This window comes from Papaver somniferum, chromosome 1, assembly GCF_003573695.1.
Source record: "Papaver somniferum cultivar HN1 chromosome 1, ASM357369v1, whole genome shotgun sequence".
NCBI lineage: Eukaryota > Viridiplantae > Streptophyta > Magnoliopsida > Ranunculales > Papaveraceae > Papaver > Papaver somniferum.
This window is the reverse complement of record NC_039358.1, coordinates 216,058,205-216,130,293: the sequence shown is the minus strand read 5'-3', so window position 1 is coordinate 216,130,293 and position 72,089 is coordinate 216,058,205. Positions and strand designations below refer to the sequence as shown.

The 72,089-nt window shown below is 36.6% G+C and overlaps 2 protein-coding genes across 2 annotated transcripts; both read left to right on the top strand.

Moving 5' to 3' along the window:
• Positions 1 to 36,192: 36,192 nt before the first annotated feature.
• LOC113336725 (amino acid transporter AVT1H-like) lies at positions 36,193 to 38,197 on the top strand. Its single transcript, XM_026582397.1, has 3 exons — positions 36,193 to 36,517; positions 36,849 to 37,456; positions 37,555 to 38,197. The coding sequence occupies exons 1-3, from the start codon at positions 36,349 to 36,351 to the stop codon at positions 38,080 to 38,082; spliced, it is 1,305 nt and encodes a 434-aa protein (XP_026438182.1). The 5' UTR covers positions 36,193 to 36,348; the 3' UTR covers positions 38,083 to 38,197.
• Positions 38,198 to 39,174: 977 nt separating this feature from the next.
• Positions 39,175 to 41,013, top strand: LOC113336719 (amino acid transporter AVT1H-like). The gene is made up of 3 exons (XM_026582386.1): positions 39,175 to 39,445; positions 39,593 to 40,200; positions 40,375 to 41,013. Exons 1-3 carry the CDS (start codon positions 39,268 to 39,270, stop codon positions 40,921 to 40,923), a joined length of 1,335 nt encoding a protein of 444 aa, XP_026438171.1. The 5' UTR covers positions 39,175 to 39,267; the 3' UTR covers positions 40,924 to 41,013.
• The last annotated feature ends 31,076 nt before the right edge of the window (positions 41,014 to 72,089 follow it).

Genomic DNA, 72,089 nt, shown 5'->3' with positions numbered 1-72,089 from the left:
GACTATTTTGCCTCCATTTCGGGGCAGCAAAACATCAGGGCCGGCCCTGGCGATATCCCATTGTCTTTAGTCACAACAATACTGACAACGATCTCTTTGTTGTCGAGTATGTTTTCAAGTGTTTGAGCATACTGTGGGTTGAAGTAATTAGAGAGGGGATTTGCACACCTGGGGGGTGGGTTGATAAAAAGTGCATAATGGGCTTGAGCCAAGCTTTCAGAGAAGTGTGCGTTTGAGGAGGTTGTTGGGATGGTTCATTTCCTTTTGTAGAAGCAGCTTGTCTGCCCGCATCCGAGACTATGTGTGCTCTAATCGGCCGGAACCTCAAAATAAAATGGACCCTCCCCATGGATATAAGAGTTTGGTAGTGGACCCGCTCTAAATCTGCCATTTTCACGTTGAGTCTTGTCATGAGAGGATGTCTGACCGATTGCAGGTGCATCATTCTTTCGTCCTGTAGTATATGAAATTGCACAAGTCCCCTCAACCGTATGTTGCTGACTGGTGAAAGGCTGTGGTGCTGCTGTTCTTTTTGCTGGAGGATGGGTTTGCAATAGTGGGGTCCAGCTTAAACCTTGTTGACTCAGTTTTTCTGATAAACGAGTTGTAATCAGCCTAGCCACTGTACTCTTCAGGTTGGATTGGTGATGATGGTGTTGCTGCAGCTTGAGTGTGATTTATACCAGAGGGTGAACGGAGGTGTTGGTTCTGTTTATTTGTTGAGATGGATTTTTGTGTGGATGATGAAGTTAGTAATGGGTGGTTTAAGGAGGATGAGGTGAAGTTGATATGCTTAGGTTTGGGATGGTATGCTTTCATCCTTGAGATGAGTCTGTGGTACGGGAACAGAGGCCTCCGTTCATCTTGCAGCGCATGATCGGTGCAGATGAAGTTTGGACAATCATCCGGGATATGTCAAAGGAACCCACATCTGTGGAAAAGGGTTAGAAGATATTCATAAGAAAATTGAACCCAGATATGTCCCGCAATATCTAGTAAGATTCCTGGCATGAATGGCTCAGAGAATTGCATATCAACCTTCGTGCGGACCGTTTTGTACAGATCCACATCTAGGGCTTTTCCGGTGTCACTGAGAAGTTCCTCTATTGAGTGGGGGTCTTCCAAATAAACAGGTAGGTTGAATAGCTGGATCCAGAACACCACTGTCTTGAAGCAGTCATTAGGGATTTCCTGATATTTCTCCCAATCTTCGATCATAATCACCTGACCTGACATAATTCAAGGTTGATGAGCTAGGATGGTGTCTTTATCACAATGATGTTCCATGATAGCTTGGTATATAATATTGTTGGTGTTTGGCCCAAGTATGGAATTTTTCGAGTCTGATAGGGTTCCAGTGTTTTATTATACGCTGTTTGAGACCTGAGAACGAGAAGTTTCCGGCCAACACTTTGACTGCAAGGCCGTGGATTTTATGTGTATGCATGAGTTCTTTCATTCTTTCCGTTAGTTGAAATACCACCGTATCTTTTGAATAATTTTTTTGATGTTGATTTCCTGAGTGTTGGAGGTTGAACTTTACAAGGAGAAGGTTCTTTTTGATAAGTGGGTTTTTTATTTGATTCCTCTTTTAGATGGGGAAAGGTGGTTTCACTTTTCTCTTTTTGAGTTGATTTTGATTGAGCTGAAAAGTACAAAGATGACGAAGAAGAAGAAGCTGAGCAGGTCAAAGTCGCTCTCTTCAGATGTAAGGTGGGTAAAGTAGAACGAGAAGAAGAATTATTTTCTCCCTATTTTACTTCTCGAGGTTTCTGATTGTGTTGGTTGTGGTGTTAATGATTCAAGCGTGGGGTGAAAGGTATAATGAGATGAAGATAACAAAGCAGCTGCAGAGGTGGTGCATGCATTGGCTGTTCTCAGTGGTGGAGGACTCTAGATTGGTGGTTCCATGTTTCTGAATAAACAAAGAGGAATTATGGTAGTGGGCAGTTTAGAGATGGGTGGTTAGAATTAGCAAGGATTGAATAGGTTGATGAGAAAAAACCAAGTTTTAGGGGTTCGAGCCTGAGTATGTTTGTATTGTAAATTTGGTTTTGGCTGACATCGAAATGGATTTCCAATTGTCTATATTGGTTTTTTTGTGTTATTTTCCTTTTATCCAATGATACTATAGTGACATGCAAACTTTGGGATATCTTGACCTTAGTCAAACACACAGTGGCTAAACTTGACCATGATAGAGATAAAAAATTTGGAATGATTACCAAGAACAAAATTTTCCACTTCATTATCTGATCTTCTTAATTTTTAATTCTTCCTTGTCTTATAATTTTTTCTTATTAATTGAACGGGATACATAGTTTTCTACTGTTTTGTATATGTAAGCTTTATAGTGCAAAGTGTGGGTAACCTGACTAATTGGTGTACCTTTTGCATGTTCGTTAATTCATTAATTATTCACGCCGTTTGGAAGAAGTGTTGTTTCAAATACTCACCGGAGCGCACACCTGCATTGCTGGGTGGTTGAAGCAACACTTCCTTCCTAGTTTCTGCTTGGTTTTTCTTTGTATCAATCCACCCATTATATGAGCTTTCGATATAAACTGTGAGAATCGTTCCATCGTCACTTTCGAATTCAACTTTTTTCGTGGTGCCTCGATTTGTATTCTTCTCAAGATTCTTTCTTTCCGGACAATACTTGTTTTCTTGAACTCATGTGAGTTCAAAGCCCCCTTAACGTCTTCCATGGAAATTATAGTCTTCTCATACATTATGGTTCCAAAAAAGTTATCATAAGATGGTGGTGAACAACAAAGCAAACCTAATGCTTGGTTTTCATCTTCGATTTTGATAACAATATTTGTCAAATCCAAGAGAATTTTATTATGATCATCAATCTGATCTGTAATAGACATTTCTTCATGCATTCTAAGAGTATGTAATTCTTCTTAAGATAAAGACAATTAGTCACGAATTTAGTCATAAAACCTTTTATCCAACTTGTTTCATAGCCCGTCCGGAGTCGTTTCGGTTGCAACTTCTCTCAAGACCTCATTGCTTAAATAAAATAAAATTAATCAATGTGCTTTCTCCATGAGCTCTTCCATTTCCTCATCCTTCAATGTTGTTGCTAGAGTCGTTTTACCATTCAAAGTTTTTACTAAACCTTGTTGTACCTCATCTTTAACATCCATAAATTGAAATCATTCCTTCCATCAAACTTCCCAATCTCATACTTTGCCGCCATTGTAGATCGCTTCTGAAAAAGCGGGGGTCTAACAACACCACCCAATATTTCACTTAGCAATCTGTATGGACTAACTTCGAAATACTTTGCTAGAGAATCAACTAGACAGTCAGACTCAATCTAGATAAAAGTATCTCAAGGAGTTAATATCTCTCTCTTGATTTGATTTTTACTCAAGCTAAAATCAATATCGAGTCTTTATCAAATACAAGGAATAACTTGGACGGTACCAAAGACCAATGTTCAAGGATCAATCAACAACCAAAGGTTGGATTTCCAATTGATGATCACGAACGCACAACCTGTATTATTTCAATTATATAAAATATAATGCGGAAAAGAAATAACACAGACACCAGAAGTTTTGTTAACGAAGAAAACCGCAAATGCAGAAAAACCCCGGGACCTAGTTCAGATTGAATACACACTGTATTAAGCCGCTACAGACACTAGCCTACTCCAAGCTAACTTCAGACTGGACTATAGTTCAACCTCAATCACTCTCCCAGCGATCCAAGGTACAGTTGTACTCCTACGCCTCTGATCCCAGCAGGATACTGCGCACTTGATTCGCTTAGTTGATCTCACCCAAAACCAAGAGTTGCTGCAACCCAAAATCGCAGACTTGATAATAAACAAATCTGTCTCACACAGAAAAGTCTATCAAAGGATAAATCTGTCTCCCACAGATAAACCCTAGGTTTTTGTTCCGTCTTAAGATATAAAATCAAGGTGAACATGAACCAATTGATAATACAGTCTTATATTCCCGAAGAACAACCTAGATTAATCAATCACCTCTTTACAATTCTTCCTGACTACACATGCGGTTTGTCGAGGAATCACAAACAGAGAGATGAAGATATTTGTGACTTCTTTATCTTGCCTATCGGAGAACTCTCACGATCTCAATCCAATCAAATATTGTACTCGTATGATAGAAGATGCAAGATCAGATCACACAACTACGATAAAAGTAGTATCGGTCTGGCTTCACAATACCAATGAAGTCTTTAAGTCATTAACCTGGTTTTAGAGTAGAAAACCAAAGGTTAAAGGAGAATCGACTCTAGCGAGCGCACTAGAATCACACAGACGTGTGGGGATTAGTTTTGCACAATGCTAGATGTCTCCTTTATATATCCTTCAAATTAGGGTTTTGCCTTAGTTACAAAGAAATCCATATTCACCGTTAAATGAAAACCTGATTTAGATTCAAGCTAATATTTCTCAACCGTCAGATCGGAAACTTAGCTTGTCACAAACACTTGGGTAGAAGTTTACTGGGTTTGTGAAAACCATGCCCAAACGTGTACGTGTATGTTGGTTCAACATAGTAACCCAAAAGGTTAACCATATGAGCATTCCATATTAATCTTGTTCTTATTCACCATAACTAGTTCAATTGACTCAAATGAACTAGTTAAAGAGTTGTTCAATTGCTATGAGATCTTATGTAACTACACAAGACACAATTGAAACAAAGATGATTCGATTCGATTGAATCGGCTCATGAACTTTATAGCCACCGTTTGCATAACGAATTCCTTAGTAATTTAATTTTCATGTTCATAACACATCTTTAGATCATAACCTCTTAAGCTCACAAATAAGTTCGCGAACTTAAGGCAACCGGTGGAGTTTTCCAAACTCAGAAGAAAATGTCGACAAAGAAACTTTCTCCAGTTCGCGGACTAGGTTCGCGGACTGAGTTCGCGGACTTACACGCAAACGAGTTTTTAGAAAATCCCAGCAGAAATTATCGGTACAAGAACTTCCGTCAGTTCGTGAATTGAGTTCGCGGACTTGGCAAAGCCAATTCCTCCAGTTTCTCTCAATCAACAAAGTTCGAAAACTTCGGATTAAGGAATACATTGTTATGTAATCTAAACTCTCATTTCAATCATTGAGATATTCTCAGAGGACGTTATTCACAGACCGTTTCACGTCAGAGAAATTCCCAAAGTAATTGAAACTTTTCATGACTTTCGTCATTAGGTGAAGATAAACTTGATCAAAGCGAAACGCTTTACCAACACATGATTTTGAGATATAGATAGGCGAGATATACTCGGCTCGAGATATCAAATGTGTATGATCCAGTCTATATAACATACGACTTTTGTCTCATAAGAAGTAGGTGATAGAAGAGATAGACTTTTGATTGATAGATAAGCTCAAGTATCCACATACCTTTTTGTTGATGAAGTTCCACGGTTCGTTGAGTAGAACTTCGTCGTTGTATGATGAATCGCCATGAAGTCCTTGAGCTCAACTACACTTTTCTATCCTAGTTCGAGACTTATCTATGTAGGCTAGAAATCAAGACTCATAGTTTTGATCACTAACATTGACAAACATGCTTGAGATAGCAACGCATGCGAGGTCGACCGAGCTATGCTCTAACAATCTCCCCCTTTGTCAACTTTACTGACAAAACTATTAATACATATGGAATACAAAAAAGATAAACTTTAGTGGCTCCTATTCCATAATCTAATCTTCAACGTTCCCTGAAATCTAGTCCTTCCAAGTACTCCAATGATTCCAAAGGTTGTAAGTTTAGCATCACCGTTGTTGAAGATCCGTAGCTATAACAATGAGAGAAATCGAGATTCTCGATCATTATTATACAGTGTTATAATATTATTATGTAACATCAAAGTCCAATTGTATCACGACTTTAACAATAATACTATGGTGATATGTATCACTCCCTCTTAGTCAATACTCCATCTCGATCATGGAAACCACTCCCCCTTACACAATGATCCAAAAACCATATGTATTTGTAGTGTGAACTACAATATTTCTCCCCCTTTTTGTCAATAAAATTGGCAAAGGTACAAGAACGGGATCATAATGAAATTTCCACAAGAGACATTTTATAGACTAAAAGAAAAATACATACCAACTTAATTTAGATGCAATCATAAAGCCGAAGCTAAATGCATTCATCAAGGAATTTTAAGATGCAAGATAACGCCTATAAAATTCCACAGCCGCACAGCCCGCAAGATATTACCATTAAGCACAAGTTCAAAAGAACTCTCCCCCATTTGATGTCATTCCCGGAAGAACAACAAGAGCGACCTTAATTTCGAAAGAAAAGAAGGATTTTTAAATTGGACACCAAAAACCATAGAAATGATTTTCTATATCCAAAACTCAACCAAATTAATCACAAGAAAACCCATCATTAATTTAATTGAAATACGCAACTAAATCAAACCAAAAAAGTGATCAATTTAATTGAAGGTGCTCAACATAAGTAAACTTACGGAGCTACGACTAAGGTAATCATACGGAGACGACTAACTTAATCGTTCACATACTCAACATAAGGAAAAACCTTACGGAATATACGATTACATCAACCAATAGAACATGATTAGCATATCCGTTCATATAATAAACACAAGAACTTGTGGAATATATGAAAAATCAACTAGACTAATTACAAGAGAACTTATAATTAATCTAATTGGAATACAAACAACCAAACTAATCACAAAAGTAATCAATTTAATTGTCAAAGGATTTGCTCGACAAAAGAAGACTTTCAGAGCAAATAACTAAATAACCAACCAAGATGATTAATTTAGTTCATAATGCTCAACATATAACATCTTATGAAACAACCAACAAAGCCAATAAGAATAATCGACTTAGTTGTATCGTGCTTAACATAAGACACACAATGGAGCCTTCACGGTATAACATAACAAAATGGATCAATGAAGATCAATACCGTGGATAACATACAAGGATTTATTCTATTTTCCATCATAACGACATAATAGACTTTATCCTTGTCAAACAAAATATTTTATCCTATTTTCCATCAAATACATGACTGCATAGGCATAACCTTTGTAATTGTCAAAAGTCCATTCGTCCTTTCATTAATACGAATACCAATTCATGAACGACTTTACTTTTGACAGCATATGAGACCTTCAAGTTCACGGACGCAAACAATACATATCCCATAATCCAATTGCAATATCACTGTAGTTGCAGGAAATCCTACACTACACCCCTCATAAGATTTCATTAACATTCAACTCATTTTTGGATTAACAATCTTAATTTTATTGATGAATCTTTTGAACAATCTTACAAGAAAAGATAAAGGGATTAAGAAAAACAACCACGCTTGATTTTCTCTCTCCTAATTGTTTTTTATTCCTCTCTCTAAAAGATCTCTCTCCTTTTCCTTTACCACTGAATGGCTATTTATAGGGAATTACATAGTGGATGACAGCTAATTTGTCCTTTATTTTCGGATATGGATTGCGATATTATCGTAACCTTACAAATATTAATCTCGCACACTTCCTAATTTTCGCAAGTCCATCATATTTTTCTCATGATTTAGCTGATGTCATTTATTATATCGTTTCTGAAATTGCTTTGCGACATTGTTATGTTATGTTGTTAATAATTTTGCTGAAGTGTTGCATCCGCGAGATTCTGATCCTACATCTTGCCTCTTCTCATATCGTCTCTGCGAAAAAGAGGATGATATGAGAAATGCCACAGTTATCCATCTCTTCGTATTCTGCATTTATTACACGTATATTTTCTTCCATTTGTTTCTTGACACGTCTTGTGTAACCGCTGTTTCTCAACCGTTCACGTCTTTTCGCCTTAATTGTGTTTATCTTCTCGAAAAAATTTCCTCTATATATACTCTTTCTTACTCTCCTTTTCTCTCTTTATACTCTCTTTTTATCTTCTCTGCAACTTCATCATTTTCTCTGTAAATTCCTCTACTGTAATTTTTCTTCTATCTTCTTTCTTCAATCTTCTTAATTCTTCATTCATTTCCATACTTTGTATTCAAATATGTCTCCAAGCGGTCAAAACCATGAGAAAACCTTGAAGGAAGTTGAAAAAAATCTTGTCGAGAGAGGTTTCACACTTTCTACCATTCCTGGTGAAAGTGCCAAATCAATTCTTTCCATTAAAATTTTCTCTGATCATCACTTTGATGATCAGACATTCCTCTATTTTATGAAATTCTTGCTCATTCGAATTTTTCGCGAGCTATCTTCCAATTAAGTGGGGATTGCATCCGTCTGATATTGGAGTTTGCTAATCGCGGTGCTGGTAAAGGATCTCTTTATCCTAAAGAGATCAGGGATCCTAAATTCGCAGACTTGGAGATAGTCGCTGAGAAGTACACAGTAGCGAATTTCTTCGAAAATTATGAACTAATATCTATGAAGAAGGAGAATACTCGCTGGGGTGTTCGCTTGAAAAGGAAGGATGTTATTGCTGAAGATAAAATGCTCATGCATGACATTGATTGGCATTCTGGAATAAATAAAACCCCTCGCCAATCCAAAGATGATAAGTGGTGCGTCTTCCCCTTGATGCTGAAAGGACCCTATATTGCTGGTTCTAATGTCATTCCTGTGAATCTCCCCGCTTATCGACCTTGGGTATTCTCTTGGCCTGATAAAGTGAAAGAGGTATATTTCTTCCAATTTCTCCCACTTTATGTTTCTTTATTTATTTTTACTCTTTTGTTCGCTGATTCTTGCGACATTCTACAGATCCAGAAACTGAAAGATAGCTACTGCAGGACTGGGAAAGCCAATACCTTGCTAGCTCTTCGCTCATACACAGATGAGGTAATAAATATTCTTAACAAATATATTGTTGCCTCTATTTCTAATCTTCATTTGTGTGTGAAGGTTATTGCTGAAGTAGAAGAACCCACCAAAGTTGCGACGGCTGGTGATAAGGGTAAAGATATTCTTCGCAAAGGAAAATCATCTGCATCCTCTTCAAAGAAAAGAAAGAGAGAGAATTCTCCTCATACTTCAGATGTTCATTTCCCTGAGGTTTTTGAAGATGATGCAGACAACAAAGATGATGATGACGACTCTGCTGCGAATAAAGATTTTCCACCTGAATCCTCTACGGCACAGTTATCTGGTATCTTCTTTAATTCTTGGCAAGGTATGGGAGATAATTGCCTCGCCAGTACATGCAAAGCTCTCGCAACTATTTGCGATACTCCTTTGTTGGATGGTGATAGTTCTTTTCGTGGGGTATCCATATCAGTGACTCATATCTTCTTAAATTCTCTCAATAGTTTGGTATGCCTTCGTCTTTTTACTTCTTCATTATTGTGACTCAAAATTTCTTTTTATTTTAATTATTTTTTGTATTTTCTTCGCAGGATGGAAAAGCTTCTTTCGCTGTTGCCTCAGATTTGGAGAGGAGACGCGAAATTCTTGAAAAGAAAATCTTCAATTTCGTACGAAGAATGAAGAACTGGAAACTGAAGCTAAGGGTCTTCGTGAGAAACAATTAGAAGCTGAAGTTAAAGGTCTTCGCGAGAAGAACAAACAACTGGAAACCGACACTTCTTCGCAAAGGAACAAAATTTCTACTCTTCAAAAAGCTAATGATCAGCTCTATGGTATGCAATTTTTCTCCTTTCCTTCATTCATTCATCCTATTGTCTTATCTTATTTGATTAATCCTTTTTGCAGACATTTATGGTCTTTCTGATGAAGCCACTCTTCTTCGTTCATTTCCCGATGCCCTAGATAATGACACTCTTCTTGAACATCTTAATAAATCTTTGAATAGTTTCTCTAATGATAAAATTTCATCTCTGTCTTTGAATGAACTTAAATCCAAATTTCGCCTCTTAGAGATTGATCATAGATCTAGTTTAGGTTTAGCCAACCAATTTAAACGTTTTTATCTCAATTCTAAAGAAATCAATAAATTAAGAACCAAGATTAGCAAACTTATAGATGATAAAGATCGTATCTCTGATCAAGGTGTTAAGGCTTTGGCGAAATTCCAAGAGACCCTTCTTGAGGTTCAACTTGAACGAGATGAAGCCAATCGTCAAAATGTGTTAGCGAGAGAGAAAACCAAGTTCGTTCTCTCTCTCATAAATAATGATGAGTTCGCTTGGGCTGCGAAAATCTTAGATGATGCCAGAAAGGATTTAGGCGTAAATATTAGTCTCCAAGCTGAGCATACATCCTTGATTAAGATATGATTTCTGACAGAGAAGGTCACCAACTGTTCTTTTTTACTAGTCTTTGTCTCTTTTGAGTTCTCACTAAATTATTAATTGATTGTCTTTTGTTCGCAGGTTCTGAGAGTAGATATCGCCACAGAATTGAAGAACTTGAAGCTGAGAAAGGGGAACTCGCAAAGAGTCTTTCTTCTCGCAACGATAAATATTCTAGATTGAAGAATCAATTCAAGATCACTGTTGCGAACTTTAAGAATGACGCTCTGCATTTTCGCAATCAAACTATTCAAATGGTTTGCAATGACCATAGTATTCCTCACTCTGATTATCCTTGTCTCTCAGAGGAGATCCCAAAGAACACCCCTAGTCTGATCATCTCTGATAGTGAAGCTGATGAAGAATCTGATGGTGATGAAGATTCTGATGGAGGTAAAGGTTCTGATGAAGATGATGAAGAATCAACTAAGAAGTAGTCTTTGTTTCTTTCTTTGATCTTCTGTAACACTTGTACATTTATTCCTTCTTTTCGTATACTTGCGAATTCTCTTGGTTCCCCATATTCCTTAATATATAAGTTTCTTTTATTTTGACCTGCATTCATTAAAAAATTCTTCCTTGCAATATAGTTAATCAATATAATCATCAATTTTTAACTTTCTGCGTAAATTTATCATGTGGAGACAAATAACATTTTTTGATTTCATTCATTCCCATACTTGCCTCTGTTATTTGTATTCAAATGAGAGATTTTGCAGATTTCTCTTATTTTGTGCCTCAGCTTCGCAGTTGTTTTTGTATAATTTCGCAATCATATGCGAAGTGAATTTTGATTCTTTTCAAAATTTCATTCTTGTGTGGTCTTATTTTGCCTTCCTAGTTAAAGGTCTTATTATGCCACCTCTTGTCATTGCGACAAAATCGCAGGACGTCCTTGCATTTTCATGCAAAAACCCATTGATCTTGTCTTAACTTTTTCTTTTGTATTATTGCCTCTTCAGGATTGTTGCGACAATATGACAGGCCTAAATATTCTTGCGAAAATAAATCCCCATGACATTGTCGTCTGCGACGAAATCGCAGGACGTCTTCGCACTTTCATGCGAAAACCCATTGATCTCGTCTTATCTTTCTCTTTAGTATTATTGCCTCTTCAGGATTGTCGCACAAATATGACAAGCCTTAATACCCTTGCGAGTAAAAAGCCTCATGACATTTGCGTCTTAAGACACTTATCAGCTCCCTAATGGAGGGTGCCGCCCTTATCTCCCCCCTGGTTGCCCCTTCAAGGAGGCGTACCTCTACCATACAAGGTTGGCTCCTCCCATCCGGTCTTAACAACAACCAGTTGTTTTCGCAGCCTCTTATCCCTTTTACCTATAGGGTTTATGGTTACGAGACTGCACCCTAAGTGGGGTTTTCTTCGGGCCGAGTGCAGTATAAGCCAAGACTTGTCAAGAATGGCAAGGTACGCTCCAGACGCCCCTGGCACTCTTGACTCAACCGTGTACCTCGGCCCTTGGTCAGATTCTGCACTCCTTGGGAGAGTCCTTATTACCTTAGTCGCCCAACCTAAGTCATATGCTTAAGCTGAGAATCCAAGGTGCCTCTCCCGGATGGGCTTTATTGACCCCAAATCTCCATGACTCAGGTTCCGGTGGCGGTGTAGCCTTTCCCTGAGCCATGCAACAGGTACCCCCTTATATGACGTACTTTAGGTCTTACATTTGCCTCTTGCGAAATTTTATTCACGAACTAGGGTGTACGCCATAAAGGTTCGCCCCTTTCTCTTTTGTCATTGTTCTCTGATTGTCTTTTGTAGAATTTATTATCTCTGCGAAGTTCTCGTATATCATCATATTGTATTTGCATTTCGCAATCTCAATTTTTCATTCAATAAAATGTATTTTTGAGAATTTTATTTGTTGCGAGAGTGTCGCAACAAATCAATCATTCATACACTTCTTATTTTTATTACTTTCGCCATTCTTTGCCTCTTTGTTATTCTCTGCTATTGCTTCATTGATAGTAAACTGTTCACAATTTCTTACTATGAACTAGCATCAGCCTCACAACATTTCTTCTTCTTTTTGTTCGATGGCATCCACCATCAACCTCTCACTTCTTTGTGTCTCTCTGATTTTGTGTCGCCAACTTTCCTTCTTGGTTGCTCTTCCTTCGCAGGATTCTACCTCAGTTTCGTAACATTTCTTTCCTTCAACCCAATCTCCCTTTATGATTCCTACACCGCTGGGGTGAGGGAACTTGATGCACTGGTGGAAAGTTGAAGCTACACCTAGAATCCCATGTAGCCAAGGCCGTCCAATCAATCATGTAGGGTGATTCTATGTCAACGACACAGAACAGGATTTCAGAAGATATCCCCTTCAATGGGATTCGCATAGTAATTCCCCTTTAGGCTTGTTGGCAGTACCATTAAAACCATATATCTTATATGTTGATGGTATAAGATCATCATCTCTCCCTCCCATGGTTTTATAAGTATGATAGAATAAGATATTCACAGAGCTTCCAGTATCGATCAGAATTCTATTAATTGCCCATGAATCTTCAGCTTCATCATCTTCATCTTCTTTAGGTTTTGGATTAATTTCTAATTTTACCACTAATGGATTGTCATGTACTTCTCCACCTTCAGGGACTTCTTCTGCGGTAAAAGAAATAGTCTGTTTCTGCCATTCCTCTAGCGGCGAGATTTTCGCAATATTCATAATTTCTCTTCCATCATTGTCTCTTGCGAACACTCTACTCAAAACATTGTCATGAAAATCTTCAATTGTCTTGTATGAATGTACGATAGAGTGACAGAATAAATTCTTTGCTTTTGCACCAACTTCTACGAAGAATGTTTCCTTTTCTTTTACCGTGTTTACTCTGTGATGCTCTAGTGGTGGTGGCGGCAATGGTTGAGATTGTGGATGCCCTACCAGAAAGTGGTTTAGCTTTCCTTGATCTATCATTCTCAGAATAATTCTCTTTATATTTCTGCAATCATTTGTAGTATGTCCATGGAAATGATGATAAGAACAGAACTCATGACTTATGTTGCTTGGAGGTGGTTCAGTTCCCATGTTCCATGGTGTTGGTATATTCTCCATCAAAATTATAGCTTCCCATATTTTCTCCACGCTTGCATTTAGAGGTGGCATCTTGATCTCCTCCCACACTATCTTGTGGCTTCACTGTCCTCTATGATAGTTTTGCCTCTGACCTCCATAAGTTTCTTGCGGCTGATCAAGTCTTTGAATCTTGTTATTTCCACCACGATTGTAGAAATTTATTTCTCTTTCATACTCCTCTTGATCTCGGCTTCCCATAGCCACCAGTTTATGTTGATTGTTGCCTGTCACCTTTTCTTGTTGTCCTTGCGAAGTGCTCGCCACTGTGTTTATTAGTTTGGGTAATAAGATTGCATTTGCTGCTTGTGAATTGGTATTCGCATATGGGTATGATTTCATCTCATTTTTCCTTTCCTCTAGAGAAATATACTCTTCCTGAAGTTCTCGCAGTTCGGTCATTGTGATTGTGTTCTTGACTCTGAAAATTTGGACATACAATAGATTGGTTGCAAACATAGCATTGGTAAATGACAAGATAAAATATCTCTCATCCTCACATCCAGCCATCTCACTACACATAGTCCTCCACCTTTTGGTTAGATGCTTCAAACTTTCGCCAATCTTTTGTTTTAATCCAAACACATCTTCAATACCAGGTCGCGAAGAATTGTTACTTATAAATGCCTTCAAGAATGTGGTCTGCAAATGATTGAAAGATGTTATTGTATTTTTTGGTAGACCTTCGAACCATTTTAACGCCTCTCCTGTTAGACTGGATGCAAAATACTTGCACAATATGGCATCATGATTTTCCCACTGTAACATGCATCTCACATAGGCTTTGATGTGTTGAATTGCACAAGTTGTTCCATCAAAGATGTTGGTTAACGTAGGAAAATTGCATTTCGGGGTATTCCTCCTAGTTGTACTTCTCTTGTAAATGGAGTTTTCGCAGCTTCGTCTAATTTTCTTCTGCCTATTTCCCCTCTATTATTTAGCATTCCTCTGTCTTCCAATTCTTTTAAGATTTGTTCATTTACGTCTAAATTTTGATCCATTGGTCTTTTTAATTTCGCCTCCCTTCTTCTGCGTTCATGTCTTTCTTCTCTCGCGAAATTTTGTATTTCTTCTTCATCATCCTCATCTCGTCTTCTCCTGCGATTCTCTTCCTCATCTCTATCTTGAATTTGCATATGATGAAATCTCTCATTTTCCCCTCCATGATTTTGTTCATTTCTTATAAATTCCATTCATTGTCTTTTAGCCCTCCTTTGTACTCTATCATACTCTTCATTGAGATTACCGTTATTACGGTTTTGTGTATGCCTTCTTTCTCGATTGTCGTGATTATTCCGGCGAATCGCCTCCTGCAGCTCTTGTTCTTCCATTTCCGCTCTCAATCTTTCACGTTCATGAGTTAAACGTGCTTGTTCAGCATAGTGTCTTTCAATTTCTTCTTCAATTGTTTGTTGATTTCTTTGAGCTTCTCTCTCATGTGAAATTCTCCTTCCTTCCCCTCGATTCCCTTCGCCATCCTGATTTTTCGTCCCTGACGTTGTCCATTCTCTTGATTTCTATCATTTTGCCTATCATCAAAAGTTTCATTTTGTGGAACATAACGATCATCAGTCCTTTCTCTATCTTCGCGATGTTCTTCATTAGGATTTGGTATTCCTTCTCGAATATTATTTCCAGCATTAACTGTGGGTGAGTTTCGCCTCATCTCTCTTCTAGTCGATCTTGAATATGATCTTGTAGTACTTCTCGATCTTCTTCTATGTAGTCTCATATTTTCCATCCTCAATTCCTGATTTTGCCTTGTTAGATTTGCACGTTCTTTTTCCTCAGCTCTTCTTTCTTCATGTATTCTTCGTCTCAACGTTTCTAATGCTCCAATTTCCTCATCTCCATGAATTATTCCTTTATCTGCTTCTTGATTTCTCTCTACCTGTCTATGGTTCCTGGTTTGCTGCTCTTCTTCTGCTAAATTTGATCGCCAAGTGTGTACACTCACTCTATCATATTCTATTGTTCCATTTTGTACCGGTGTTTGCTGAACTGGCGGTTGAACTTGATTTTCTCCATTATTTCTCCTTCTAGTAGATTCTCCCATTTCACTTCTCTCTCTTCCAGCAAGTCTTTTACTTCTTCTTCTAGCAGTTGTCGGTTGTTCCGATACATTTCTCCTTCTAGCCATTCTTTCAATACTAACAAATTGTAAGAGATTTTATAAGTTTTTTCACCAATTACTTTCAATTCTAATAAATCACAATATTAATCTTCAACTTTTTCTAGAACAATCTTCAATTTTCAATCCATGTTTCTAGCGCCATTATGTAGTTGCAGGAAATCATACACTACACCCCTCACAAGATTTCATTAACATTCAACTCATTTTTGGATTAACAATCTTAATTTTATTGATGAATCTTTGAACAATCTTACAAGAAAATATAAAGGGATTAAGAACCACAACCACGCTTGATTTTCTCTCTCCTAATTTTTTTTTATTCCTCTCTCTAAAAGATCTCTCTCCTTTTCCTTTACCACTGAATGGCTATTTATATCGAATTACATAGTGGATGACAGGTAATCTGTCCTTTATTTTCGGATATGACTTGCGATATTCTCGCAACCTTACAAATATTAATCTCGCACACTTCCTAATTTTCACAAGTCCATCATATTTTTCTCATGATTTAGCTGATATCGTTTAATATGTCGTTTCTGAAATTGCTTTACGACATTGTTGTGTTATGTTGTTAATAATTTCGCTGAAGTGTTGCAGCTGAGAGATTCTGATCCTATAATCAAAAAATCATAACGATTAATACTGCAATAACATCATCATCCAAATATTTTTAGAATTTAATAACCAATAAACCAAAAATATAACATAAGAAGATGAAAACAAAAATAGCTATGTGTAGTCATAATCATCGCTATTGAAAGCACTAGTTATTTTTCCAACTAATCCAAAAAGAAGATATACTAGGCAACAATTCCTTTGAGAAATTATTTATCATTCCCGAACTCCTTGTTATCGACAACCATCAGGACATAAGGTTCACGGAGATAAGTGTTAATACCCATGAACTGTCTTGGCTGAAGAGGTCGAATTAGGGTCCTCTGAATTTCCAAAGATTTAGACACGAACGTCTTTATTTCATAAATCTCCCTTCTTATTTCCTTTAACTCATCAAGAACATCGGAAAACTTCTGAGAGTTAGAAGGAACAACCCTGGGTTTTCTTCTATTTCTTCTTTTTGTTTTCAGGGACTTAGAGACAGGAGATTTTTCTTTTTTCTTGATTGAAGACTTAACAATCATGTTGACATCCTTTCCATCTGACGACATAGTGCTTTGAGAACAGTTATAAACAACTGGATTTGTGTGATTGAATCACTTAACTCAACAAGCAGTCTTATATAGGATGTCAAGAGGAAAAAGGAATGTAGGGTTCGAAACCTATTGACAGGTTTACGCCCAACTCTAAAACCCTATAAAGAGTAAAATTGTCGATAATAACCCTTTCTTTTATTTGATAGACAAAAAATAACAAAACTAAGAAAAGAAGGAAAAACTCTTCTGAAGCCTGGATCATCAATCAATCTTGTCTCTTTTCGAACAGGCACATGAGACAAGATGTTCCCAACAACACAATCAAGTTGTGTTGCGATGAACAACGATTTGTCCATCTTTTTCCTCATCGGAGGAATCCTCTGATCTTTGTCTATTAAAACTATTTGACCATATTTTCTTTTCAAATCGTCTTATTTTATCCTTGGAAACCAACTTCTTAGACGAAGATAAGATCCTACATACCTCGGTGGTCTTCTGAGCAAGTTTCAACTTCCTTGCTAATCGATCTGCTCTTCGTTGAAGTTTGCTGGCGTGCCTTATTTGGTGCTTGTATTTGTAACACCTTGATAGTTCGTGTTCCTTCATCGAACAAAATGAGCACGTCAAACTTGGATAGTATTCATGCATCTGAGATGTGCAAGCAGACAGACATACAGTTGATCCTGAAACTTCACTGACAGGGTTTCCAGTTATCGGATTCAAGGAATCTTCCAGCTTGATTGGGTTTCCCTCTTCTCCAAACCCATTGAGGTTGATATATGTATTGCTACAAGTATCAAAATCGATGTTTTCACAAAGAAGCCCTACACTTGATTTCCTATCTTCATCGAAATCATAGGTTTCAGACATTTCATCAAGTGTTACAGCTGGACCTTTGTTCCCAGTGTATTTTCTACGGTTTGGGAATTCATTAGAAAAATGGCCAAAACCCTTACACTTAAAGCACTGAGGCATGTCCTCGTCATCAGCCTCGTCAGCATCCCTGTTTTTAGGAGGTACGCGACCGTGAGGTTTGTCTGATGACTTAGGTTTGTCTCTTGAAAAATGTTTATTTCTCTTCAACAGAAGATCCATAAATTATCTTGTGATCAAGGAAACTGATTTGTCAATATCATCCGAAAAATCATCCTCAGACTGATCATCCTCAGAGACATGAACACTTTTACCTTTGACCAGTAATTTAGTGTTCTTATGTGATTTAAAGGCAACATCCTTACCGACTTTGGATGTATGCTCATGGTCAAAGATCTTAATCTTTCCAACCAAGGTGTTTCTGGAAAGATTATCGAGGTTATTCCCCTCAACGATGACATGCTTCTTAGACTCGTATCTAGATGGAAGCGATCTGAGAATTTTCATCACAATGTCCTTTTCAGGAATAGTCTTACCCAATGCAAAAGATGCATTAACAATTTCAGAAACTTTGTGATTGAACTCATCAAATGTTTCTTCATCTTCCATACGAAGGTTCTCCCAATCAGAATTAAGGTTTTGAAGCCTAGCATCCTTTTCACTGGAGTTTTCTTAAAATACGGTTTCTAAGATATCCCAAACCGTCAAAATTTTTCTTTGCAGCAGTTATCTCAACAGCGGTGTATTCACCAATAGGTTTGGGAACGTTTACATCACCGAATGCCACAACGGGAGCATCATAGCCATTAACCACATATACCCATGATTGAAAATCACGAGATTGAAGAAAATATCGCATAGCAATTTTCCACCATAAGTAATTGGAGCAATCGAAGACTGGTGGTACGTTAATAGAGATAGAACCTTTGTACATAGAGTCAGATCGCTATAAACACGGACTTGTTAGGTCTTAAACGTGTTTGCCTGCTCTGATACCAATTGAAAAAGCGGGGGTCTAACAACACCACCCAATATTTCTCTTAGAAATCTGTATGGACTAACTCCGAAATACTTTGCTAGAGAAGCAACTAGACAGTCAGACTCAATCTAGATAAAAGTATCTCAAGGAGTTAATATCTCTCTCTTGATTTGATTTTTACTCAAGCTAAAATCAATAGCGAGTCTTTATCAAATACAAGGAATAACTTGGACGGTACCAAAGACCAATGTCCAAGGATCAATCAATATCAATCAACAACCAAAGGTTGGATTTCCAATTGATGATCACGAACGCACAACATGTATTGTTTCAGTTATACAAAAAAAAATGCGGAAAAGAAATAACACAGACACCAGAAGTTTTGTTAACGAGGAAACCGCAAATGCAGAAAAACCCCGGGACCTAGTCCAGATTGAATACACACTGTATTAAGACGCTACAGACACTATCCTACTCCAAGCTAACTTCAGACTGGACTATAGTTGAACCTCAATAAGTCTCTCACCGATCCAAGGTACAGTTGTACTCCTACGCCTCTGATCCCAGCAGGATACTGCACACTTGATTCCCTTAGCTGATCTCACCCACAACCAAGAGTTGTTGCAACCCAAAATCGCAGATTTGATAATAAACAAATCTGTCTCACACAAAAAAATCCATCAAAATATAAATTTGTCTCCCACAGATAAACCCTAGGTTTTTGTTTCGTCTTAAGATATAAAATCAAGGTGAACAAGAACCAATTGATAATTCGGTCTTATATTCCCGAAGAACAACCTAGATTAATCAATCACCTCTCTACAATCCTTCCTGACTACACAGGAGGTTTGTCGAGGAATCACAAACATTGAGACGAAGATGTTTGTGACTTCTTAATCTTACCTATCGGAGAACTCTCACGATCTCAAGCCAATCAAAGATTGTACTCGTACGATAGAAGATGCAAGATCAGATCATACAACTACGATAAAAGTAGTATCGGTCTGGCTTCACAATCCCAATGAAGTCTTTAAGTCGTTAACCTTGTTTTAGAGAAGAAAACCAAGGGTTAAAGGAGAATCGACTCTAGCAAGCGCACTAGTATCACACAGACGTGTGGGGATTAGTTTTGCACTATGCTAGATGTCTCCTTTATATAGCCTTCAAATCAGGGTTTTGCCTTAGTTACAAAGCAATCCATATTCACTGTTAGATGAAAACCTGATTTAGATTCAAGCTAATATTTCTCAACCGTTATATCGAAAACTTAGCTTGTCACACACACTTGGGTAGAAATTTACTGGGTTTGTGAAAACCATGGCCAAACGTGTACGTGTATGTTGGTTCAACATAGTAACCCAAAAGGTTAACCATATGAGCATTTCATACTAACCTTGTTCTTCTTCACCATAACTAGTTCAATTGACTCAAATGAACTAGTTAAAGAGTTGTTCAATTGCTATGAGATCTTATGTAACTACACAAGACACAATTGAAACAAAGATGATTCGATTCGATAGAATCGGCTCATGAACTTTATAGCCACGGTTTTCATAAAGCATTCCTTAGTAATTTAAGTTTCATGTTCAGAGCACATCTTTAGATCATAACCTCTTAAGCTTACAAACAAGTTCGCGGACTTAAGACAACCGGTGGAGTTTTCCAAACTCAGAAGAAAATCTCGGCAAAGAAACTTTCGCCAGTTCGCGGACTGAGTTCGCAGACTTACACGCAAACAAGTTTTTGGAAAATCCCAGCAGAAATTCTCGGTACAAGAATTTTCGTCAGTTCGCGGACTGGGTTCGCGGACTTGGCAAAGCCAATTTCTCCAGTTTCGCTCAATCAACAAAGTTCGAAAACTTCGGACTAAGGAATACATGGTTATGTAATCTAAACTCTCAGTTCAATCATTGAGATATTCTCAGAGGACGTTATATAGCCGTTATTCACAGACCGTTTCGCGTCAGAACAATTCTCAAAGTAATTGAAACTTTTCATGACTTTCGTCACTAGGTGAAGATAAATTTGATCAAAGGGAAACGCTTTACCAACACATGATTTTGAGATATAGATAAGCGAGATATACTCGGCTCGAAATGTCAAATGTGTATGATCCAGTCTATATAGCATACGACTTTTGTCTCATAAGAAGTAGGTGATAAAAGAGATAGACTTTTGAGTGATAGATAAGTTCATGTCTCCACATACCTTTTTGTTGATTAAGTTCCACGGTTTCTTGAGTAGATCTTCGTCGTTGTATGATGAATCAACACGAAGTCCTTAAGCTCAACTACACTTTTCTATGCTAGTCCGAGACTCAGCTATGTAGGCTAGAAATCAAGACTCATAGTTTTGATCACTAACATTGTCAAACATGCTTGAGATAGCAACGCATGCGAGGTCGACCGAGCTATGCTCTAACAGCTTCTACCCGGAGCTCTGATACCAATTTGTTAGAACTAATGGCTCAAGCTAGCACAATCAATCAAGATATGAAAATGGAAATGAAAATAAATCAAATCAAGCACACACACAACACAAGGATTTATAGTGGTTCAATCAAGATAATTTGCATCCAGTTGCGAAGACGACGAAATGATTTCACTGTGATAATCAAACAAGTTTACAAGGTTTCTCCAGAATCCGCTCTCAAGAACCCTAGCCCCTTTGTGCCTCACACACTCTCAAGAACAACATAAGTTTCTCTATTATAGCATATCCCTAGCCAGTTTTATATTTGACCCAGCTAGGTAACAAAAGAGACTAATAGACTAATGGGCCAAACCATGAAAATAAGCCCAATCGGATATACACAAGTAGGCAAGGCATCCAACCAACAAATACTAGCAACCAATACACATTAACATCGAAAAAAAAGTTTTATGGAAATTGTCCGCATATGTAACAGTTTTTTTTCTTCTTTTTTTTTAAAGAAAGAAACCATTCATACAACCAAACCAACAGGCAAGAGTTATAACATATAGAGCAGCTTATCAACGATACAAACATGGGGATGTTTATCCCAGATACTATTTACATGATATTTCCTAGCTAACCTAGCCAGCATCAGCTGCCCCATTATGTTTCTGAGGTACATATTTATATTGGGAACTATTAAACAAAGAAAAGCCGCTTTTACAGTCTTGAACATACGGAAAAATTGTCCGAAGGGATGCGAAAGTTTGATGGAGAAAAAAAAGAAACATTTTCATCTAAATCCGATCTTTTTCAAGGCTCTGAGCACCAGCTTAAATCTCAGCACATCATATCACTTCAATCAGATAGGAAAACTGAGAGAGTCAATGCTTGCTTAAAAAACTATCTCAGATGTATGATTGGACATAGGCCTAAGAATTGGTTTAAGTGGTTGTCACTGGAAGAATGGTGGTATAACACTAACTTTCACACTAGTCTCTAGATGAGCCCCTTCAAGGCATTATATGGCTATGAACCACCTTATCTTGCTTTCCCTTCCATTGTCATTACATCTATCTTAGGTTTTGAAGAGTACTTCCAGTAAAGAAATGAACCCTTGGATATTTTGAAAGAAACTCTCCACAAATCCCATGAAAGGAGAAAATTGTATGCTGATAAGAAGAGAGTTGACAAAACTTTTGAGGTTGGTGATGAAGTGTACCCGAAGCTTCAACCTTACAGGAAATCTTCAATTGCTCTAAGGAGAAATCTGAAGCTCTCTGCAAAGTACTTTGTCCCTTTTCAGGTCCTCCGGAAGATAGGCTCAGTGGTTTACAAGCTCCACTCCCTCTCAGCTCAAGATACATCATGTCTTTCATGTCTCACAACTGAAGAAGAGAATTGTCCAGTCTCATATTCCTTCTCCCCAACTGCCAATAGTAGATGATGTTGGTCAGATTGTTCTCTATCCCGATGTTATTTTTTTTATACTAGGGGCATCTCCAGACAGGGTAGAGCAGTAGATCAACTTCTTCTCTAGTTGACTAACTCCACAACTGAGGATGCTACCTGGGAGGATGCAACTCATGCCTCTGCACACTTCCTAAATTTCAATCCTTGAGGACAAAGATTTTTCGGAGGGGATGGTATTGTCATGTAACTGGGTGATGTTAGTAGGTGGTGCCCCTAACTGCATAAGTTATGTGGTAGCTGTGAGTAGTTAGAGAGTGGTAGTTAGTAATTTCCTTCCATTCAGTAGGATGTTGACAAGTGTCGTGCAGATAGTGGCTCTTATCCAGGGTTTCACATGCTAAATGTGTAAGAACACTGTTGTATTGCGACTGTGATTAATGAATAAGATAACCAGAGAGTATTTGTTCCAAATTCGGCTAGTTGTCTCAACTAGAAGGCTCAGATTGTGAGGTTTGATATTTATTTTTTCCATTTCATGTGTTGATTGTAGTTAGAACATAACAAGAGCATGTCTCAAAAAAACATGACAATTCAAAAACTTACACAAATATTGCATACCAATCATTTGGTAAGAATAGAGAAATCATTGCGTTGAGTTTCATATATTTGCATAAGTTCATGGAAATTGTTTCCTTTACAATCTCCATGAATGATAACTTGAACATATTGGTGTTTGGAACTCATATAAATATTTCATGGTTTAGCTCATTGACGTCTCAAACTCTGACACTGATATAATCTTTAGTTTCATTGCCTACTGTTTGGATGAGAGATCTTCTACTATGTGCTTCACCTTTTGAATCCATTTCCGTATGCCTCTTTCTTGCGGTAACTAATTATCTTTCACCCACAAGTATGTAGCATCACAACCCATTTTTTCTTGAATTATTCTTTTCCAGAGAGTGTTCGTTTCCTTGCTAAATCTCCGTATCCATTTTGTAAATAAAGATTTATTGGTTAGCCTTAAGTTTCTGATTGCTAGTCTTCCCAAAGTTTTGGGCTTACTGATTTTCTCCCATGATATCCAAGAAATCTTCTTTCAATAAGTCTTGGGCTTATTGAAGTCTCTCATAAGTTTGACAAGTTTCTTTCCCACATAAAGTCTCTCATAAGTTTGATAAGTTTCTTCCCCACAACAACATGAGTACGCAATATGGACATATAGTAAATAGATAAACTTGATAATATACTTTTTATTAAAACCACTCTTCCTTCCTTGTTGAGAATCTTATTTTTCACAGAGAAAGTTTCTTTTGAAATTTCTCTATAATTGAATGCTATATTGAGGGTTTCTGCTAACATCTCCTACTGGTATTCTTAAGTATTTGAGAGGAAGTTTTACAAGTTTTCAGTTGAGAATATACATCATAGCCTGAATTTTTTAGTTTGCACCCACACTTGAAGTTGCTGCACTTTTGCTAAGATTGACAGATAAACTTATTACAACTCTAAACACTTGAAGCATGATGACTAATTAAATTCTCATCTTCTTCTTCTTAATTTAGCATCCAAAAACACCAAAGTGTCATCTGCAAATTAAAGGTGTGAGACCCCAATATTTCCATTCACTTTGAAACTTGAAATCATATTGAACTCCATAGTATTCTTCATTAACTTTGTAAGAATTTCATCAACCAATATGAATATAGTATGAATGGTGACAACGGATCACCTTGTCTTAGCCTTTTTTGTGGCCTGAGTCTCCGAGTTCAACTTTTATTAATGAGTAAAGAATGTTGAGAAGATGAAATATACAACATAATACAACTTTTTCATTTCTTCCCAAAACCAGAACTTCCTAACACTTGATCTATTATATGCTAGCTGATATTATCAAAAACTTTTTGTATATCCAGCTTGCATAATATCCCTGGAATCTCCTTTTTGAACCTTGCATTAATAAGATCTCCTGCAATCAAAATTCCATCGAATATATGCTTATGTTTAACAAAAGCTCCTTGATTTTTAGACATGAGAGTATAGGTAACATTGTGTTAAACCTTTGAGTAAGTACTTTAAATATAACTTTGTATATGTTGCTTACTATACTTGTAGTCTAAAATCCCAAAGAGTGTTCATCTGCTCTTTCTTGGGAGTTAGACTGATAAAGGAACAATTTGTTCTCCAATCTATTCTATCTTTTTATTTATATTCTGAGATGACTGCCATTTTGTCTTAATTACATCCCAAGCCACCTTATTCTTCCTAGGGACTTATTGTTCTTGAACTTCTTTATTATACCACCTCCGCGCGTGCGCGCGCTTATATACACACACACTTCAGATTCTTCTATTGCTTTCCATCTATACACTTTCTTACTCAGAAACTTTACTGAAAAAACATGAACTTAATTGTGGTCTATGTTGATGCTTATCCTGAAATAGGTTGAAGTAATATTTTGTATATTCATTCTTAATATCTTCCTGACTGAAATTATCTTCACCATTGATAACCAACTTATGCATTGTGTTCCTCCTTCTCCCACCATTACCGAGCATGTGGAAGTACTTGGTATTATAATCCCCTTCTAGAAAATGTTGAGCCTTTGACCTTGCAAGCCACTTTCTTGTATTTTTCAGGTTTAGCTGCTCCAGTTGTGCTGTCATCATCTTGAGATAATGGTCCCTGCTCCTCAATGGAATTTAACACATTAATTTTGGTGATAAGCTCTTGCTTTTGTTCACTGATTTTTCCATAAGTAGATTTACTCGATCTTATTGTATATTAATAATTAACATCTTGCAGAGTCTTAGACAGTACGAAACTAGGAAGAGTACAAAATTGCATCCGACCCTAGTTTTAAATTTGGCAAAGAAGAGGGGTTAGTCAACCAATATGCTTCAATTCTAGATGATAATTGTTTTTTTAAATTATATCTCCAGTAATCAGAAGTACATTAGAGTCTAGATAAAAGTATTTGACTTGTATTAGGAAATTTACCTACAAAATATAGAGTCGCTATCATATGGTCCATTCTGCATAGAAGAGGCTTTGCCTACATATTAGACCAAGTGTAGAGGCCTCCATTTAGCGGGAAATCAATGATTTCATGCTCCTTTGTGAACTCATTGAACAACCTTCTTCTCCTTTTAGGCCCTTTTGGCTTATTTCTCTTTCTCTTCCTTCTGGTTATATTAAAATCTAATGTTATTGCCCAGGCATCACTAGCCCAACTAGTGAGGAAATCCAACTCCTCCCAAAAAAAAAAAAAAATCAAATCTACCCAATATGAATTTTGAGAGTAGACATTAGTAATACTCCAGCTGAAGTCTTCACATTTACGTTTTAGTTTCCGTAAAACAATAGAGATGAGGGTTGTGGAGGAAAAACAAGCCTGGAGGGGTGGCCGGCCCAAGCATCTGTAGTTTTAGGTTTTTTTATTTTCTGTTTCCATCATTCATGAAAAAGCGGGGGTCTAACAACACCACCCAATATTTCGCTTAGCAATCTGTATGGACTAACTCCGAAATACTTTGCTAGAGAATCAACTAGACAGTCAGACTCAATCTAGATAAAAGTATCTCAAGGAGTTAATATCTCTCTCTTGATTTGATTTTTACTCAAGCTAAAAACAATAGCGAGTCTTTATCAAATACAAGGAATACTTGGACGGTACCAAAGACCAATGTCCAAGGATCAATTAATATCAATCAACAACCAAAGGTTGTATTTCCAATTGATGATCACGAACGCACAACCTGTATTATTTCAATTATATAAAATATAACGCTGAAAAGAAATAACACAGACACCAGAAATTTTGTTAACGAGGAAACCGCAAATGCAGAAAACCTCGGTACCTAGTCCAGATTGAATACACACTGTATTAAGCCTCTACAGACACTAGCCTACTGCAAACTAACTTCGGACTGGACTATAGTTGAACCCCAATCAGTATCCCACCGATCCAAGGTACAATTGTACTCCTACACCTCTGATCCCAGCAGGATACTACGCACTTGATTTCCTTAGCTGATCTCACCCATAACCAAGAGTTGCTATAACCCAAAATCACAGACTTGATAATAAACAGATCTGTCTCACACAGAAAAGTCTATAAGAGGATAAATCTGTCTCCCACAGATACACCCTAGGTTTTGTTCCGTCTTTAGATATAAAATAAAGGTAACAAGAACCAATTGATAATCCGGTCTTATATTCCCGAAGAACAACCTAGATTAATCAATCACCTCTCTACAATCCTTCCTGACTACACAAGCGGATTGTCGAGGAATCACAAACAGGGAGACGAAGATGTTTGTGACTTCTTTATCTTGCCTATCGGAGAACTCTAACGATCTCAAGCCAATCAATCGATTGTACTCGTACGATAGAAGGTGCAAGATCAGATTACACAACTACGATAAAGTAGTATCGGTCTGGCTTCAAAATCTCAATGAAGTCTTTAAGTCGTTAACCTAATTTTAGAGAAGAAAATCAAAGGTTAATGGAGATCGACTCTAGCGGGCGCACTAGTAGCACATAGACGTGTGGGATTAGTTTTGCACAATGCTAGATGTCTCCTTTATATAGCCTTCAAATCAGGGTTTTTGCCTTAGTTACAAAGCAATCCATGTTCATCGTAGATGAAAACCTGATTTATATTCAAGTTAATATTTCTCAACCGTTAGATAGAAAACTTAGCTTGTCACACACACTTGGGTAGACGTTTACTGGGTTCGTGAAAACCATGCCCAAACGTGTACGTGTATGTTGGTTCAACATAGTAACCCAAAAGGTTAACCATATGAGCATTTCATATTAACCTTGTTCTTCTTCACCATAACTAGTTCAATTGACTCAAATGAATTAGTTTAAGAGTTGTTCAATTCCTATGAGATCCTATGTAACTACACAAGACACAATTGAAACAAAGATGATTCGATTCGGTTGAATCATCTCATGAACATTATAGCTACGGTTTGCATAAAACATTCCTTAGTAAATTAATGTTTCATGTTCAGATTACATCTTTAGATCATAACCTCTTAAGTTCACAAACAAGTTCGCGGACTTAAGTTAATCGGTTGAGTTTTCCAAACTCAGCAGAAATTCTTGGGATGAGAACTTCCGCCAGTTCGCGGACTTAGAACACAAACGAGTTTTGGAAAATCCCAGCAGAAATTCTCGGTCGAGAACTTCCGACAGTTCGCGGACTTGGAAATCCAATTCCACATCCTTCCGATTTCTCTTGATCAACAAAGTTCGAAAACTTCGGTTCAAGGAATACATGGTTATGTAATATAAACTCTCATTTCAGTCATTGAGACATTCTCAGAGGACGCTATGTAGCCGTTATTCACAAACCGATTCACGTCAAAGCAATTCTAAAAGTGATTGAAACTTTTCATGACTTTCGTCACTAGGTGAAGATAAACTTGATCAAAGCGAAACGCTTTACCAACATACGACTTAGAGATACAAGATAAGCAATGAATGCTCAGCTTGAAATGTCAAATGTGTATGATCTAGTCTATATAGCATATGACTTTTGTCTCATAAGAAGTATGAGATAGAAGAGATATACTTTTGAGTGATAGATAAGTTCAAGTCTCCACATACCTTTTTGTTAGTGAAGTTCCACGGTTCCTTGTATAGATCTTCGTCGTTGTATTATGAATCGCCATGAAGTCCTTGAGATCAACTACACTTTTCTATCCTAGTCCGAGACTTAGCTATGTAGGCTAGAAATCAAGACTTATATTTTTGATCACTAACATTGACAAACATGCTTGAGATAACAACGCATGCGAGGTTGATCGAGCTATGCTCTAACAATTCATGTGTTAGTTTTTTAGTTTGGTGGGGATGAAACTACCTTAATAATCAAGAATACATGGTTTAATTTTACTTGTTCTCCATGGAATTTTATTGAAAAACATGATTTAGTTTCTGAAAATTGACAAATTACTTTCAGCTTATGTGTCAAGTATCCTAGGTATGTAATAAGATTAATTCTTTGTTAATTTTCAATCATATATAAATTGATTTTAGTTCGGTCTGTGATTATTGTGCCTTAGAAAGACAAGTACCGACATGTATTGACATATTAGCCGACGTTAAGTCATTCGATTTAGGTGGTTTAGGTTATCACCTCTATAGCTCCTTGATTGAAAAGAGAACTAGTTCTCCAAATCTAGGATTTTTATGCATTTAGGTGGTGGATTAGAAACCTTATTTTATCTTTATATATTTCTTTATCTTCATATTTTGGTTATTCGATTACCCAATCGTTCATGGTTAGTATTAATGTTAGTATAACTTAGAAGTTTAGTTTCGTCAATCCAACTCCCGTATGATCGACACGTATTTACCATTATTTATGCTGTAGACATTGTGCGTCCTCGGTAAAATATTGTAGCCTTTTATAAGTCTTACCAAGTATAGGGGTGAGCAAAAACATCCAAATCCGTGGATCTTACCCAATCCGACCCGCATTTTGGCTGGTGGACGCTCAATCCATTTCTTAGAGGATTGGACGCGGATGAATTTTTAAAACCGATCATTTTCACGGGTTGGATGCTAGTGGAACATCACCCATCTGTATTGGACACCCTACCCTAAGGATAACGTTAGTATTATACATATATGAAGGTTATTATACAAAATTGGTAGATAATATATATAGTTTCCTATTGAGATGCATTGAAGTTCCTCAAAAATATTCCAAAAGTATCAATTTTGGATTGATCGGAGGCCCTCATGTCAATAAAAATTGTAATTTTGGTCGTAAGAAAGACATAATATTAGTCTTGTTATGATAATTACTTATATTTACGTAATTTAAGTTTTAAAACTAAGTTATATCATTCATCTTCGACATTTACTTGTTTACGTTTATATCTTTTTTTAATCCGCAAATTCATCCGCATCCAATCCGCTAATCAGCTCATCCGCGGGTGTCAAATCCGACGGGCAATGGTTGGACGTGGATGAAATCTCAAATCCTTCATTTAAACGGTTTGGACACGGCTGATACCAAATCCGCATCCACCCATCCGTTTCTCACCCCTAACCAAGTACCAGGCTTGAGAGTACAGAGCCCAACAACATTGGACCTAGATGTTAATTCCTACATATACAAAGTGATATTTGACCCGTCCTACATAGCCTCTCGATGGCACGCCAAGGAACTCGTCCTACATAGCCTCTCGATGGCGTTGTAGCACTAGAGTTAGACGTCTGTTAGAAATACGAATCTCTTTCCCAAACTCGTCCTACTCGTCCAATGTGCTCTTTCCCTTGGCTATTCAACTAGGGTTCGTGTTTTTTTTTCTTCTCCATGAGCAGTTTTCTACCAGCAGGTATCGTAGTAAGTATTTTTTTTCACGTTTACTTGTTGAATCATTGTCGCAATGCGCTTTAGTGTGCAAAACTTGGCGAAATATCATCTTCAATGACGAGTCATTCACCCAGATGCACTCACGTCAAGTTTACGATCATGATTCTGTTGATGTTGTTGCTTCTGGTAAGGCAAGTTTTATTCAGTTTTTTGAGTCAGTGAAAGATTTGAAACTTCTAAGACTTATAGAATATGATGATGACAATTATAATGAAAAACCTTTGACGAAATTTAAAAAAAATCAACTTAATCCCTCCTATTAATTCTGGTAATTTTGTTGGTTCATGTAATGGTTTGATTTGTATTTCTGTACTTGGGAAGAGCTAGATGATGATATTTGGGTGAATTACTTCCACAGAATATTGTGGAGACAGATTGCATATATTTATATGGAATACAAGATAAGATAGTGAAAGCAGAATAACAGAATGCAATTAGATCCTAGTTAATAGTTGCAGAGACTGGACTTAATGTTTATCTTGCATAGACTGTGGAGATGGTTGCAACTGTTTTGCAGCTGACTGAGTATTCTGACTAACACCCTCCCTCAAGTTGAACTGGAGTTGACGGATGTTCAATTTGTCACGCAGAAGCTGATATCTTGTGGAATACTGTCCTTTAGTAAATAAGTCCGCTATTTGATCCCTGAAACTGATGAAGTGCACTTGTAGTTGTTTAGCTGCCACTCTTTAAGGAACAAAGTGATAGTCGATCTCTATATGCTTTGTTCAGGCGTGGAAGATTGGGTTTGCTGTCAGATAAGTTGCTCCCAGATTGTCACACCATAAGGAAGGTATAGGTGTATGAATTCCTAATTCTTGTAACAGAGACTGAATCCAGATAAGTTCTGAAGTTGCAATATCAATGCCACGATACTCTGATTATGTGCTGGACTTTGAAACAGTCTTTTGTTTCCTGGCACTGCATGAAATAAGATTACCCCCAAAATAGATACAGTAGCCACTAGTTGACCTGCGATCATCTAAATTCCCTGCCCAATTTGCATCCGAATGGGCATTGAGTGAATAATTTAAGGCTGGTTTGAAGAACAAGCCATAGTCGATTGTCTGCTTCAAGTAACGCAAGATACGTTTTAACAGTTCCCAGTGCTCCAAATATGGTTCATGCATAAATTGACAGGCCTTGTTAACAGCCACTTCTATGTCAGGCCGTTTGATGTGCAGATATTGCAAATCCCCCACAACACTTCTGTAAAGAGTAGGATCAGTAAACTTCTCAGCTCCTTGTCTACGAACTTGGAGGTTAGCAGCCAGTGGAGTGCAAACCGGCTTAACTCCATCTAGTTTAGTGCGATGTAGCAAATATGATATGTATTTCCTTTGGGATAGCACTAGGTTGTTACCTTGGTGTAACACTTCAACACCCAGGAAATAAGATAGGGCTCCCATGTCTTTAACAACAAAGGCAGTGCTTAATTCAGTCACCAGCTGATCAATCATCTTAGATTCAGAGCCTGTCACAATGATATCATCAACATAAATTAACACATATGTAGTTGAACCACCAGAAATTCTGATGAAAAGAGATGAGTCTGCCACTGATGCCTTGAACCCTAGCTGGAGAAGATGACTGCTGAGACGAGAAAACCATGCACGTGGTGCTTGTTTGAGGCCATACAAGGATTTATGCAGCCTGCAGACGTGACTGGGGAAGTTTGGATCGACATAGCCAGCAGGCTGCTTCATGTATACTTCCTTCTCCAAGACACCATGTAAAAACGCGTTCTCAACATCTAGTTGACGCAACTGCCAGCCATTCATCACTGCGAGTGATAGAACTAGTCTGATAGTACATGGTTTGATTACTGGTGAGAATGTTTCACCATAATCTACTCCCTCTTGCTGTATAAATCCTTTAGCAACCAGTCGTGCTTTATGGCGTTGTATAGTACCATCTGGGTTTCTCTTAATCCGATAAACCCACTTAGACCCCACCACATTCATGCCATTTTCATACTTTACGAGTGAGTAAGTGCCATTACGTATCAGTGCATTTATCTGATTGTCCATTGCATCTCTCCATTCAGGTATTTTGCAAGCCTTAGAGTAGCATGTTGGCTCCATAAAATCCTCGTCTTGCAAAGGATACTTAGTTGTAGTAAGACACAATTTCTGGATTGGTTTGGTAATACCTGCTTTAGCTCGTGTTACCATCGTGTGACCTTGTTGGTGGTGCTGTGGTGTAGGTTGAACCTCAGATTCAGCCTGAGCAGTAGACAAGGAATTAGCGGGTGACTCTGCTGATGCAGCTGGAGAATACTGCGGAGAATCTAGAGAATATGCTGGAGACTGTGGTTGCGGCAAAGCTGGTGATAGCGGCTGCTGGAGTTGTAGCTGTACATGAGGTGTTGGTCTGAAAACTGATGAGCTAAGTATATCTGTGATTGTTGCAGTATTTGGATGACAAACTTCAAGAGCTTGCTGCTGTCGAGGAGAGAATGGGAATGTTGTTTCTTCAAATATCACATGGCGTGAAATATACTGCCTATTGGTTGGCAGATGGAGGCATATATAACCTTTATGTGATGCACTGTACCCTAAAAAGACACATGGAAGTGACCTGGGCTCTAATTTGTTTGCATTGTATGGTCGCAGACAGGGATAAGCTAAGCAACCAAACACTCTTAAAAATGCATAATCTGGTTTTTTACTGTACAGCAACTCGAGAGGTGTTTTTGTATCTGATCTAGATTTTGGTACTCTATTGATAAGATAACAAGCAGTTGTGAAGGCTTCTGACCAAAATTCTTTTGGCAAGTGAGCATGAAATAGGAGTGTTAGACCACTTTCTGTTACATGCCTTATACGACGCTCTGCAAAACCATTCTGATCTGAGGTATGAGGGAAGGAAAATCTATGTTGGATGCCTGAACTGTTTAGATAGGAGGTAATTCTTCTGTACTCAAGAGCATTGTCAGATTGGAAAATCTGGATTTTATGACCAGTTAAATTTTCTACTTGTTTGTGAAATTGAACAAAAAGCTCAAATCGATGAACCATTGGAAATACCCAGGTGTAATGAGATAAAACATCCATTAACAACATGTAATAACGAAAACCATTTCTTGAAATTTGTGGAGAAACCCAAATATCAGAAACAACCAAACTCAAAGGTTTATCAAGGTAGTAGTACTGAGAGAAAAGGGAAGTTTTCTACTCTTGCTAACATGACAAGAGTGACAAAAATCGAACTTCTTATTCAAAACAGGAAGATAGAAATTTCTAATTATTTTTGAAACTGTTCCAAGCATTGGGTGACCCAGGCGCTGGTGCCAAACAGGTAGACTGGCTGAGAGATAAGACTGTGGCGTTTTGGATGGATTTATGTCACCTATTCCATCGAAAATATAAAACACATTCTCATTCCTCCCCTTTAGCAGCATTGCTCCCGTGCATTTGTCCTTCACAAGAAAAAAGTTTGTGTGAAACTCAAAAAACACATTGTTGTCTTTACAGAACTGAGAAACAGATAGAAGATTTGTTTTAATCTTTGGTACATGATATATCTGATTTAATAGAAAACAACGTGTATTATGAGTGAATGTTGCGTTACCAATATGCGAAATTTCCAGACCATTACCATTACCCACACGAACTTGATCTGTTCCTTCATACTCATGCGGAATATAGATGTTGTTCACATCAGCAGTTAAATGATGGGTTGCACCAGTATCAGTTACCCATTGTTCATTATCTTTCCCACTTGGTAAGGCAATATAATCTTCAGGCGCTTTGGCATGTTGGTGGGTATCTTTGTCATAGCGAAACCAACATCGATCTGCAGTATGGTTGCGCTTTTTGCAAATCTGGCAATAGACTGGACCATTACCAGTATTTCTTGGAAGCTGTTGAGGGCGACGATTGTTATTGTTTGGCGGATTTGGTCCTCTTGGTGGATTTGGAAGCCCTCTTGGTGCATATCTGTCTGCAGACGACGAGGAAGAACTGACAAAGTTGGCAACTGGTTCTTGCATCTGAGACATCTGATGTTCTAGCCTCATCTCAAATGTCAGAAGATGAGTGACGAAGGTTGATATGTCCATTGTTTCAGCAGTACTCAATGTTGTAACAATTGGGTCATAAGTATGATTTAATCCATTGCAAATGGATTGCTTTTTCTCATGAGCTGGTACAGTGTATCTTGTGGCTGCAAGCTGATCAAACAAACGCTTAGCATCATTTAAATACACCTTCAAAGTCTTATTACCTTTGTGCAGGTTATGAAGCTGTCTCTTTAGATTCACCTGGTGAGCAAATGTTTTCGGAGCAAACTCAGACTCCAAGGTATCCAATATCTCTTGTGCATTATCAAGTTCTGCAACTACACTGAGAACTTCAGGAGTCAAGGTTGAATTCAGCCAACCAACGATCAGAGAGTCTTGGTGCTCATATGCTGTAAACGCAGGATTAACATCCTCACTTTCTGGTAGATTTCTTGGTGGTTTTTGTTTTGATCCATCGATAAACCCTGTTAAGTCATAGCCTTTCAGTATAGGCTTGAACTGAGCCTTCCACGGTACATGATTAGTGCCAGTATGTTTCAAAGTAACTAGGTGATGGATTTGAACCTGGCGTAGAGTAGTTGTAACTTCTGCCATTGTTTTGATTATTTTTTTTTTTGTGTAGGGTTTTTTTTTTATAGGTGCGGAAGCTGGAATCTGGATCGAGAGCCTGAGACCAAGCTAGATGATGATATTTGGGTGAATTACTTCCACAGAATATTGTGGAGACAGATTGCATATATTTATATGGAATACAAGATAAGATAGTGAAAACAGAATAACAGAATGCAATTAGATCCTAGTTAATAGTTGCAGAGACTGGACTTAATGTTTATCTTGCGTAGACTGTGGAGATGGTTGCAACTGTTTTGCAGCTGACTGAGTATTCTGACTAACAGGAAGAAAAATATGAAGGATCCAATCTATATTTGTAATCCCATGACCCAAGAGTACGTGTTTCTACCGAAGTTGAGCGTGAAAAAAGTCCCTTCTGAAGATTATATTGTGAGTGGATTTGGTTACCATCGTTCTATCAATGAGTATCAGGTTGTGCGGATTTTGTGTCGTGCCGCACGACCCTGCAGGAATAAACCCTTTGTTGGACTTGTCCAAGTATATATACTCTAGTCTAGGCAGTGGCAATGGGTGGAGAAATATAGCAGAAACCACCTACAAGTTGCATCCATCAATTTCTAGTGAGATCCTTGCAAATGGAGCCCGTTTTGAACTTAGGTCTTGGGTGGTTGCTTGTGCATTATTGATCGATATACAAGCAATCGCGAATACTCTATATGGTCATTCAAGGACAGGGACAACCTATTAGAAAAAGGTATCAAGAAAAGAAAGAGGACTCCTGATCATAATGAAAACAATGCTAGTAAGCAGGAGGAATATTACAAGTTCTCATGGAGTTGGAAAGACGAGTTAGTTTTTGACTGGAAAACCCGGGGTCATAATAAATCGGCTACTGCAACATACCCATTCGCCATTTTAAAGGACGGTACCAAAGTTTTATACTTCGATAATAGTTACAGAGACTACTGTCAAAATCTTAGGGCTCGTAATTATAATGCAAATAATCATCCTGATGAGCGACCAGTTCGGTACGTGAAAAGTTTTGTTTCGCTGAAAGCCATTGGAGAAGAAGATGCAAAGATTATGGAATTATGTGAAGGGGCACAAGAGCTACCAAGGTCTTGGATATAGACGATGAGTGGATACCGGCTAGTTATCTTCGTCATTCTAGATTGCGATTGCGATTCCGAGATGCATATGGTGTCATATTTAAGTAATTTGAAATTTTCAAATTTCCTATTGTTTTCCTTCTTTTATGGGGTTATGTATGAAGTGCCCTCAAGGTTTCATTTTACAAGTTGACATATATATCCGCTATTATGCTCCCATTTTTTGGAATACATATGAGCTAAAGCGATCCTGCAAACAGGGAAAAGAACAAAATGCTTGTCAGGTCGTAGTTGATTAATTCTTCCTCCCAAGTCCGAAAACCATATATTTAAGACAAAAATTTCGCTTACCGGCAGGTGAAGTCAAATACAATCGTGTGTAAGTGAACTGCAGGAGAAGTCATGTTTCCAACAATGTTGGTGCGAATTGTTCATCGTCAACTGGTTACCCACAAAGGAATATTCCAACTCAATGGTTGTTGTTCTTGAAATACGGAAAAGAACCTGGCACGGAAATGGAACCAAAATGCCCAACAACATGAAATACACAGTCCACGCCAATCCTACCAATCCTGGTTTGCTAATATTCCTGTTCCAATTTTATACAATAAGCATATTGGAACCGAAGGTTAATGACTACAGTACCCCTCCAAATTTCTCATTTCTGGTACCGCATAAATCGGATGTCTTGAAAAAATGACCAAAACGCATTAAATTTTAGGATTTTCAGATCTACAGCAAATTATTTTACAAAATCTGGCTTCTAAATAAATAGGGTTATGATGAGCATTATCATGTAATCAAGTCATACAATTCATTTTTAGATTTTTGATCGGTTGTCGACAGTGGCTAACATCTAGTCTTTAGTTCTTACGATCATTCCACGTTCTGACAAATTATAAGTCATCGGCGGCATCAATGTCAGAAAATGCGCTGAGAATACCATTTTTCAAATCGGAATCTTTTCGTAAAAATTATGACGACGACGATGATGATGATGAGAATTACTTGAAGAGTTCTTTTCTTGAACAACAAGCTGATAGTTCTTTTCTTCATTCTGTTATCAACATGTCAGGCGTGCTTATAGGTACATAATCTTTAGCTTTTTAATTATGATCAGCAAACTTAAATCATATGTAGCTTCAATGTCCTGATGGGTCATATGATCTGTTCACGGCCAAGATTATATTTTATTTCTTAAAAATATACTTAAATAAGCTTTGTGAATCAGTTTACAAGTAGGGGCAAGTGTCCCAATTGCATAGCTCCCTTCTTGGGCATAGGGAAAATGAGGCGATGTTTGATTGCATGCAGGCACCATTGTATCGACCTTTCCCTGTATCAAATGGGCACTAAATTATTTTGATTGGTTTTGAGACCTTTTCATCTACTTATTCATTTTCAACTTTTTTTGGTAGGTCTTGGACAATTAGCAACTCCATATGCTATACAAAATGGTGGATGGGTATCTGCTTTTCTCCTTGTAGGGTTTGGGGTGTTATGCGCATATACATCATATATTCTAGCTGAATGCCTCAAATACGATCTCAAGTCAAAAAATTACTTCGACATTGGATACCATGCTTTTGGAAAGAAAGGGAGAATCATAGCTTCAACCTTTATTTACTTGGATATCTTTATGGGTCTTGTATCTTACACAATTTCACTAAATGATAACTTGAGTACAGTGTTTACTGGAATCAATCTAGATGTCTCGTGGACTTCTCTATCGACAACTCAGTTTTTAACTGTTATTGCTGTTGCAATTGCATTGCCTACTTTATGGTTAAGAGATCTCTCTAAAATATCATTCCTTTCGACATTAGGTATTATCCTATCACTTATGATCTTTATCACTGTTGGATGCACAGCCGTGTTCGGTGGTGTCAAAGCTAACCAAACAATACCTGCTCTTCAATTGGAGAACATTCCAGCAGTATCTGGTTTGTACATATTTGGTTTTGCTTCCCATATGGTGTTCCCTGACATTTACAAGTCCATGAAGGATCCTTCTAAGTTCACCAAGGTTTGTATGCATAAACGATTGCGCAATGTGCGCCTATTCTGAATCTGCATAGAACTATTTATATTTCTCTGACACATTTGCATCTCTCAATTCATCAGGTCTCAGTTGTAAGCTTCAGCTTAGTGACATTCTTGTACACGGCATTGGGCTTCATGGGTGCAAAATTATTCGGCCCTGCAGTGAGCTCGCAAGTCACACTCAGCATGCCTGAACATCTCATCTTTACAAAATTTGCTTTATGGGCAACTGTGCTAACGCCAATGACCAAATATGCTTTTGAACTCTTACCAATAGCATCACAAATCGAGCATAAACTTCATCCCTCATTGAATTCTAAGGCAAGGATGTTTATTCGAGTAGCTGTAGGATCATTACTCTTGATATTTGTCTTAGTGTTAGCCCTGACAGTCCCTTACTTCGAACGCGTCCTTAGCCTCACCGGCTCCCTTGTTAGTACTGGTGTTGCTATTGTTTTTCCTTGTGCATTTTACATCAAGATATTTTGGTCTGAACTCTCAAAACCTATTTTAGTTCTTAATTTCTTCTTCATAGGAGTTGGTGTATTCTTTGGGGTATTGGGTACTATCTCATCTACTAAATCACTCCTTCGAGATTTTACAAATTAATTTAGCAACTCATTGGTTTGAAAGGTTAAAGTAGAAAATTCAATGTCTTTTGTTACACTTTGCTCTTTAAATTCTTGAAACAAGAAATGGCTCCTTAAATTCTTGAAACAAGAAACTCGGCCTGCTTTTATATATGAGAAATGGTTATTTGCTGCAGAGCTTGTACTTTCGCTACTCATGGAGTGCATAACTTAATCACATTTACTTGTCTAGTGGTGTATATGGAAGTTTATATAACAATGAACACCGCGAATTATTCAACCTTGATTACTGTTTAATATTTGCAAATGTGGAAAAAGTACAACTCGATTTCATGGAGATTAATTTTGCATCATTGTCATAATTTGCAGTTTGAATACTGAATTAAAGAAACGAAAGGTTGTGTTTCTTAACAGTTATAGGATAGTTGTGCATAGTTCCATGTATTAAGCCAGTGCATGTCTAGAGGATACCAATAAACATGCCTTTTAAGTGCAACGTCTAGTTATACCACCGCTGTGATGGTTACAGCATTTTATTTCCATGCATTAAGCCAGTGAATATCTACCGGATACCAATAAACATGCCTCTTTTAAGTGCAATGTCTAGTGATACAATCTCTGTAATGATTGCAGCGTTTTAGTGCTCAGGAAATATAACAAAAAACATGACGTTTGGAATCGTACGGGATATTCAATTGATCATAACAGCAAAAAGCAAAAGAAAGGAACCATATGCTTTTATGGTTTAGTCAATTTTGTATGCAGCAAAGCTTGCCACGGCTGTTCGGTTGAGTGTTACCCGTAGAGGAGACTGATAGATTTAATAAACTTCAAACATTGCGAATTGGATAGGATTCTAGAGTTGATTCCTTTTGGGTCAATTAATAAGTGGAATCTGAATGTTCAATCAATACGAACAATTGCACCTAGACCACTTGCTTAAACTTTAACTGAACTTTCTCCTTCTACTTTAATCAAAGAAAGGTTTAAAGCTAAGTTATAAACAAATAAGCGCAAATTTAAGTGGTATCGCTTTACACGTTTGTAGTACAATAATTCACTATATTGGTGAAGTGTTATAATAGTGAAGGACTGTGGATGATCTCATAAACATCCAATGATACAAGATTGTACTATATCTGAACAAGATTATATCCCTTGTCGGAAAAGATTGAGAGCTTCTTCATTTAAGAAAATCTGAGTTATGAATATTTCTGATGTTTGTTCTGAGGAATATAACAACAACAGAGACTTACATGTTCATGATGAGAAGAAGTTAACGGTGCTCATCGACAATGGTGATGGTGCTGCTCGTAAGGAAGATGTCAAAACCAATAGTTCTTTTCTTCACTCTGTCATTAACATGTCTGCTATACTCATAGGTACGTATAAAATATCTCGGTTACATAATAATGTTGGATAGAATTTCACATTTCGTATGACATTTCTTTAGGCATGAATATCATGCTGAAGGACCTCATCAAGCTCTCTGGGTGTTGAGTTCTCAAATTTTGGTTCATATTTTGCAGGACTTGGCCAACTATCAACTCCATATGCTTTACAAAAGGGTGGATGGGTATCTTCATTCCTCCTCATTGGGTTTGGTATATTATGTGCATATACCTCACATCTACTGGGAAGATGTCTTAAGAAGGACCAAAAAATTAGAAACTACTCGGATATCGGAAACCATGCTTTTGGTGCTAAGGGAAAAGTTATAGCTTCAACCTTTATTTACTTGGAGGTCTTTATGGCCCTTGTTTCTTTCACCATCGCATTGAATGATAATTTGGCTACGGTATTCGATGAAAAACACCTGAATATTTCGTGGACTCACTTATCAACATCTCAATTCTTGACAGTCACAGCAGTCATTGTTGCATTGCCTACTGTTTGGTTGAAAGATCTCTCTAAGATATCTTTCCTTTCGGTTGTGGGTATTATTTTGTCGTTCCTCATTTTTTACAGTGTTATACACATTGCAGCATTTGGAGGTGTTAAGGCTAACCGTTTTATACCTGTGCTTCGGTTGCACAACATTCCTGCCATATCTGGTTTATATGTTTTCAGTTTTTCGACCCATGTTGTTTTCCCTGATATTTACAGATCCATGAAGGACCCTTCCAAATTCACCAAGGTACTACTTTCAATATCTCTAATTTTGTTTAACTCTGACATATGCCAAACCGCTAGTCGTGATTATAAGACTTTTTTTCTCTAGGCAATCAGTCAACTTATATATAGTGATGATGATTAGTTTGTAACACGAGCTTAATTAAGCTAAACTTCGCAATGGTTTTCCATTAATCAGGTATCGATCGTGAGCTTCACAATAGTTACGACCTTTTACACAACTATAGCATTCGTTGGTGCAAAGTTATTTGGCCCTGAAGTGAACTCTCAAGTCACCCTCAACATGCCTAAACATCTCCTTGTGACAAAGATGGCATTATGGGCAACTGTGTTAGCACCTCTCACAAAATATGCTTTTGCACTCGTTCCAATAGCATCTCAGTACGATCGCAAATTACCTTCGTCAGTGAGTTCTAACACGAGATGGTTCATCAGGGGTACTATAGGGTCTATGTTGCTCATACTTGTCTTGATCTTAGCTTTAGCAGTTCCTTACTTCGAACAAGTCCTTGGCTTAACTGGCTCTCTTGTTAGCATTAGTGTTTCAATTATTTTTCCTTGTGCTTTTTATACCAAGATATATTGGTCTCAAATATCAAAACCATTTTTAGCTCTTAATGTAAGCTTAATTGTAATTGCTTCAGTATTAGGTGTATTGGGTACCATCTCATCCTCCAAATCACTTGTGAATATAGTTATAAAGAAGTCACTAAGTGTAAGTTATTAAGTTAATGTAATTCTGTTAGAGGGAGAGAACAGCAAGTTACAACTAATATGTTTGGACATTTCACATTTGCAATTTTCCTTTCTTCGAATATATCAAATATAGTTCAGAGCTTTTTGCTTATTAAGTGGGCTTGCCAAGTTTGAAATGGGACCAAACATCTTTTTTCTTTTTGAAGATTGAATTTATCAGGGAATTAGAAAGCAATTACACGTGGATATATGTAGCTATATAGGTCGTTTAGAACAATCTGATTATTAAAAACTGAGACTGTCCGGTCATAGAATGTTATTGATAAATTTCTGCTTTGACTTCCATCTGCTGCTTGGTTTCTCTTCTTGTAGTTGTATTGGATAGTGCAGTGAAGTATTTGGCGCATTCTATGTTTTATTTCATCGACCATTCCTGATATATACCAAAACGGAGCAGCAGGAGAGCTAATGAAATGAAGGAGATTTTCTGAATCTGTCTCAGAAATAACTTTTGGGCATTGCCTTTCTATCGAGGTTCCGGATGCCAGTATCACGTCCCAAGTTTCAGCTGTTAAAGAAGTCATGTATGATTCCTAGTGGTAGCGCCACTGCCATCGCAATTCTCTCCTCTGAGTCCCTGCAGGTGAAACCTGCACCTCCAATACGCGGGTGACCTATGGAAGCTCCATCTGTGTTGGTTTTTATCAATCTGTGTTAATGGTGTACTAGTTGAATGAGATCATCGTCTTTGTTCTAGTGCTACTTGATGGGGTATATTATGATACATTACTAGGTACCACGTGAGGTAGGTTTCCTTTGAGTATTCTCATTGATGCTTTAGAGCCAACATAAAAATATCTTCCGGTGTTGTTTTCTTTTGGAGGTATATTAGCTCTTCTATAGCTATCCATAAAAACCAGAAGAGAAAACAGAATAAAGTAATGGTTAAGGTTGGGGACGTTTCTTGTAGGAGTTGTCGGCTGGTTATATTTAAGATTTATAGCGTTTATAGAGTTATGGGTGGGATTTGACCCGCTTGAGAGTCAAGAGAGGAGGGTATTCCAGGATGTAACCGCTATTGGGAAGTGAAGGAGAAAGTGATCAACTGATACTAGATAGGAATTATATTGGGGAAAAAGGTTGAAGTTTATGAGTTGGATGATGCGTATTAGGATATAGAAGGTTGTCGATAGACCCTCGTTAATTGCTTTCCACAAGAGAAGCTTCACTTTTGCTGGACCTGCACATGATTTTGGTGACTGAGTGAAAATGCGGGGGTCTAACAACCTCACCCAATATTTTGATTAGCAATCTGTATGGACTAAATCTAATATACTTTTAAGAGAATCAACTAGACAGTCAGACTCAATTTTAATAAAAAGTATATCAAGGAGTTAATATCTCTATCTCTTGCTTACTCAAGCAATCTGCGAGTCTCGATTAAATACAAGAGAGATAAACTTGGATGGTACCAAAGACCAATATCCAAGGATCAATCAATTATCCAATCAACAACCAAAGGTTGGATTTCACTATTGATCGATACAACGCACAACCTGTGATATTTCAATTATACAAAAAAATATAACGCGGAATAGAAATAACACAGACACCAGAAATTTTGTTAACGAGGAAACCGCAAATGCAGAAAAACCCCGGGACCTAGTCCAGATTGAACACCACACTGTATTAAGCCACTACAGACACTAGCCTGCTACAAACTAACTTCGGTCTGGACTCTAGTTGAACCCTAATCAATCTCACACTGATTCAAGGTACAGTTGAGCTCCTTACGTCTCTGATCCCAACAGGATATTACGCACTTGATTCCCTTAGCTGATCTCACCCACAACCAAGAGTTGCTATGATCCAAAGTCGAAGACTTTGGTAAACAAATCTGTATCACACAGAAAAGTCTATAAGGATAGATAAATCTGTCTCCCACAGATAAACCTAAAAGTTTTGTTCTGTCTTTTGATAAAAATCAAGGTGAACAAGAACCAATTGATAAACTGAAATTATATTCCCGAAGAACAGCCTAGTATTATCAATCACCTCACAATAATCTAAATCGTATGGTAACGAAACTAGATATTGTGGAATCACAAACGATGAGACGAAGATGTTTGTGGTTTCTTTTTATCTTGCCCTATCGGAGATATAATCTCAAGTCGATTATTCAATTGAACTCGTACGATAGAAAATGTCAAGATCAAATCTCTCAACTACAAGAGAAGTAGTTTCGTCTGGCTTTACAATCCCAATGAAGTCTTTCGGTCGTTAATCTACAGAGTTTCGAGAAGAAACCTACGATTAAAGGAGAACCGACTCTTGCAAACCAACTAGTATCATACATGAAGTGTGGGGATTAGTTTTCCACAGTTTCTAGACGTCTCCTTATATAGTTTTCAAATCAGGGTTTGCAATCTAAGTTACCTTGGTAACAAAGCATTCAATAATCACCGTTAGATGAAAAACCTGATTTATCCAAGCTAATATCTTTCAAACGTTAGATCGAAACTTAGCTTGTCACGCACAAATGAAATGTGTTCATTTAGGTTTAAGTAACCGTACCTAATCGTGTACATTGGTTGATTCACAAATGGTAGACCAATGGTTAGCTGTATGAGTGCTTTCATATTAACCGTATTCATCTTTCTCATAACTAGTTCAAATGACTCATAAGAACTAGTTCAAGAGTTGTTCAATTGCTTAGGTCTTTATACATTGACACAATTGAAACAAAATCGGTTTGATTCATTTGAATCAATTCATGAACAATATACCCATGGTTTGCAAAGATTGCATTCCTTATAATTTATTGTTTTAAGTCCATGAACTACCGATTTGAGAAATAACTAGCTTGGGTACGCGTACGGGTATGCGTACCTTAGCTACCAGATTTTGAGTTGGTTTTAGTTTCCATACTCAGCAGACTTTTTCGGGTGAAAAATTTCCCCCAGTACTGGTACGCGTACCTAAGGTGACTGGTTTTTTGAGTTCGCAAACTTCAAACTCAGCAGAATTTCACGGACATGAATTTCCGCCAGTACGCGTACCCAACCTGTCTCCTTCACCAATACCACATGCACACATATGCACGCACTTGGTTTCCAGCATATGGATTTATACACTAATGTGCGAACACACTATATGATTACATCCATAGGTGGTTACATTTTCTCAACTCTACATTTCAATCGTTGAAACATTCTTTTATAATGTTTAACAGTCGTTAGACATAAAGAATCGACTATCATCATCAAATTTATTTTCAAGATTGAAACGTCATCATGACTTTCGTCACGGGTAAAGATGAAGATGGTTAAAGCAAAAGCTTATCAACACGTATTTCGAGGAAAAGATAGGCGAGTAAACTCGGCTCGAAATAGCAAATGTGTATGTATGAAAACTATCATACTTATAAGACTTTTGTCTCAAGAGTAGGAGATAGAGTAGATAGACTTTTTAGTGACAAGATGAGTTCAATTCTCCACATACCTTTTGGTCGGATGAAGTTCCACCGGTTCCTTGAGTAGTTCTTCGTCTTTGCAAGAAAATTTCCATGGAGTCTGGAGCTGAACTATTCCTAACTATCCTAAACCGAGACTTAGTCATAAGTATACTAGAAATCAAGACATATAGTTTTGATCACTAATATTGACAAACATGCTTGAGATAGCAACGCATGCGAGTTCGACCGAGCAATGCTCTACCAATCTCCCCCTTTGTCAATTTTAATGACAAAACTATCAATACATATGGATTACAAAATAAATAAAACTTTGTAGCTTCTCGTACACATGCTTTATCTCCTTGGTGCTTCAACGTTACTTGAAAACTTCGTCTTTTCCAAGTACTCCCATGATTCCATAGATGTTCAATTCAGCATAATAGTTGTTGAAGTTCCGTAGCCATAACAATGAGAAAACAAAAGCTCTCTATCATTGTTATACAGTGTCATAATATTATTACACAACATCAAAGTTCTCATATCAAAACTTCGACAACAATACTATGGTGATATGTATCACTCCCCCTTAGTCAATACTTTCGTCTCAACATGAAAACCACTCCCCCTTACATAATGACCCGTAAAACACGTAAATCATATGTATTTGTAGTGTGAACTACACATTAGTTCTCCCTATTCTTGTCAATAAAATTGGCAAAGGTACGAAAACGGGATCCTAATGAAATTTCCACGAAGAAGCTTCAAGACCAAAGAAAAGTACATATCAACTTGTTTAGATGCAATCATAAAGCCGAGGCTAAATGCATTCATCAAGGAGTTTATAAAGATACAAGATAACCCCTAAATAATTCCACAGCCGCACTCCCCACAAAGATATGGAAATTATGCGCAAGTTCAAAAGAACTCTCCCCCATTTGATGTCATTCCCAAGATAACAACAAGAGCGACCTTACTTTTACAAGAAAAGAAGAATTTTATTGGACACCAAAAACCATAAAACTGATTTTCTATATCCAAAATTCTCAATTAAACTAACCACAAGAGAACTCATGATTAATTTAATCGGAATACACAACCAAAATAACCACAAACGAATCTACGATTAATCTAGTTGGAAATGCTCGACATAAGAGAGCTTACGGAGCTACGACTAAGTTCACCATAAAAGAATGATTAACTCAATCGTCTTATTCTCAACAAAAGAAAAACTTATGGAGCATTGCAGTATACACATAAAATATGGATCTGGGATGATCAATACTGCGGCATATACAAGGATTCATTCTATTTTCCATCACTATTTGCACAATGACATACAATAGACATAATCCTTGTAAATAAAAGATTTTAACCTATCTTCCATCAATAATTGACATAATAGGCTTAACTTTTGTTTGTCAAAAGTTCATCGATCTTGTATCAATACTTGCATATCGACATATAAAAGAGATAACTTTTGACATCATATGGGACAATAGTAGTTCACGGACGCAAACATACATATCCCATGACATATTGCAGTATATAAAACCATAAAGATTAATACTGCAAAAATCATCTTTCAAACAATTTTTAGAATTTAAATAAATAAACCTAAAAAATAAAGATGAAAACGTTGGACATAGCTATGTGTACTCACAATAATGGCTATTCCAAATTCTAGTTATTCTTCCTAAAACATAAGAAATAAATTCTCATAAGAATACTTTCTAGACATTATAGAGCTTTCTTAGAGCATCTACTGAGAATTCCTTCTCATTATTGAAAAACCCATTGATTATGGGATCGTTCAATTCCTCCAAATCTTTAGAAATATCTGTCAACTCACTAAGTTCTCTTTTTAGTTCACGCACGGTGTTCGTTGTTAGAGATAAAATTCGTTCATAGTGAATTAACTCTTCTAAAGACGAAACAATTTGAGACTTTAAACTGTTTCTTTTGTTGATAAATTCTTTCACCAAGACTCTGAAGTTATCGTCAAGCTGATAAAAAGACATGAACCAATTAGAGGAAGAACCAACTCCATTATTTGTAGCCTTCACTTTCTTCACTTTTGAGGAAGAAGTTCATTTACAAAGATACTCGTTAGCTGCTTCGACTGCATCCCTTCTTGTTGAGCCTTTATTTACAGGAGCCACGAAACTGTATCTTTTTAGAGAAGAAGGAAGTCTACAAACTACTTTATAAAAAGACTAATGAACGTCAAAACCCTAGAGGAACAGGTCTTCTATAGCTTGATGATCCATTATATATATATATAGGAGATAACAAGTACAGTACTTGAGCCAAGAGACCGTTAGAACACTCATCGGATGGGAGGTCCACAAAGACCTAGTCAAAATGGCTATTTGTGAAATAGTCTGTACAATACCCGTGCATCTTACCTCTAGGGACTCAAGCAATTAAGAATAAAAAGGAAAACGATAGAACATGTATATAAAGGAAATACTCATGCAAGAGTGTTTGACTGACAATCCATCAAAGAACGATAAGAAATTAGCTAGAGAATCAGAGACACTTTTCCACAAGTATACCTATTCAATTCTAACACTACTAGGATTTTTGTAGGTGACTTCAGCCTTGTGATTAATTTACACAAGTATGAGCCTTCAGCTCATTAAATGAACGTTGTCTTTTTTTTCCTTCTTTCTTCGATTGACACTCACTTCGGATGAGTAAGACAGAACTCGTTTAACATATCCGTCAGAGGTCCCTTTTTGAGGACTAAATCTAGGACCTCTTTCAACTGGTTCAAGAGGATCATCATAGAGAGGGATCCATTTTCTAGACTTAGATTTACCAGATACAGTCTTATAAACACAGGGAATGCTTTTATCAGTAGCATGAGAGTTTTTACCACTAGAAAGCACGGGATCATATTTATAAGGTTTCTGGTTTTTTGTGGACATGTGATTCACTGCAATAGTCGACCGACTATTTTTTCCATTGACAGCGGAAAGGAGAAAATTATGAAGTTTAGAAATTTGATTCCTCCTAGCAAAACAATAGATAGTATAGTGATTCTTTTTCCCACAGAATGTACAGGTTCGTCGAAGAGAATTGTTGAAAGGCATCTGTTTCAAACCCATGTCCCATTTGGAAGTTTGTCGAATATATTTTGTACGAACTTCCTTTGGTGAGTTTTCTTTCATGTCATGTGACTTATATTGAGACTCATCACGTGACATAGAAGAATTTCTCATTACAGTGTTTTCCTTAGTCAAGGAGGAAGACTGTTTTTGGGCTAGGTGAATAGATGAAGCAATATTCTCTGTTACAACACGAAGTTTGTTCAAATCAGTGAAGTGTGTCTCAATTAAACGTTTTTCTCTAATTGTTCCTTCTTTAACAATATTCTCAAGAGTTACTAATCTTTTCTTGTTGTAGCATATTTTCTTGAGTGAGTCTTTTAATATTGTTTGAGAAGGATTCAATGATCTTATAGAATTCACGTTCTCGACTAAGAGACTTCTCAAATTCATCCAAGAGTTGAGGATGATTGTGAAGATCAATCATCTCAGTTGGATTTTTTTTGTTCTAGTGGTATTCCCTTCTACCTCTGACATCATGTCAATCGTCTTATTTCTTTCTTTGGATTCAAAAGAATCATCTAAGGAATTATCCTTTGAGGAAAAAGCAAGACACTTGACATAGTCAAAAGTATGGGAAGCCATAGTCTATGCGTAGATAAGATATACGACTTTGTCCACAGAATTAGATTGCTACAAACACAAATTTGTAAGGTCTTTTAAACGTGTTTGCCTACTATGATACCAATTGAAAATTCTGGGATCTAACAACCTCACCCAATATTTCGATTAGCAATCTGTATGGACTAACTCTAATATACTTTTAAGAGAATCAACTAGACAGTCAGACTCAATCTTAATAAAAAGTATATCAAGGAGTTAATATCTCTATCTCTTGATTTAAATCTTACTCAAGCAATATGTGAGTCTCAATTAAATATAAGAGAGATAAACTTGGATGGTACCAAAGACCAATATCCAAGGATCAATCAATTATCCAATCAACAACTAAAGGTTGGATTTCACTATTGATTGATACAACGCACAACCTGTGATATTTCAATTATATAACAAAATATAATGCGGAATAAAATAACATGGACACCAGAAATTTTGTTAACGAGGAAACCGCAAATGCAAAAAAACCCCGGGACCTAATCCAGATTGAACACCAAATTGTATTAAGTTGCTACAGATACTAGCCTACTACAAACTAACTTCAGTCTGGACTGTAGTTGAACCCTAATCAATCTCACACTGATTCAAGGTACAGTTGCACTCCTTACGTCTCTGAGCCCAGCAGGATACTACGCACTTGATTCCCTTAGCTGATCTCACCCACAACCAAGAGTTGCTACGACCTAAAGTCGAAGAATTTAGTAAACAAATCTGTATCACACAGAAAAGTCTACAAGGATAGATAAATCTGTCTCCCACAGATAAACCTAAAAGTTTTGTTCTGTCTTTTGATAAAAATCAAGGTGAACAAGAACCAATTGATAAACCAGACTTATATTCCCGAAGAACAGCCTAGTATTATCAATCACCTTGTTAGAGCATAGCTCGGTTGACCTCGCATGCGTTGCTATATCAAGCATGTTTGTCAATGTTAGTGATCAAAAATATGAGTCTTGGTTTCTAGTCTACATAGCTAAGTCTCGGACTATGATAGAAAATTGTAGTTGAGCTCAAGGACTTCGTGGCGATTCATCATACAACGAAGAAGATCTATACAAGGAACTGTGGAACTTTATCAACAAAAAGGTATGTGGAGACTTGAACTTATATATCACTCAAAAGTCTATCTCTTCTATCTCCGACTTCTTATGAGACAAAAGTGGTATGTTATATAGACTGGATCATACACATTTGATATTTCGAGCCGAGTGTATCTCGCATATACACATCTCGAAATCATGTGTTGGTAAAGCGTTTTGCTTTGATCGGGTTTATCTTCACCTAATGACGAAAACCATATTGTTTAAATCACTTTGATAATCGCTTTGACGAGAAATAGTGTAACAACTATATAACGTCCTATAAGAATGTTTCAATGGTTGGAATGAGAGTTTAGGTCAATATAACCAATGATGGATATAAGCATGGTGTGGTAACACATATGTGCATAAGTCCTATTCCTTAATCCGAAGTTTGCGAACTTTTTTGATTGAGAGAAACCGGAGGAATTGGCTTTGCCAAGTCCGCGAATTGACGGAAGTTCTCTTACCGAGAATTTCTGCTGGGATTTTCCAAAAACTCGTTTGCGTGTTTAGTCCGCGAACTGGCGGAAGTCTCATTGCCGAGATTTTCTGCTGAGTTTGGAAAACTCTATCGGTTGTCTTAAGTCCGTGAACTTGTTTGCGTACTTGAGTGGGTTATGATATAAAGATGTGCTCTGAACATGAAACTTAAATTACTAAGGAATGCAGTATGCAAACCGTGACAATAAAGTTCATGAGCCGATTCAGTCGAATCGAATCATCTTTGTTTCAATTGTGTCTTGTGTAGTTACATAATATCTCATAGCAATTGAATAACTCTCTAACTAGTTCATTTGAGTCAATTGAACTAGTTATGGTGAAGAAGAACAACGTTAATATGAAATGCTCATATGATTGACCTTTTGGGTTACTATGTTGAACCAACATACACGTACACGTTTGGGCACGGTTTTCACAAACCTACTAAACCTATATCTCAAGTGTGTGTGACAAGCTAAGTTTTCGATCTAACGGTTGAGAAATATTAGCTTGAATCTAAATCAAGTTTTCATCTAACAGTGAATATTGATTGCTTTGTAACTAAGGAAAAACCCTGATTTGAAGACTATATATAGGAGACATCTAGCATTGGGAAAAACTAATCCCCACACGTCTGTATGATACTACTGCGCTCGCTAGAGTCGATTTTCCTCTAACCTTTGGTTTTCTTCTCTAAAACCAGGTTAATAACTTAAAGACTTCATTGGGATTGTGAAGCCAGACCGATACTACTTTTATCGTAGTTGTGTAATCTGATCTTGCATCTTCTATCGTACGAGCACAATCTTTGATTGGCTTGAGATCGTGAGAGTTCTCCGATAGGCAAGATAAAGAAGTCACAAACATCTTCGTCTTACTGTTTGTGATTCCTCGACGTCCTCTTGTGTATTCAAGTAAGACTGTTTAGAGGTGATTGATTAATCTAGGATGTTCTTCGGGAATATAAGACCGGATTATCAATTGATTCCTGTTCACCATGATTTCATATCTTAAGACGGAACAAAAACCTAGGGTTTTTCTGTGGGGGACTTATTTATCTTTTAATAGACTTTTCTGTGTGAGACAGATTTTTTTATTATCAAGTCTGCGATTTTGGGTTGCAGCAACTCTTGGTTGTGGGTGAGATCACCTAAGGGAATCAAGTGCTCAGTATCATGCTGGGATCAGAGGCGTAGGAGTACAACTGTACCTTGAATTAGTGGGAGACTGATTGGGGTTCAATTATAGTCCAGTCCGAAGTTAGCTTGGAGTAGGCTAGTGTCTGCAGCGGCTTAATACAGTGTGTATTCAATCTGGACTAGGTCCCGAGGTTTTTCAGCATTTGCAGTTTCCTCGTTAACAAAATTTCTAGTGTCTGTGTTATTTCATTTTCCGCATTATATTGTTTATCTTTATAATTGAAATAATACAGGTTGTGCGTTAAAGTTTAATCGATTAGAGATACGACCTTGTGGTTGTTGATTTCATTGATTAACACTTGGACCTTGGTCTTTGGTACCATCCAAGTTATTCCTTGTATTTGATAAAAACTCGCTATTGTTTTTAGCTTGAGTAAATATCAAATCAAGAGAGAGATATTAACACCTTGAGATACTTTTATCTAGATTAAGTCTGACTGTCTATTTGATTCTCTAGCAAAGTATTTCGGAGTTAGTTCATACAGATTGCTAAGCGAAATATTAGGTGGTGTTGTTAGACCCCCACTTTTTCACACCTCACAATAATCTAATTCGTATGGTATCGAAACTAGATATTGTGTGAATCACAAACGATGAGACGAAGATGTTTGTGATTTATTTTTATCTTGCCCTATCGGAGATATAATCTCAAGTCAATTATTCAATTGAACTCGTACGATCGAAAATGGCAAGCTCAGATCGCTAAACTACAAGAGAAGTAGTTTCGTCTGGCTTCACAATCCCAATGAAGTCTTTCGGTCGTTAATCGACAGAGTCTCGAGAAGAAACCTACGACTAAAGGAGAATCGAGTCTTGCAAACCAACTAGTATCACACATGAGGTGTGGGGATTAGTTTTGCACAGTTGCTAGACGTCTCCTTATATAGTTTTCAAATCATGGTTTGCAATCTATGTTACCTTGGTAACAAAGCATTCAATAATCTCCGTTAGATGAAAAACCTGATTTATCCAAGCTAATTGCAAGCAGGTTGAATGTCACACGCAAGTAATTGCTTATGTGTGATGATTGGAATGTATGTGGGATGTTTGTAGCTAAAGAACATATGTGTGATAAATCAGGTTTTTCATCTAACGGAGATTATTGAATGCTTTGTTACCAAGGTTAAAGCTAATTATTTGGCTTTTTGCTTTGTGTTTATCCTTAGTAGTTCTTCCAAGGAGAGAAATTGGAGTAGGTTTTGTGGGTATACCTCTTGTAAGCCCTCACGAGACTATAACTCGTCCACTAGGGACACCTAGGGGTTTAAAGGCCTGTTATTCATGCTAAGAGTAATCGTATCCTCACGACATGGAGTTGTTGTATTTAGGATTAGTTTTATTTAGTTTGATCGAGGACTAGAAAAATCTAAGTGTGGGGGAATTTGATAAGTGCATAATTCATATGATTTTAGTGTCCATTCGATACTTGTTTTAGCTATTATTCTTGCATATTTTCGTATTATTACTCTTGTTTGCCTCTATTAGGTGAATCATTCAAAAAGGATCTACAAAGTGCTGAAAATATCTAAGAAGATAAGTATTCCAAGTATCCAAGTGCCAAAGTCCAAGAGAAGTGGAAGAAAAGCAAAGAAAAGGAGCAAAACACACATAATCAAGAGAAGGGACAAATACCGATCTTAACTCATTCAAATTAAGGATTTCTCATCACCATCTTGAAGATAATTTAAAGATAAAAAGAATTCAAAAAGAATGAGGTCATTCCGAGTTTGGATGAAGAGGTTGTGGCCAAAACAGTTTTACTGAAAACCGAAGATAGTGCAGTCCGCGAACTAGGTTTGCGGACGGGGTTCGCAGACTTATTTCCGAAATTTCTGCTGTATTTTGAAGTTTTCGGACTAGGTTCGCGCAGTTAGCAAAGGGGAAACGTGTATTTACTCCTTGGAAGGCCTAAGGGCACGTTAATTCGTTATTTTGGGTCGGGTTCTTGAACCAAACCAAATACGTGAACGCCAAGCAATGTAAAACCTATAAAAAGATATTAGGTTATGTGAAATAATCATCATATCATTAGGTCACGAAATTTTTAGGGTTTGGAGAGAAGAAACATCACACGAAGCGATTATCAATCGTAACGTTATCTCTTACTTTTCTCATATGTATATCATGGATGTTTCTACATCCATGAGTAGATAAACACCTATTGATTGAGGATGAATTCTAAGTTGTAAATAAGATTTGAGTTATTATATTAATCTACTTTTAAGTTCTTCATATGATTATCGTTTGTTTATACTAATTAATATTTATGATTGATTGATAGATTGTCTAGGTGGCCAACTGGATTGATTTGTTGATTCAATCTATTGCTAGTATTGAGTTAGGAGATAAGTAATCGTCGAATAACTTGTACGCAAGTAGAGAAGTGGAGGGATTGTGTGTATGAACAACACTAAAAAGTGTACCTTGATCTAAGAGTCTAAATAGTAGGATCAACCTATAAATTCACAAAAGATAAAGCATTCGATTGGATTACACTTTGAGTGATCTACTACTTGGTGGTTCGATGAATAGAATCTGGTAGGCGAGAACTTCCGTATCCAGTGATATAAGGGATTTAGGGGATAACACTGATCTAGATGCTATTTTACGGTTGGTGATAATCTATCATTAACGACGGGTAGGAAATTATAATAACTCATTGACGGTTTATATACGAAGAAAGATTCCTCAATCATATCTCTCTCTATTGATTACAATACAATTTATTTGCTTTGATTATTTATTTTGTTCACAATCTAAAACAAACCCCCCCCCCCCCCCTTGTGCCACTTTGACAACTAAAACTCACTGCTCTTCGTGGGAACGATCCTTACGTCCATTATACTACCAGTTAATTGTATGGAAATAAGATTATTAATTTGATTGCACTTACGACACGCATCAAACGCGGAATACATACAAGGATCTATTCTATATTTCCATCACTATATGCATAATGACATAATAAACTTTATCCTTGTCACACAAAAGATTTTATCATATTTTCCATCAAGTAGATGAATGCATAGGCATAACTTTTGTATTTGCCAAAAGTCCATTCGTCCTTTCATCAATACGAAAACCAATTCATGAACGACTTTACTTTTGACAACATATGGGACCTTCAAGTTTAAAGACGCAAACAATACATATCCCATAAGAATATTGCAATATCACAAAATCATAAAGATTAATACTGCAATAACATCACCCTCCAAATATTTTTAGAATTTAAAACCAATAAACCTAAAAAATAAACATAAGAAGATCAAAACAAAATAGCTATGTGTAGTCACAATCTTCGCTATTGAAAATACTAGTTATTCTTCCAACTAATCCAAAGAGAAGACATACTAGGCAACAAACTAGAACTAAGATCAGACGAAAAAATAAATCATGTCTGCAACCATGGATTGAACAAGAATGAGTTCCTCAGTTTCCTTCCTTAGTTCGCCTTTTAGGTAGTCAAGGTTCCTCATTGCAGCACTGAGTTGTTCTCGAACGACCTTAAAGTCTCCAAGAAGATTTCCTACCAGTTGTGAAGAAATATGAACTGGTAGTTTGTCTTCGTTTTCATGATCAAGAGCATGAAAGCACGAGATATCAATAGGACAAAGCTCAACATCATCAACCTTGTTGCTTCCCTCCATTGTGCACCAAAAATACTTTTAGAAAATCTTTTTGCACTTCTGGAACACATTATATATATAAGGAATTCCATCAAACCTTAGGAAACATGCCGTTCATGAGGGTTGGTGCGTGTACTGTAGAAACGGGCCTAAGATAGACCAAATAAGCCCAAAATTTAAAAAGAAATAGATGTTTAGGAGAAAACGGAATAAAGTAACATCGAATGCAGTACAATCCGGACAGCTTTCTCAAGATGAAAATCCGAGAATCATGAGCATCCCTTTTTAACTAAACATAATTAAAAGAGATGCAACATGAACATGTCAGGGTGTAATAAGATGAGCATCTTGCTCAACATTATTTACTTTTCTTTTTCCTTTTCATCGGTATTTATCAAGCTACCTGGTATAGTTGAAGAAGCATTATCAAGAGAAGATTTAGGAGTACCTGTGTTAACAACATTCCATGTTTTCTTGATATTCTGTCTTAGGTTGTTTATATAGATCTTTAGATCAGACACCCTATTATTGACGTGTAGAAAATCTGAGTTGGAAGACTTGAATTCACAGTCCTTTTTGAGAAGATTAGAAGAACTTAACTCGTTTTTCTTTCTCTTGTTCCTTTTTCTCTTTCCAGACTGATTTACAGCACTTGTCACACTTTTGTTGTTTTTCCTTCCACCATTGTAGGCATCCTTCGGTTTGAAAACATAATTAGGAAAAGCCTTATCACAGTATATCCCTTGAGGCCGAGCAGGGTTGATTCCAATCTGTGATATAGGTTTAACAACTTCTTTAGACATCCAGGTAAGAACGTTGTGAAGTTTTTCATTCCTTATCCGAAGACGACACCTTCGCTCAGAGTGTCCTTTGTTTCCGCAGTAATAGCAGTTGAAGGACTTACGTTCAGTAGTTCTCTTTTGAGAAGATTTAGAAGAAGTAGAATCTTTATTTTTGCAAGCTGACACAGGTTCTTCACATGGAGAAATATTAATAGCTTTAACAAACTTAATCTTACCACTGTTAGGAGCGTTTATTCCTTTATATCCCATACCATGTTTATCATGATGTTCTTTACAGGCTCCCAGCACAGAAGACAGTTTTGTAGAGCTAGAACCGAACATATTTAGATTCCCTTCCAGTGATTTTACCTTATTAAGAGCAGCAGTGAGTTTGGTTTCCAAGGATTTCTCTTTGGTAAGAAGACTACTTTCTTTGTCATTGAAACATTTTTGTTTAGATTCACATCTTGCTTCAGTTTCGGCAAGTCTCTCTTTTAACATATAGAGGTTACGAAGAAGACTATCACATTCAGATTTTTTTGAGCGAAACTCTTCTTCATGATCTTTAACGGTAGATTGTAACAGTTTGTATCCACCATCATAATCTTTGAAGAGTTTTCTCAACTTTCTGTTTTCTTGACAGAGAGGACCCATGTACTTTCTCAAGCAAGAAGTTGTCCTTGTTTCTTTCAATTCACGATTAAACAACTTGATGTATTGAGAAACTTCCTCATCAAGACTCTGTCCTTCTTCTAAATCACTATCATCCGAGAGATCATCCAACTGTTCATCAAGAGATTTTCTCCAGTTGAATGCGGATTCGGCTGAAGGAGACATGAAGGAGTTTTCCTCAGTGGTTTCAGATCTTTGAAACTTATCTGAGCAACCCTGTACTGATGTTGCGTTGTCAGAGATAGTACTCTTGTCCATAGAGTCAGATCGCTACAAATACAGACTTGTAAGGTCTTAACCGTGTTTTCCTACTCTGATACCAATTAAAAAAGCGTGGGTCTAATAACACCACCCAATATTTCGCTTAGCAATCTGTATGGACTAACTCCGGAATACTTTGTTATGGAATCAACTAGACAGTCAGACTAAATCTAGATAAAAGTATCTCAAGGAGTTAATATCTCTCTCTTGATTTGATTTTTACTCAAGCTAAAAACAATAGCGAGTCTTTATCAAATACAAGGAATAACTTGGACGGTACCAAAGACCAATGTCCAAGTGTTAATCAATGAAATCGACAATCACAAGGTCGGATCTCCAATCGATTAACCTTTAACGCACAACCTGTATTATTTCAATTATAAAGATAAACAATATAATGCGGAAAATGAAATTACACAGACACCAGAAATTTTGTTAACGAGGAAACCGCAAATGCAGAAAAACCCCGGGACCTAGTCCAGATTGAATACACACTGTATTAAGCCGCTACAGACACTAGCCTACTCCAATCTAACTTCGGACTGGACTATAGTTTAACCCCAATCAGTCTCCCACTAGTTCAAGGTACAGTTGTACTCCTACGCCTGTGATCCCAGCACGATACTGCGCACTTGATTCCCTTAGCTGATATCACCCACAACCAAGAGTTGCTGCAGCCCAAAATCGCAGGCTTGATAATAAACAAATTTGTCTCACACAGAAAAGTCTATCAAAGGATAAATCTGTCTCCCACAGAAAACCCCTAGGTTTTTTTTCCGTCTGAAGATATGAAATCAAGGTGAACATGAACCAATTGATAATCCGGTCTTATATTCCCGAAGAACAGCCTACATTGACCAATCACCTCTCAACAGTCTTACTGGAATACACAAGAGGATGTCGAGGAATCACAAACAGTGAGACGAAGATGTTTGTGACTTCTTTATCTTGCCTATCGGAGAACTCTCACGATCTCAAGCCAATCAAATATTGTACTCGTACGATAGAAGATGCAAGATCAGATCACACAACTATGATAAAAGTAGTCACCGTCTGGCTTCACAATCCCAATGAAGTCTTTAAGTAGTTAACCTGGTTTTAGAGAAGAAAACCAAATGTTAGAGGAGAATCGACTCTAGCGAGCGCACTAGTATCACACAGACGTGTGGGGATTGGTTTTTCCCAATGCTAGATGTCTCTTATATATAGTCTTCAAATCATGGTTTTGCCTTAGTTACCAAGCAATCAATATTCACCGTTAGATGAAACTTGATTTAGATTCAAGCTAATATTTCTCAACCATTAGATCGAAAACTTAGCTTGTCACACACACTTGAGATATACGTTTACTGGGTTTGTGAAAACCGTGCCCAAACGTGTACGTGCATGTTGGTTCAACATAGTAACCCAAAAGGTCAACCATATGAGCATTTCATATTAACCTTGTTCTTCTTCACCATAACTAGTTCAATTGACTCAAATGAACTAGTTAGAGAGTTGTTCAATTTTTATGAGATCTTATGTAACTACACAACACACAATTAAAACAAAGATAATTCGATTCGATTGAATCGGCTCATAAACTTTATAGCCACGGTTTGCATACTGCATTCCTTAGTAATTTAATTTTCATGTTCAGAGCACATCTTTAGATCATAACCCACTCAAGTACGCAAACAAGTTCGCGGACTTAATACAACCGGCAGAGTTTTCCAAACTCAGCAGAAAATCTCGGCAAGGAGACTTCCGCTAGTTCGCGGACTTAACACGCAAACGAGTTTTTGGAAAATCCCAGCAGAAATTCTCGGTAAGAGAACTTCCGTCAGTTCGCGGACTGAATTCTCAAACTGAGTTCGCGGACTTGGCAAAGCCAATTCCTCCGGTTTCTCTCAATCAACAAAGTTCGCAAACTTCGGATTAAGGAATAGGACTTATGCACATATGTGTTTCCATACGATGTTTATATTCATCATTGGTTACATAGACCTAAACTTTCATTTCAACCATTGAAACATTCTTAGAGGACGTTATATAGTTGTTACACTATTTCTCATCAAAGTGATTGAAACATTATGACTTTCGTCATTAGGTGAAGATAAACCCGATCAAAGAGAAACGCTTTACCAACACATGATTTTGAGATATAGATAGGCGAGATATACTCGGCTCGAAATATCAAATGTGTATGATCCAGTCCATATAGCATATGACTTTTGTCTCATAAGAAGGAGGAGATAGAAGAGATAGACTTTTGAGTGATAAATAAGTTCAAGTCTCCACATACCTTTTTGTTGATGAAGTTCCACGGTTCCTTGAGTAGATCTTTGTCGTTGTATGATGAATCGCCATGAAGTCCTTGAGCTCAACTACGCTTTCCTATCCTAGTCCGAGACTTAGCTATGTAGACTAGAAATCAAGACTCATAGTTTTGATCACTAACATTGAAAAACATGCTTGAGATAGCAACGCATGCGAGGTCGACCGAACTATGCTCTAATAATATGTACTGACGGACAAAACACAGCCAAATAGCACTTCATATCAGTATGCAATATATGTACTGAAGATCCATGAACTACAAATCAACTGCATGACAAGAATGGGTAAGAAATCTATGAAAAATAAGAAGATCGAAACAGATATTACAGTATTTCGTATATGTACTGACGGATAAGACTAAAAAAGGTGACAAACTTCAGTATTATACATACATACTCATGGATCGAACCAAAAACAGTGGAAAAATTTCGAATAAAACAAAATCGGAAGAATTTTATATCAGTACGCCATATATGTACTGTCAATTCATACACAAAAAAAACTGTAACAAACCTAAAAACACATAAAAGCGTCATAAAAATCGATTTGATCATCATAATACAATCAAAAAACAAATCAAAAGAAGAAAAACCAAACAAAATAATCAAACAAGATGATTAGAAAACATACCTGGAAACACAAAACAATATTCTCGTCGTAAATCATAACGATGCACCTTCTTCTTCTTCTTCTTCTTATTCTTCTTAAAAGTAGACTAGGTTTCTGTCAGTACGGGATATACGTACTGTTGGTTCATACACAAAAACAAACTGAAACAAATCTAAAACCAACAAAAATGGAACTGGTATAATCAAATCTAATAACGAAATAAACAAACAATGTGATTATTCATCTAAATCTAGTAAAATAATCAACAAATTAGACACGGAGATCAAAAACGTACGTAATCAAATACAACCACGATTATGTCGTGAAAACCCTAATATAAACATTGCAACAGAGAAATCTTCATCTGATTTGGTAGAAACGAGAAAGATTGAAGAAGACCAAATCCGATCGCAGTAGCAGTAAGACGAAATAGAAAAAAAAAACAAATATAAAATGTTCTTCTCGTGCTTACAGATCTCTTAAATAGGAAAGGTTATTTTTGTATTTTTATATTTCACATGCCTAAACCCGCATGTGTACAGAACCTGGAATAAAAAAATTTGGTTCATCTTTCTGTTTTCTTTTAATTATGGACCTCCGATTACTGGGCTTTAGTGGGTGGACCTGCCACTAACTAATACCACTATATTAGTACCTATAGGTAATTCCTACTTTTATAAATTGATTGAACAAGCTCAGTTTGAGCTTGCCAAAGAAATGATACAATGGTGGGAAGCAACCGGGCAGGAACCAGTATTAGTGGCATCCCTCTTCGCAAGGTTTATCTGCTTATCGAGCTCTCTTTTATAGTAAGAAACCTTACTGTATTTGGATTTGGTAAATGAGTATTTGGCTCATATATAGAATTTTATTTATGTACTTTGTGATTCATGTTCTTATTATATAATAAACTCCCCATTTGGGTGTGTTTATCCTAATTCCCAGTTGATCACCCTTCGAGATGTCCTGAGATTATACACTATTTATTATACTGAAATGTTCACGTTTTTTTTCCTTTTGTATTTTTGGAAGTTAGGAAATACATAATTGTAAACAACAAATGATTTCTTCTGAATTAATTTATTTGGTTGACAATTTGGTTCATATAAACTATATAGGCATCTAACATATACTAAAAGGCAAAATGGCAGAAGCAGAGATGGAGTGGTGGCTTCTGAAGCAACAATAATTACGAAACCTAACTGAATTGGGTTAGTGTTTCTACATCTAATACTTACTTCTTTTCGAAGCATCATGATTAGATGTAACAATATTAACCTAGTATAAATAGGAAAAAGAAAGACGACAAGGCCGGTTATTAGTATGTTAGGAACTAAGTAAGTTGACATTCTCCATTACTCTTGTGGTATTTTATGTGGAACAAGATTGAGAGGTTATGGACATGAAATCAATAAACAACCAAGACATAATGTTTCAGAGTCATGGATTTAAAGAGACTGTCTTAGAAGAAGTAGGTGAAGCTACGATAAGAACCATACACAAAAACTTCAAACTACTGTGATTTGAGATGGGATTAACTGGAGTTCCAGTAGGAATTTAATTTACTTCTAATTGTGTTCACTATTTTCCGGGTACTCCTAAATCATCGTACGAGGGTCAATTGTACAACAATTGGCAGAAGGACCTCGCCAACCAATTTAAGAATTAAGGTGTAAAGCAGTGGTAAATATAGTTTAACAATAAGCACTTAATATCCAAGAATCTAAACTCATGCCCGTGCAACGCACGGGAAAAACACCTAGTATATATTAAATCCTTGATTACACAACTGACCAATAAATATGAGATTTATTTTATTCTGAGGCACAAGAAGTACATCTTGTATGTGTATGTTGTTAGAGACTTTAATCTGGTCAATATGACTAGAAGTTATTTATGTACCATTTGCAGTATAAATCTTAGGTGTAACATTATGATACTTTCTCTCAAACAATGTTGAGTTCAAAGTCATGTGATTTGAAGCCCCTGAGTCAAGGAACCATTCAGTCGAGTATGTACCTATTGGAACTGAAAATGCAAATGCTATCGTGGGAATTATTACAAATAGACAAAGCTTGTTTAAGCATCTCCTAGATTTCATCTAAGTTGGGTGTTGTGGATTGTGCAGCTGCATCTTGTGATTTCTCCAAACCATATGAGATACTAGATGGAGCTGCAAATAAATGTGCTGAAACTGTGCCATTTTATCTTCTTCATTCTCAAATATTTCTAGACGATGGTTGTAGCACCCCAAAATTTAGCTACTTATTAATCCAAGCGATTAACTACCTAATGAGACATTAAATATCTCAATCATATATCTTAACTTGCAAATAGAAAATCTTGTACAAAACTTAACCCAAAACTAAACCCATCACTCGAAACAATTATAAATGAAAAATCTCTCAAGTTATATAAATTAAGTAGTGTGTTGGTGATTACAAAAATAATGTACAAAACCTAAAATAATTCGCAACAACACTAAAATCTTTAAGAGACGGAAACAAATATCTTCGCGTGCACCATATTTTCTGGTAACTGAAAAATTGAAGTGGGAACGAGTGAGCACATCATCCCAATATGGGGCTCAATGGATACCTTTATAACAATCAGGTAATCACTAACATACTTCACAGTTCTATTAAAAGAAATGATTGCAAATCTGATACACACAACACAAAGCAGAAGATTGCTCCAACTCTCCTCCCCAGATATTGTGTCCATGAACAATATCTATAAAAGATCCACCACCGTACGGATCTACGGAGATGAAATACAACAACTTAAACATATGGCATCCTAACCTCGTCTCACTTAATGAAGGAGAAGATGCTATAATAACTCCAGTCTCAAATGATAGCATGAATCCAGGTACCATATGATGTTCATGGAATGAGTACTCCTCATAAATTCGGATGCCACCATCTAAGTCTAGAATATATAAGAAGGTTTGATTACTATGACTCTACCCCGCACAACAGGTTCCCAATAGGTCCCATCCTACCAGGAACCTAGAATTTCATCCTGAGTCGAGATCATAGTAACCCAGTCATACTACTAAGACTGAACAATCAAGCATAATATGCAAACGACCAATCTCCCCACATATATTTGATAGCTGGGGGCTTATTATTCTCCGCTACCCAGTGATACCCTGATGTGTCCCGCAGGTACCCTCAAGGCAAAGAGTCATTCCCCCTATAGTAAAATAGGTATAAAATAATAATATCAACCCGCAGCTGCCACTAGACAACTTCTAGGGTCTATGTAATCTATAGGTTGCTTGACCTATAGTAATTTTGGGTACCGATCTTCACCTACATACTAGTGTGTGTCCTTCCCCACCTATAAACGCTTAGCGGGAATCCGTGGAGAACACAGAGAATCCTCGCGAGGAGACTAGACGATGCATATATGCAACATACACAATCAATTACACTCAAACATGTATTGCATAAGAACACATAATTACATTCAAACATGCTCAAAAATAATAAGACACATCATGATCTCCATTCAAAGTAACTTAATGATTACAAGAGAGTTACAAGAGTTTCCACCCGTTCTGAAGACAAGCAACGCCTACCTCAAGATTCTCAATCCACTCGTTCATCCTTTGAATCGATCATTGTTAATAAAGACTAACTGTTAATCTCACAAGCACTCTAAGAATTAGCCAAAAGGCTCATACAAGGATCATATCATAATTTCATACAATTCTCTAGTTATATGGTAAGTGAACTATCTAATGGTTCTAAGCCCAAAACACTAAACCGGCCCATTAAGCTAAGGCTCGATTCAACAAGGTCAACTAACGGTCACTAACAGCCCAAGGGTCAACTGACAGTCGACGTCCAAGGTCAGGTCAAGGTCCAGTCAAAGGTCAAGTCAAACAAGTCAAGGACAGGTCAACTAGTTAACTCAGGTCAAGATATGGAAACTCGATGAGTTAACACCGAATCAACTCAGTTTGAAAACTGAGTTATCTGAACTGAATTAGCCAAACATCTGATAGGGGTGACAGAACAATGTCTAAGAACATTAAAACACCAACAAAAGACAAGATGCTCAAACTAAACTCAAATGCAACTACAACTATACAACCATTCTAACTATACACAGTTCTATATTTTCGAAATAATTGAAATCTAACATATCTGCAATATCAGACAATCTGATGTAATCTCAGACTTTACACCAATTCCAATTCTAACTCAAGAATTCTGTAATCCCAACATCTTCAGTTCATTTAACCCACACACCAGCGCAACTGCACCAACACCATTAATCCTTAACTTGAACCGCCTCCGTTACAGTTTAGAGTCTTCACTTACAACTATAACAGCAACATCCAACAAATTGATCCACCAATACCAGTCTCTTTCTCAGTTCACTATAACCAACATAGTTAACATCAATACCACTTCTAAACCTCATTTTGCTACTTTAATAACAAGTATTAACCCTATAGATCAATATAAACATAAGCCACAGCCATATGCAGCTCCAAATCTACACACCTTGACTTAGTCTCATTACATTTCCTTCAAACTTCAAGTACAGTTTTAATTGCATCAACACAATCAAGTCCTTGCTCTCAACTGAAGACACAAGTCCAACTTATTATCTGGCCATACTTCATAACAGCAACAACAACATCATCAAAACTCTTCTTGCAACCCATCTCTTAACATTCATCTCAATCACCACCTCTGGACTGCAATCTAAGCAATTCCAACACCACCACAACAAAGCCATTCAAACATAACTTCATTCTTTCTTAAAACCACCATCAGTTCAACACCACCGCCAACATCAGTTCACCATAGTACTACCAGAGTCTCAGTTCAACACTTCTACCTACACCAATTCAGTTAACCTCTTCAAAGATTCTTCCCGTCTAACATTCATCTAATTTCATTTCTCTAAACTCAATCCATCACAAACACATTCTAGAGTTCACTATTAAAACAACCTGAAATACTAATTCTCATATGCACACACAACTCAAAACTTAATTCAGTAACAATCTTAAAGACTTAACAATAAAAAAAGTCACTAAATTGACTAAGAAAGCAATTACCTTGATTTAACTTGTTCAAGCCACTGAAATCATTTCTTCTTCTTCACAAAGTTCAACTAGCCACCTCAACAAGCTTCATTACCAGCATCAGTTCTTAGTAAATCCTAATTTCATGCTCAAATCAAGAATTCTCTGAATTAAAACCAAAACAACAATCAAAACTTCAATTACATCGAACCCATCCTTTAATTGTCTTCTTATTCCTTATTAGACGAACTTCTAGTTGATTACGAACCATAATTTTATTTTGGGAAAGAACAGAAACCCTAACTCTTTAATTCATCTCCAAAACAACTTCAAAACTTCAATTAAAACTCAACCTTTTTGTTTTTCATCACCAACCACCCAAATCCTCCTTTAGTTAATGAATTCTTCCATATCTTAAATCCAAACCGAAACCCTAACTTTCTGTTTTCTCTATAAATCATCATCACTACTTCTCACGATCAACTAAATGGAACACCACGAGCAACAATCACTACTTAATCAAACCCTGCCTCTCCCGATCTAAAAATCTCTCTCTATTTCAATTACCCAATTCACCAGCAGGTGAAGAACGGAGAGGAAGAAGAAAGAGAAAGAAAGAAGAGAAGTTGAATTTGTCTTATGCAAGATTTGTATAAGAACCCAAGAAATTACTAAGGAACCCATTGAATTGGATATGGGCAGCCCAGGTCGGTCTAACTGCAAAAAGAACAATTTCCCTTCGGACTAATCCGATGATATCTTCTTCGTTCGGTATCCGAATGACACATTCGAGTAGTCCATTGCGCATAAGTTTTCGAGACTTATTCAATGATACTAGTTTCGTATCCAAATTATTTTTAGATTAATTTCTATTAATTAAGATCTAAGTTAACTAATCGAGTCATTAGCGGTTAATTCGTCTCTTGATCATCACTAGACCAGTCAAATAGCTTGACGAGCTTGAGGGTCGTTACATTCTCCCAACCTTATATATTTTCGTCCTCGAAAATCGAACCATCCTTCAAAACGTTCAAAATTCCCCACCTTAAAGAAAAATACTATCACTCGATTAAATTTAAGTACAACTCATACTTACAAACGCGCGTAAAAACAACTCATTTTAAATGAGTTCGAAACAACAAGAAATGAAACACAAACCTATATGGTTTTCTACAACTAAGATCTATAATTTGAAGCTCTAGGTTCAGCTACAATAATTTGTATTCTAACGGACTTGTAAGCCTAGGTTCTCCGCGTTAAATTTATAGTCTAAAATTTAATAATTTATTAATTTGATGTAATTTATCCACATAATTAATCTTACATTTTCATATATTTAAAGTTTTAATTAATTTGAATCATTATTTTATACAAATTAAATAATTTTAAATTATTGTACAAATTTACTTATTTATTTAATCATTTTATATTAAAAATAAATTCATTTTATCCATATAAATAATTCAAATTTGATTTCACGTAATTCTATAATATATGCTATTATAATTTTACTGTTATGCAATATATAAATTTTCTAAATATTAATTTGTTAAAAGTTTGGTATCGACTTAATTACTCAAAATGCTATTATAAACTTGTTGTTATTTTCATCATTCTTACTACTATTGTTACCGTTTTGTTGATTGATCAGTTGGACACCAAGTCTTAATTTTCTAAGCATGACCCTACATTCATGTAAAGATTGATATAGTTGATTTTATTTACTCATATCGAGTCCGTATACCGTATATATCTTGTTAGATATTGGCGTTCGTAACTTAAAATTAAATCAATCTGAGTCTGCGTAAAATTGTAATGTATCCTAATATTCTTTAGATTTTTTCTCTATTGTTGTAAAGTATCCTACTAATATAAGAATTTATTATCTTTCAAATCTATTTGTACTAAATATCCAAATACTATTATTGTTTCTTCAAGCATATTTGTTTAATTTTAATGATTTACTAAGTCAGTTATTGAAGTAAAGAAAATTTGGGTATAAGATTACTGGCAAGTTTAGTCTTTTTACTTTATGATGTATATCCCCGCGTTCTTAAGCCTAGCCTAATAGGTCTTATATTAACTAACTGGTTCAAATGCAAATGAATGTATTTTATAATTTAATTTACAAAATCTAACCATAGATAATTACTAGTAATTTTGCGTAGCTACTTGATCCTAACCATTATTTTTAATCGTCATATATTTTCTAATAAGATTTTAATTAGATAAAATTCAATACTATACTATTTGATAAGCGTTAATATTACTTTTATTGTGATTATTAGTGGTAATATTACCATTTATTATTATTAACACTAATGGTTGAACTATTATCTTAACTATTCTTACAATTTAACTTCATTTCTACTTTAATAGATTAATTATTCTAATTACGAGAAAATGTACTCTATTAATTTCTAAGTAAAATATAGGATCAATCGATTAACTAATAGAAGCAAATTTTCCTTTTATGCCTAGTAATACAAAGATTCAGTTGTCCTGTCTAGGTTCGTGATTCCCGAGAATGCCTTCCTACGTAACAAGTATCACAAGAACACGCAAGTACTGCAAGCCTCACTAGCTATTTCCTCAGTGCTGGATTATCTAAGTGTTGAATAATTGAGACTAATTAATTTATAGTTCTCTATGAAAATTTCTAGATTATAATGTAACTGGTTTCAACCTACAATTATTGTACTGCGTAATTTATGAAAGTAACATACGTACAAAAAAATCATATAATAAACAATCCAACATTTTATATAAATCAATCAATCAACCAGATCAAAAATCTCTTAGTTATTGATTGTTTTTAGTGAATTAAAATTTCTCACAAACCCAATCTAATTCTAAACTACTCTAATAATCTATCTAGCACTGGATATCATCTAATGTTTCTCGTATAAGATCTAATAGTGAGCTCTGATACCAAGTTTGTAGCGCCCCAAAATTTAGATACTTATTAATCCAAGCGATTAACTACCTAATGAGGCATTAAATATCTCAATCATATATCTTAAATTCCAAATAGAAAATCTTTTACAAAACTTAACCCAAAACTAAACCCATCACTCGAAAAAATTATAAATAAAAAATCTCTCAAGTTATATAAATTAAATAGTGTGTTGGTGATTACAAAAATAATTCGCAACAACACTAAAATCTTTAAGAGATGGAAACAAATATCTTCGCGTGCATCATATCTTCTGGTAACTGAAAAACTGAAGTGGGAACGAGTGAGCACATCATCCCAAAAGGGGGCTCAATGGATACCTTTATAACAATCAAGTAATCACTAACATACTTCACAGTTCTACTAAAAAAAATGATTGCAAATCTGATACACACAACACAAAGCAGAAGATTGCTCCAACTCTCCTCCCCAGATATTGTGTCCATGAACAATATCTATAAAAGATCCACCACCGTACGGATATACGGAGATGAAATACAACAACTTAAACATATGGCATCCTAACCTCGTCTCACTTAATGAAGGAGAAGATGCTATAATAACTCCAGTCTCAAATGATAGCATGAATCCAGGTACCATATGATGTTCATGGAATGAGTACTCCTCATAAATTCGGATGCCACCATCTAAGTCTAGAATATATAAGAAGGCTATGACTCGACCCCGCACAGTAGGTTCCCAATAGGTCCCATCCTACCAGGAACCTAGAATTTCTTCTTGAGTCGATATCATAGTAACCCAGTCATACTACTAAGACTGAACAATCAATCATAATATGCAAACGACCAATCTCCCCACATATATTTGATAGCTGGGGGCTTATTATTCTCCGCTACCCAGTGATACCCTTATGTGTCCCGCATGTACCCTCAAGGCAGAGAGTCATTCCTGCTATAGTAAAATAGGTATAAAATAATAATATCAACCCACAGCTGTCACCAGACAACTTCTAGGGTCTATGTAATCTATAGGTTTCTTGATCTATAATACTATTGGGTACCGATCTTCACTTACATACTATTGCGTGGCCTTCCCCACCTATAAACGCTTAGCGAGAATCCATGGAGAACACAGACAATCCTCACGAGGAGACTAGACAATGCATATAGAAACATACACAATCAATTGCACTCAAACACGTATTGCATAAGAACATATAATTACATTCAAACATGCTCAAAAATAATAATACACATCATGCTCTCCATTCAAAGTAACTTAATGATTACAACAGAGTTACAAGAGTTCCCACCTGTTCAGAAGACAAGCCTCGCCTTCCTCAAGATTCTCAATCCACTCGTTCATCCTTTGAATTGATCGTTGTTAAAAAAGACTAATTGTTAATCACACAAGCACTCTAAGAATTAGCCAAAAGGCTCGTACAAGGCTCATATCATAATTTCATACAATTCTCTAATTATATGCTAACTGAACTATCTAATGGTTCTAAGCCCAAAACACTAAACGACCCATTAAGCTAAGGCTCGATTCAACAAGGTCAACTAACGGTCACTAATAACCCAAGGGTCAACTGACAGTCGACGTCCAAGGTCAGGTCAAGGTCCAGTCAAAGGTCAAGTCAAACAAGTTAAGGACAGGTCAACTAGTTAACTCAAGTCAAGATATGGAAACTCGATGAGTTAACACCGATTCAACTCAGTTAGAAAACTGAGTCATCTTAACTAAATTAACCAAACATCTGATAGGGGTGACAGAACAATGTCCAAGAACATTAAAACACAAACAAAAGACAAGATGCTCAAACTAAACTCAAATGAAACTACAACTCTACAACCATTCTAACTATACACAGTTCTATATTTTCGAAATAATTGAAATCTAACACATCTGCAATATCAGACAATCTGATGTAATCTCAGACTCTACACCAATTCCAATTCTAACTCGAAAATTCTGTAATCCCAACATCTTCAGTTCATTTAACCCACACACCAGCTCAACTGCACCAACACCATTAAGCCTTAACTTGAACCGCCTCCATTACAGTTTAGAGTCTTCACTTACAACTATAACAACGACATCCAAAAAATTGATCCACCAATACCAGTCTCTTTCTCGGTTCATTATAACCAACATAGTTACCCTGTAGTTAACATCAATACCACTTATAAACTTCATTTTGATTAATTACTAACAAGTATTAACCCTATAGATCAGTATAAACCTAAACCACAGCCATATGCAGCTCCAAATCCACACACCCTGACTTAGTCTCATTACATTTCTTTTAAACTTCAAGTACAGTTCTAATTGCATCAACACAATCAAGTCCTTGTTGTCAACTGAAGACACAAGTCCAACTTATTATCTGGCCATACTTCATAACAACAACAACAACATCATCTAAACTCTTCTTGCAACCCATCTCTTAGCATTCATTTCAATCACCACCTCTGCACTGCAATCTAAGCAATTCCAGCACCACCACAACAAAGTCATTCAAACATAACTTCATCCTTTCTTAAAACCACCACCAGTTCAACACCATCGCCAACATCAGTTTACCATAGTACTACCAGAGTCTCAGTTCAACACTTCTACCTACACTAATTCAGTTAACCTCTTCAAAGATTCTTCCTTGTCTAACATTCATCTAATTTCATTTCTCTAAACTCAACCATCACAAACACATTCTAGAGTTCACTATTAAAACAACCTGAAATACTAATTCTGATATGCACACACAACTCAAAACTTAATTCAATAACAATCTTAAAGACTTAACAATAAACAAAGTCACTAAATTGACTAAGAAATCAATTACCTTGATTTAACTTGTTCAAGCCACTGAAATCATTTCCTCTTCTTCACATAGTTCAACTAACCACCTCAATAAGCTTCATTACCATCATCAGTTCTTCGTAAATCCTAATTTCATGCTCAAATCAAGACTTCTCTGAATTGAACCCAAAACAACAATCAAAAACTTCAATTACATCGAACCCATCCTTTAATTGTCTTCTTATTCCTTATTAAACGAACTTCTAGTTGATTACAAACCATAATTTTATTTTGGGAAAGAACAGAAACCCTAACTCTTTAATTCATCTCCAAAACAACTTCAAAACTTCAATTAAAACTCAACCCTTTTTTTCTTCATCACCAACCACCCAAATCCTCCTTTAGTTAATGAATTCTTCCATATCTTAAATCCAAACCGAAACCCTAACTTTCTGTTTTCTCTATAAATCATCATCACAACTTCTCACGATCAACTAAATTGAACAACACGAGCAACAATCACTACTTAATCAAACCCTACCTCTCTCTATTTCAGTTACCCAATTCATCAGCAGGTGAAGAACAAAGAGGAAGAAGAGAAAAGAAGAAAGAAGAAGAAAGAGAAAGAAAGAAGAGAAACGGAATTTGTCTTACGCGAGATTTCGATAAGAACCCAAGAAATTACTAAGGAACCCATTGAATTGGATATGGGCAGCCCAGGTTGGTCTAACTGCAAAAATAAAAATTTCCCTTCGGACTAATCTGATGATATCTTCTTAGTCTGGTATCCGAATGACACATTCGAGTAGTCCATTGCGCATAAATTTTTGAGACTTATTCAATGATACTAGTTTCGTATCCAAATTATTGTTAGGTTAATTTCTATTAATTAAGATCTAAGTTAACTAATCGAGTCATTAGCGGTTAATTCGTCTCTTGATCATCACTAGACCAGTCAAATAGCGTTGACGAGCTTGAGGGTCGTTATAATGGTGATATGCAATTTCCAACCAGATGTCCAAATTCCTTGCAGTAGTTTCATTGAGGTGTGCCAGGAGGTGCAGTTTGAGATGTAAAGTCTTGAGAAGTGCCTGAGGGTGATGTAATTGATGAAAAAGTGCAGTTCCTTTCAAGATGCCCGAAATTCTTGCAATTATGGCACTGGACTTGGGATTGATCACGAGAAATTCTTTGACTGTTAGACTGAGAATTGTAAGTTAATCGTGTTGGTACTGCAAGAACAATTTGAACATATAGTTTAACTCTTTTACGAGTGTCTTCAATGATAAGTTCAGGGAGAGAAGTTTCTACAGTTGGTAAGGGAGATCAATGAAGATTGCATATCTGACATTTTCAAACTCTTCTCTCAATGCCATGAACAATTGAACTAATCTAGACTCTTCTCTATATTTCTGCCATATTTTTGTATCAGTAGTCCACTTAGGTTCCATCTAGTTGATTCCACATGATTGACATCTCAGAATGAAATTCAGAAATGGTTTGATCACCTTGTTGTTTCAAAGAACGAATATCCTGCTCAAGTTTATATTGTTGGGCAAAGTTGATCTTAATATACCTTTTTGAGAGAAAATCCCATGCATCTCTGGATACTTCAAGACTGACAAGCTGGATACTTATGGATGTGATTACTGTGTTCCCTAACCATGTAAGAATCTTGTGATTATTGAATTCACATATTTCATTAGGTTCTTGTGTTGATGAATCTTCGATTCCTTATCCTTATCTTTGATGCTGATGCCAATGATGCTTGATGTTGGATTTTGTTTTGTGCGATCAGCATACTTTCACATATCTTTTCCCTTAAGAAAACTTCTCATGAGATATGTCTAGTGATTGTAGTTGGTTTTATCAAACTTGACTGTAATAAGTGAAAAATCTTCTCGACACATGATTAACTGATGTAGCTGATATGATAAGAGGTAACTAGGTTTCTGATATCTTAGGTTTCAAGAACTAGATAATAAACTCAGGAAGAAAAATATCTTTTCAAAGATGACTTTGTTGTAACTGAAGTAGTTTAGATTTTGTCTGGCTCTGATGCCATGACAAAGTTAGTCATGATAGCAATATAGAGGAAAAAGTTTTCTTCTCTTGATTCAATACCTTACAGAAGGATTACGACATGAAGTTATACGGGACTGAACTTATACAGGACTCGACGATTACAAAAGGAAATAAATATAGGTAATGTG

Coding starts and splice junctions, on each gene's coding strand:
- LOC113336725 (XM_026582397.1), top strand. CDS start 36,349: ATGTCAGAAAATGCGCTGAGAATACCATTTTTCAAATCGGAATCTTTT. Junction 36,518..36,848: donor CATGTCAGGCGTGCTTATAG/GTACATAATCTT, acceptor TTTTTTTGGTAG/GTCTTGGACAATTAGCAACT. Junction 37,457..37,554: donor ATCCTTCTAAGTTCACCAAG/GTTTGTATGCAT, acceptor TCAATTCATCAG/GTCTCAGTTGTAAGCTTCAG.
- LOC113336719 (XM_026582386.1), top strand. CDS start 39,268: ATGAATATTTCTGATGTTTGTTCTGAGGAATATAACAACAACAGAGAC. Junction 39,446..39,592: donor CATGTCTGCTATACTCATAG/GTACGTATAAAA, acceptor CATATTTTGCAG/GACTTGGCCAACTATCAACT. Junction 40,201..40,374: donor ACCCTTCCAAATTCACCAAG/GTACTACTTTCA, acceptor TCCATTAATCAG/GTATCGATCGTGAGCTTCAC.